Genomic DNA, 72,089 nt, shown 5'->3' with positions numbered 1-72,089 from the left:
AATTTTACTTTTTAAAGTGATGAGTCTAAGTAGCGGGTTTTGATCTGATGTGATTATTTTAAAATCAATTTTAGAAGTTTGCCTTTGTTTTTCCTACTTTAGGGCGTATTTCCTGCCTAAATCCTAGGTGGAGTTCATAAATCACCTGTTAATACAACAGCATCCTTCCCGTAAGTGTGGCGTCCTGTGGTCACTTTGGGTGAATGCCAGATGCTGTATGAAGCAGAGGTATGCTCTTACAAGCCCCTCTCCTAGATGACATCCTGCAGAAAGAATCAACTTTCTCCAGGAGCATACTTCACGCAACGCTTATGTGACCTTTCAGTGCATTGATGACAGCAGGTAAATCATTGGGCTTCATCTAACAGGCGGACTGATTTAGGGATGCAAAGGAGGTACTCAGTAAACAATGTTCTATCCAGCTGGAGCGTAATAAACACACTTACAGCCGAGCAAATGGGTCTAAATGCTTAATTAACTTTTTCTCACCTTCCAAAAAATGAGAACACCAAAAGTATAATCAGTCAAATCTGTTTAGCGTGAATCTAAAGCCAGATTCTCTGTACCTACCAAGGGTTAGTCTTGACTAGGCCTAGTTAAATATCTGAGTATTTGCTTGTTTGTTTGTTAAGTAGCCTCCCTCCTCCCACCCCTCCCGGGAAGAAATACAGAAACCTAGGAAAGGGTGGGCTCACCCAAATGGGCATTCATTCCGCTTAGGTTCCATTGGGTAAAAGGATGCTACTCACCTCATTTGCCTATTTCAGGCACTAGATTTTAATGTTAAAAGAATAGACAGAGGTATATTTTAAAGAACAAGAGGGGAAATAGTCACACATTAAAAATATTTGCACAAGGAGACAAAGCCTTTTAGTCAAATTTTTTTTCCAGCTGCCCCGGTCTTAACCCAACTCAAGAATTGTATGCAGTTACAGCACAGGGATAAGGGAATCCTGGCTATCTGTATTTACATTTATGTAGAAGAAAAAAAGCCAATGGTAAGTGATGTTTCTCTTACTCTGTGTCTGTTCTGCCTTGTAAACTTTCTTCATGCAGATGAGAGACAATGACCACCTGATACCATCTAAGGAGCTGGTGAGCAGGAGAGATGATACCAATATACCCTGTCTGTTTCATTTTCCGTGTGTAGTACAGTGGTTCAAGATTGTGTGGACTCAAATCCAGGGTCCTCTGTTTGCTACCTATGTAACCTTGGCAAGTTACTCAACTGCTCTGGGCCTTAGTGTCTTCATTTGTTAAATGGATACAATCATAATAACTCCCTCATAGAGTTGTCGTGAGGATGAACATTTGTAAAGCACGTATAACAACCTTTGGCATATAGTACTACATAAGTATTATCGATCTACCATTAGCATCATCATTATCATTTTTAAACAGTAGGTTTAACATAGCTAAAATGGCAGAGATCTGGTCACAATATGCTACCCCTATTAGAAGGCTCTCTGGGACTCCTAGATGTTTTGTTTAATTTTAGCTTTCTATTTTGATGGAAAGCATGTGATGTTTACACTGCTGCAGTATAAGTACAATTACCATTCCCGCCTTACAATCACAAAGCTGATTACATCTTCTGTCACGTTTAAGATTCCATCATATTTCCAGCATAAAATACTCTATTGGTTACGATGGAGGATATAAAGATGACTAACATACAAAGGAGCTTACAATCTACTGGAGTGGATTCAGACATGCACAAAACTAATATTATGACATGAACAAGGAGTAAAGAGTGTGAAGAAGTGTCAATGGGTGACAGAATTAGACAAATTTTAGGTTTTGAAATGAAGATAGGTTTTAAAATGGGTAATGCTAATTTTAAATCCTATCACAGCAGTTTGGTTAATTTGAGAGAATGTTTGTTCAGTTGTAAGGATGGGGAACAAGCCAGAAAAAAGACTGCTGTGCAAAGTTTTGAAACCTATTGAATTAGCACTTCTGGGGTTTTATCATCGTTTATTGGCAGGCTACTTTGGAATGTGAGCAATTCTCATTAGGGGTATGTAGAAGAGTATTTATGCAGTGTTACCAAAAATTTTCAGGAATGCTTAGAAGTCGAAGAGTAACTTGTACCCGAGTCATTAGTAATGATTCACGACAGCATGACCATCACCTCCGTGGGCCTGTGACCGAAGCTGTTGCTTGTCCCTGAGAGCATCATCAGAAGAGGCTGAATTTGCTGTGCTTCTTTACAGTTCTATCACTTCGTGGACCAATTGTGCATTTCCTCAATTGGGGCAGGTTTTCTTTCCCTAAAATGGCCCAAAGTATGTTACCCTGCGATATTCAGGATATTTATCAAGTTCTCAACCAACTTTACATTTTGATAACTTCAGTGGCACTAACGGTTAAGCAAACTGAAAATAAGTATTGACTCACCTCTAGGTGAGTTTAGTACAGAATTCAAGAGAAAGACTTGGTTAGACTCAATCAACAGCAACCAAGTGCACTTTAATAACTTAGGAAATTAAATTGAAACATAAATTCGAGTTAACATTAATCACTTGAAACCTGGATATGGGAATATTACTGTTACGCATTCTCAAGACATTTACATTTGCTTCCATCACACGTGCCTCTGAAGTTACTACAATTTAAGGTTGTGTGGATCCACTATCTGTTGCAGCAAGGAAGAACATTTTGAAAGTAGAAGTTAATTTTACTTTAGAAGGGAAAGATCTTGATACTCAAAGTATCTAATCCTAAGACACTGAAATTAAGGAAACTAGGTTAATACCAAGTACGTGTTCAAGTCAGGCATGACAGGGGTCTGACCTATTTCCCAGCTCGGAGTGAAGATACCTATTTCACCATAGCCAAGAGAAGATGTGTTCCAGGTGTCGACAATTTGTGAGAGTCTCTTCATTGTGTACTTTGGCAGGAATAGAGCCACAGAAATTTGATGGGATGGAAGGCACACTTAATCGCTGTCCCTTAAGATAACCTTCCATATAAAATGACCTGTGTCTTCCCTAAATTCCAGCACTAAACAATCACACCTGAATAGCAAGTATGTTATAAAACAAAATGTCAGCAGCAGCCTTCGATGTTATCCTTGTGTATGCCTTTCTCTTGGTTTCATTGTCTATTTTAATGTTGATAATCACTTTCCTTGTGTTAAGAACATCTTCCTGATGCTCTGATACTAAGGCAGCCTTTCTTTAGAGTTTCCAGTCTAAACGTTCTCAGATACATTTAAAAGTGCTGCTTTCTTCTTCTCTCAAATGTATGTTTACAGAGAGGGCGTGCAGGTAATGTTTCATTATCCACACTAATGGAAAGGAGGAGCAGGGTGAATCATTTAAGAGAGGAAATAATCCTTCTGATAAACCTGTTAACAGCAGCATGAAAGTCTTTAATTTGGAGAAATAACAAAATGAGTAAGTAGCTGGGGGCTATTCTTAGGGGAAAGTCTGAGAAACAAGATGAATTCTTAACACCATTCCTTTTCCCATGTTAATGCTTACACTCTAAAAAGGTCCTTCCCATTTATTTATTTACAGAAGCAACACCTGTCAGGCAGGGAGCTTAGGGCTAGAAGAGGTTCTTTTTTTTTTTTAACTAGAGGAGGAGAGAGGTGGCATGGCAGTGAGCGCTCCCTGTGGCTCGGTCAATGCTAACAAGTATCAGAGGCTACAAATTATGCCAGTTTAAGGATATGCTCTTTACAGTTAAACAGAACTAAGACGGAATTAATGGCCCTATCCTTGGTGTCTGTGTGTCCTCACAGTTACTGATGATTGAGACTTGTTTTCTTCCCGTGTAAAAATGAGAAAAGAACCTGCCCTCTTCAAACTGTTTTGAGTTAACCTAAAGGAGTTAGTAAATTTACAGAGATTAATTTAGCAATGTTGGTTCCACCGTGGGATATGACTGTTTTTCCTTTGCACTGATTGTTGCCCTGGGCCCAGTCCACTTCGTTGGTGGCTTAAAACACTGTCCCGCCAACTCCCAGAGCCAAGGAACTAAACCTTTTCCCGCGCCCTAGCAGTAGTCTGTGTACTAGCTACCTATAGCTGTGTAACCAATTACTGCAAAGTCAGCAGCTTAAAATAATGAACATTTATTAGCACAGTTTCCCTGGGTCAGGGGCTCAGGAATGTACAAAGAGTGTGGATCTGACTCAGGGTCTCACGAAGTTGCAGTCAAGACGCAGGCTGGGAATGCAGTCATCTGAACGTCTGACTGGCCTGGAGGATCCGCTCCCAGACTCACTCATGTGGCTGTTGGTCACGGGCGTCAGCGCCTCACAACGCGGCCTTGACAAGGCTGTTCACCACATGCCGACTTACCCTCCAAAAGGAAGTGAGTTAGGGGGACAGGATGTGTTTTTTTATAACCTAATCTCAGACGTGACAAACTATCACTTCTGCTATATCGCATCGGGCACACGAATTAACTCTGATGTGATGTGTGAGGGAACCGCAGAAGGGTGTGAGCACCAGGCGTGAGAGACCATTGGAGCCCTTGTGAAGCTGGGCTTCCATCAAATGGGCTGGACTCCAGCCAGCCGACGCCACCTCATGCTTGACCTCACATTAGAAACTGTGTGGTATTGCTTGCCGAGAAGTCTCTAACTTACTTCAAAAAAGATAACCTATCTGTTAAATACAAGCTATAGCCCACTGCGTTGTTTTGTCCTGCTGGTCAGTCCACTGTCCAGGTATGTTTATCAACTGAGGCAAATCGAGTTTATTATAAACCCCTCCACAGGTCACAGTAATAGTATTCAGATAAAAAAATCTATCTAAAATCTCTATTTTTGATGTCCACAGACGCCTGCCCAATATATAAGACTAAGTCGAGCACAGAGCAAGCAGACAAGCTCTGCTTTGTGTCTCTCCAGGCAGGAAGTGAAGAAAGTGTGCAGGAAATTAGGAAAGAACAGAGAAGTGGGGAAACGAAGACCCAGCAGCACAGACACTGCAAGAAGGTCACAGGCAGAACTAACTAGTCAAAGGACAGGAGGCATCTGACAGTGTACAGATTGCTAAGTGTTGATTATACAAAACAGTTAATATTCTAACCAACAAATTCAAGTTATAGAAACTTTGTCTGGACTAGGTTTCATTTTGGGAGCTTGTTGCATTTGTCTCACACTTGGAAATGCACACCTCCGACGAAATGCCATTTAGGGCAGCCCCAACTGGGGCAGGTCAGTGACCCTTCCCTGACCCATGCTGCTCTTTCTGATTTTAGAAACAGGACAAGAAGGAAAAAAAGATTCCACAAAGTGAGAATCATACATTCATGTAAAAATGCTTTTTTTTCATTAAAGTCGCAAGTGATCTTTTGGAACCATAACAAAACCACACACAGTATTTCCAATTGCTGTGTTGTATTGCAGCGAGTCTTTTTTTCCTAAACAGAAAGTTAACAAGAACAAAAATGCGAAGTTCAAATATAATAGAACTCTGTATTCAATTTTGCAATAAAATATCACATAATCTGCTCTATAATTACTGCTCTGCCATTACATTTTCATAGCTTTTGAAAGTATAGTTGACAGATCTGATTCCTGGACAAAAGCAGGCAAAACATACTCAAATAGGAGCTTTTCATTATTCTATAAGCAGGTACTCCATTTTATCACCTGATTTAGATCAGGCCATTCTGTATTTTTGGTGTCACCTTTGGGAGGTTATACTACAAAATAGGTTAATTGTGGATTAGTAAATTTCTCTCCCTCTCATAGAACAAGACAATACCCGTTATCTAGGGAAAAGACTTATTGCTAAAAATTCATAAAAATTATCTTTCCTGGTTTTCTTTCCCTTCAGAGTTAATTATGTGCCTTTGATTACTTTGCATTACGTTTTTTCAACTTTGGTCAAAGGACACTACTCAAACAATAGGTTGAACTAGCCTGCCTGTAAATGACAAGGACATAGATTTCTCCTCAACAGATAGGGTAGCATCCATACACAAGGCCCTACTTATTCACTTAAGCAAATCCAAGCTTGTAACTATAGAGGTAAAAACAGCCACACAATTACAAAAACCAGTTCTCCCTAGCTGCAAGGAATTGCTGCAAGGAACTCTCCTGTAAGCAAAGGATGGAAGCTGATGGAGGTGAATAGCCTGGCCTCTGCTCTGCAGCACATGCCCAGCAGGTGCAGGAGCACCGCGGGAACAGCGCTGGTACACAGGAGTTTCCACATCTGCGTTCACTGCTAACGAGCAAAGCATGCTACTTTGCCCAACAATTGCATTATTATCTAAGTATTATATTTGGAAAAGAATTCAGAGTATCTTTTTATAGATATAATGTTATTTGCTCCAAGTTCATACTGAGAAATGGAGATTAACAGGCGAGAGGAAAGAGAGCATTATACGGTGTTATCAAAAAGAAACTTTGTACTAAACCAGAGCATTTGGGAAAGATATGATCATTAGCATTTTTATGAGCTTTTAGTTTCCATTTTTTCTGACACTGATAAGAGATCTGTCTTCTCTTAAATGTAATGATTTGTATATTTGCCCTCATTTACAAGTTCAGAGTCTGAGGGAAGACAAATCCAAGTACTGTCTAGTACTGAAATTTCCTTAGGCTGCTCTGACAAAAACAAAAGGCATTCATCCTCAAATTAGTGACTTCATGCAAAAGGATACAACAGAAAAAATGAACTATTTTTGGCTCAAGAATTCTTTCACTCTGGAATAGGCCCTCTGCTGCTCCAATGCACATAGGCAGGAGGGGCAGTCAAGAGGGCAGCAGAGAGGGCCCACATTACAAATGTTGGTCCCTAAGAGAAAGACACTATGCACTTATACATCACTATTTGCCTAAAATACATAATTTTTGTCCAAATTATTTCTAAGTATTCTAAATACACAGAGTAAGGAATATTTGGAGACTATGAACATTTTGTCCATCATCACATGAGTTAGGTCCCAAGGATTATATAGGTTTTATATGTCTCATTCTTTTCTATAATTGGGAGGCAGCACAAAGGGGTGCTGAAGAACATGAATTTGGACACAGACTCTGACATCTTTTGAATCCTAGCTCCACTCCTTGGCAGGTGGATGACCGTGGAAAACTTCCTTAATCTTCTGTGTCTAAATTTCTTCATGTATAAAATAGGGTTAAAAACCATGGAGTGATGGGGGATTAAATGAGATAATAGATGTAAAGCAATCAGAAGAGAGCCTGGCAAATAGCTGGCACTGTATTAGTGATTTCAATGATTACTATTGCTTGGTCTGTCTCAGGAAAATGCCACTTTACAGAATTAATGTAGAAAAACTGCAAGAAATTAAAATTAGCGATAGAAAATTTACTAAAATAAAGGAAAAACATGTTGATATTTGATTATTTGCCTTTAAATTCCCAATTGCTTCCATTGTGTCAACTGACCTCTCTGGCATTTGAGGAATGAGAGCTGTTTCTGGAGCCCTACTGAGTGTCTGTTGACATGTGTGCATTAACATTCCAATAATAAAGAAGAACTTCATTTTGAAACATGAAACAATCAAGTTATTATCAGACATTGTGTTTCAGGAACGCAAAGGTTTAACTACCGTGGCTCTGACCCTAAGCCTCGGGACTCTATCCCTATACTGCCCCTTACAGAGCCTTGCCTCCAACTAGACACCTTTAACAATCCACAGTTTGACTGGAAATAGTTAAAACAAGCAATATATGGCATTTCCTAAATGACCTTGACCCCAGTGTCCCTTTAGATCTCTCCACAGGAGTAAAACTAGATTGCTACGGTTCTTTGATCAATGCAAGGTTATAAAACAGATCAAAGCTAATATATATGCAACAGATATCATGACGTCTGTTTCTTGCTTCATGTTCAGAGGGTTGCCAAGTGATTTGCTGCAAAGAAAGCACTGAGGAATGAATTTAAGGGGAAAATATTTCCTTATTGCCATGTTTATAAATTCTGTTTCTTTTTCCATATCCTCATAGTCCGAGATATTCTGATGGAGGATTTTAAAGCAACAGAATGACGGATGTGTTCCTCTTTCCCAGAATAAGTGCCAATGCATGTTGATACATAATATTTGGATATCGTTTGTGATTTCACTGAGCACTTCCAAAGGACGCCCATGTACAGATGTTGATATACTTTCACACACCCTTCCTCTTTGTAAATTTATTTTTCTTGTTTTGAGAGGGATAGGATGAGAAGAGAGAAACATAAGGTGAAGTCTCTTTCCCTTCTCTGTTTGTTGTTCCCTAAGCCCTTGCCAGGGATAAGTTACCCCCAACAGACCCTGAGGACAAGGCTCCCACACCTCCCCCAGTCTGGCGGCCCCGTGGGGGCAGTCCTCGGGGGAACAGCGATCCTGAGAAATAACGGAGGAGGAGTACAGTGGGCAGAGAGATCACAATTCTCAGAGGATTATTAGAGGCAGGAGTCTCTTCTCAAATTCTGGGTGCTCCCTGAGTCCAAAATGCATGATTTACCACCTCTGTTTTCAGCTGTAGGCTTGAGAAGCCACCTCCCAGAAAACAAGAACATTTCTTTACAGCACCACATTAAAGTATTTTAAAAAATGCCAATAATAGCATCACAGCCAGCCTCCAAGTTTGCTGCTGTAATCTCTGTATCCTGGCACTCACACTTATGCAGGCCCCTCCGTGCCCAGAGGGCTGACTTCTGCAACCAAAAGGAGAGAGCAGAAATGACAGAGTGGGGCTTTGAAGGCCAGGTCAAAAAAGACACTGTGGCTTCCACCCCTGTACCTTTTGATTAGTCTGGGGGAAGTCAGTTGACATGTCATGAGGACACCTGAGCAGCCCTGCAGAAAGATGCTCATAGGGAGGGACTGAGGCCTCCCACCAACAGCCAGTGAAGAACTGAGGCTTCCTGCCAACAGCGCTGTCACTGGGCCATCTTTGAAGCAGATCCTCCAGTCTCAGTGAATTGTCAAGTGACTGCAGTCTTGCTGACATCTTAATTGAAACCTCATGAGACACCCCCGGAGCTAGAACCACACAGACAAATAAAAGATTCCTGATCCACTGCGATTTTGAGAAAACAAATTTGTATTGTTTAAAGCTACTAGGCTTTCAGATAATTTGCTATGCAGCAATAGATAACTAAACAAGGAGGGGAATCCATGTATTAGAATGCTAATTGAAAGAAGTATTAAACAAAATAGCACATTCGGTATAATTTCACCACCACAAATAAATAAACCGTACATACAAGAGGGAAAAATATCACCAAAATTTTAATATTTACCATTAGCTGTTGGGACCATTGGGAAATTCATAATCCTTTTTATACTTATAATGCATTTATTGAAAATAATTTTAAAATATTTTAAAGGTATTTATCTTATTACAGAAAAGATTGAAACTACTTCCATTAGTTTGATAGTGTGTTGGAATAGTAATATTCTGGTAACAATTTTAAAATCTGAAATATGGAACTCTGTTTCTGGCTTCAGGTCAGCCTATATAGCTATTTTTAATGTACCTTTTGACTTTAGCTAGATGTATATGCAATGCTGAGTTTTCAACATGAGAGACAGTGTATTACATGATAGTTAAAAGTCTGGCTCCAGCATTCACTACCTGCATAACCTTGAATAAGTTTCTTACTTATTTTGTGCTTCTTTATTCTCATTTTTAAAATAAAGATGCTATTCATACTACAAGTCGCAAAAGATTTCTGTTAGAGAGTAAACCTGGCCTGGCCTATAGGAGGTGTGAGCTATTATTCTTTGCTTAAAGGTTGTTGATGTTCAAGGTCAGAAAGCAGTGTCCACAAGATTCAGATGTTTGAGACAGTATACAATACCACACAATAAATAGGGGTTGTGATGAAATAAGGGATGGTGTAATAAATATTTTGTTTAGGCTTAGGAGTCTCATAATCCAAGACTCAGATTCCCATTTTACTGGATTATTTGCGGTATGGCATTGGAGGGGGCCATCACCTGAGTCTTACTCTTTTCCTCAGCAATAAGGGCTGTTGTAAAAATTGACTAAGATAACAAAAGTAAAAGGAGCATAGTTCCTGAATACAGTAAGTACAAAACACATGGTACCCCCGATCTTTCTTTCCTTCTTCTTCATTCTGTATATACTGGGTGGGAGTCAGGGGGAAAAGAGAATATTAGCAGGAATGAAAATGAGAAGATGAGTTAATATTAAAAAAAATGACAACAAATCACTGAGTCATTATTTCATTTTGTTAACCCAAAAAGGAACATCATCATCATCATCATCATCATCATCATCAATTTATTAGACCTTACCTCATTAATCTCACCACGGCATATTAAACTGCCTGGTAGAAATGTCATACCTACTATTCACAAAAGCAAATATTACTGCATATAATTTGGATGCATTCTGAAAATCCCCTGCTTCAGCTTGTTAGGAAAAGTTCACAAAGCTGTAACACTCACAAAGCAGACAATGGTAAGTCACAAGATGTCAATTCTATCCCTGTCACGAAGAAACAGGAATATCTTTATAAGGTTAATTCAGGGTCTCTATAACTCTGTCAAAATAGTGGCACGTGAACACGTGGCATTCTTAGGGCCTCGAGAATTGCTGAATAGCTCAGAAATCTAACGTTACTGTGCAGGCTTCCATGACACAGGTTTAGGGGTCTGGTATTGAATTTTAAGCAAGTTGACAATTTCTGATCTTTATCTTGATGCATAAGATAGTTTCTCTCCCACTATCATGTTTTCCTGAAAGCTTTGTGTTTCCTCTTCATTTTACTAATGTTACTGTTGGTTGTTTAGAATATTTAATTTGATTTTTTAAAAACCTGCTCATGCCCTAGAGCTTTTAAAACAAAAGAAATAACTTTTAAAAATCCAAACAAAAATTTTATTAATTAAAATAGTCGTCGCAAGTCATTATTCTAACTATCAACTGGGAATATTTTAACACACAAAGAAGTCGGCAATAAAGCAGCCTCCTGGATTGTACTATGCCTGTGAGACTCCTCAGAGACCCTCTGTCCCTTGCCCAAGGCATGCTTTCATAACATGACTTGCTGCCTGGTTTTAAGGAAAATAATAGCAATCACTCTTCCTGGAAGAAAAAATGGAAGGAAGGAAGGAAAGAAGAGAGGGAAAGAGGAATGAAATGGGACGGAGAAAAAGTAGTTCTATTCTTACAGACCAAATCTTGTTTTCACTTTGCCAATTTTGACTTTTTAAAATCAGGGTAACTTCAAGAACAGAAAGGAAAAAAGGAAACTCACAGATAAGGAAAAAACACAGTTAGAGATATGAGCTGTCCCTTTTTTTCCTACCCACCTTCTCTTCAATCCAGCATCCTTCTTTCTAGTGTGTAGTTAGCTCAGTTGAAGGAGAAGAGTAACAATACTTATTTAAGAATATTGTAAGTACTTATTCTTTCCCAAACTCTTTCACTCAACATATACAAGAAGACTGCACGTTGGGTTTTATTATCTTATGCTGCACCCGAAGAAACGGGGAGAAATTTACCTGAAGCTTGCACAAGATTGTTTAGGACTTAAAAGTCATCTTACCTGATTCAAACTGTTGGTCTTTCCACTGTGCATGCTGGTCAACCCACTGCTTGAACCTCGGTCATTTAGTCTACTGCCTTACAGCATTGCTATTAAGGGGTCAGTTTTAGGGCTCCGTGTTGTGTTCCACAGGTTTCCCTCTCTGTCTCTGTGCTGGTATCACACGGCCTTATTTGCTATTATAGGTGTATATGTCTCAGATAAGTTTGTTTTATTTTTTCAAGTTTGATTTTAAATGATTTAATTTACTTAATGGTTCCAAGTCCACTAAGGCTTTCGGTACTTTCTTGATTCAGTTTAGTAATTTGTAACGTTGCAGAACATTTTCATTTCACCTGATTTGTCAAATGAGGTGCCAAAAGCTGTGCACAGTATTTCTCCCTTTTTGAAATTGTTTTCTTTGTCTTGGTTTTCCTCTTTTCATCCTTGGTTTTCTTACTTTTGCCCTCTCTCTCTTTTTTAATCAGTCTTTTAGAGATTTGTACATTTTTTTGGTTGTTCAAAGAACCACATATTGGAATCTCTCTAATGAACTTTTTTATATTTTACTATTTTTCCATTTTACTATTTTTTCCTTCTACGCTCTCTTGACTTCTTGTTTTCCTTGTTAGAATTTTTTAAATTGGATGCTTAGTTCAGTATTGGTTGTCTGTATTCTCTTCTTATAAGCATTTTAGCCTGCAAATTTCCAACAAATTACTGCATTAGATTTACCCAGCATACTTAACTAATGTATTTCTTATTATAATCTGTCAATTTCTTATAAACAGAATCTAAATGAGTCCTTCTCTTTTGCCCCATCTGATAGTCTCTACCTCCAACTGAATGTTTAGTCCTTTCATTTTTACTGTATTGTCATAATTGACATTTTGTGTTTAAATCTACCACCTTGGGTTTTATTCCTCCTCGTTTCATATATTCTTTACTCATCTTTCCCTGTTTTCTTTTTAATTAATTGGGAATTCTTCAGGATGTTATTTTACCTCTTTTATTGTTTTGAGGAGTTTTTTGGTTAAAATTCTTTGTAGTTTTAATAGTTATTTAGTATTAAAATGTCCATTCTTATTTTAGTGTAGTCTACCTTAAATACGACATACTTCATGTGCAAGATGAGAATTTTAAATAAATTCATTTCTGTGGATATATGTCTGCTTCAGAAAAATGTTAGCAACTTAAAACAAGAATAACATTGACTTTCCATATCCTGTTTGTCAGGAATTTGGAGTACCCAGCTGGGCAGTTCCTCCACTCCCTGTGATATTGGTTTGGCCACTCAAATGGCTGAATTCAGCTGTGAGTGCCCAAGAGGACCTCTCCTCCCGCAGGCATGTCTCAACATAACCTCTAATTAATCAGTAGTCTAGTTAGGTTTCATTATAACATGGAGCCAGACTCCATGAAGACGCATTCTAAGGGGACTAACCCCTACACACCCCTTCCTATCAAGCTTCTGCTTACATCATGGTCAGAGAAAGTCACGTGGCCATGCCAAAGGGACTGCTGAAGGGCACTCATACTGGGAATGTGGTAAATTGAGGGGGGCCATTAGTGTACAAAATACAAGGATAAGTAAATTGGGGGGTCGCAGATGTATATGAAAATAGACTTACTAATAATGGCTTTAATATTTACCTAAACATTCACTTTTTCTGATATTCTTCATTCCTGCTTGTAGATTCAAGATTTTGTATGGTAATGTTTTCCTTCCACCTGAAGAATTGCCTTTAATATTTCATAAAGTGCAGGTCAAGTATAAACAACTTGTCTCTTTTTTTTTTCTGTTTGAAATTAGTTTTAATTTGCCTTAACATTCGAAGGACATTTTCTCGGGACATAGAATTTGACTTTATTGTCTGGTTGTGTTCTTGTTTCAGTTTCCTATCAGCACTTTTAAAAAAAAGTTATTCCATTGTTTTCTAGCCAGCGCTGTTTCTTTGTACTTATCCTTCGTAGAGTTTAATGATCTTGGGTTTGTGAGTTGAAGTTTTGATCAGGTTTAGTAAGTTCTTGGCTATTATCTCTGCAAGCATTTCTTCTACTCCATTCTCTCTCTCTCTCTCTCTCTCGTTTTTTTTCTTCTGCTTTTCACTCCTATTGCCAACTTTTTGGATAAGCGAAGTTTTTTGTTTCTGTTTTTTTCCCCTCCAAACCTGCCCTAAGCTTTCTGTCAGTTTGGAGGTATCTCTGCCCTGCTGCCCTAGCTCTGATTTTGGAGGCAGTTGTCATATCTTTTGAAACCCAAAATGCATAGGTAGTATTTCCTGTAGATTTCTTGCCCTGCCTCAGCTTTATATAGAGAAAAAACCAAAGGGTCCTAGAGGAGTACCTTTCAGTTCCCTTGCTCACCCCATCACTCTGTGGGCGAAAGCACTGGTGGCCTTAGGTGGATTCCCCCCAGCCTCACAGCTGTGTATCTTCTCTTCTGAAGGTAAAAAGTCAGCAGTGCCTTTTATAGACGTCTCTGTTTTACACCATGCTTTCAGGCAGAGCCCTAAGACTGATCCCTCTCAACTTCCCTTTCCTGCTGTCAGCGTTTACCACAATGCCCTCGTGCATTTAGGGAAGGCCCATGGAAAAGGGCTGGCAAGTGGGCACAGACTTGGTCTGTGGCTGAGATACTTCAGAGTTCTCGTCTGCTGTGTTAGCCCACATAGAGTTAGTAAAAGATCACTTTAAGTTCAGCTGACAACTGGAACCCAGATTTTGGTTTTTAAGTACTAATAACTGCTAAAAAGGAAGTTAAACTCCTTGGAGAAAACCTAATTTCAAGGATGGGGCTAGGATATCTAAAAGTAAACCTGGAATACCTTGATGTGCCAAAAAGTAACCAATTGTTCAAAGAATGACAGAGCTGTATCAGAAGGATGGCAAAAGTCAACTTGAAGGGGTTCCCAATGACCAGACAGATGTGGGCTGTTTTAAGCATCAAAATAAATAATGGTTGTAATGTACTATAACTCATAGAATAAAACAGGAATCCATAAAACCAAACTGATATAAATAATTAAAAGGGAGAAAGGAAGGACTGCTCTTCCTTAGATTAAACTGCCATGTAATAAACTAAGCAGAAATGATGGAATAAAAAAAAACTAATTGGCAACCATCATAGTAATAAATGTTTCAAACAAAAAGATCATAAATGGATGCTAAAATTACTGGGTGAAGTTTTGATGAGTAATGGGAAATTTGTATAATCTCAAAGTATCACTCTACAAGAATACAAATTAATTCGAAGGAAAAAGTAGTAACTTAATAGCAGAGAAAATCTGATAGTCACCATTTTAATCAAGTGATCAAAGTTAACATCATGGATAATGGGATAACTAGATGTCATACCTTCTTTCGGTGATGCCCAGAGAGGGGTACATCATTTCCATTGTATTTCCACCAAAAATGCACATCCTGGATCTAATCATAAGGAAACACTAGACAAAGCCAAACTGAACATCATTTGACAAAATAAATGATTTGTACACTTCAAAAATATCAAGATCATGATATTAAAAAAAAAACCAACAATGAGGAAGCGGTCCAGATTAAAGAGATGTAGCAATTAAATGCAACATATGACCTTGGATTTCATGCTGAATTTTAAAAAAATAATTTTTTTCCATAAAGGATATCATTGGTACTATTCACGGGTGTGTATAAAAACTTTAGATGAGATATTATACTGTATTAATGTTAATTTCCTGATTTTGATCATTGAATTGCATTATAGTATAATGCCCTTGTTTTTTTAGAACATATAGAAAAATATTTAGGGGTAAAACAGTAACATGATGGCAACATACATTCAAACAGTTAAGATGGCTAATGCTCTTAGAAAGACTAACTTAAAGGCTAACAGGTAATCTCCTCAAAGAACTAACAAAAGTCTAACTGTTATGAACACTTAAGGCATGCAGACAGAACCAAAGATACAAAATGTTAGTGTCCTAAGACTAAAGGAGACCTTCATAATCACATGAACCCAGGTCCCATGCCTTTTTAGCTAAGAGAGACAAGATATGAAATTTACTTTCCATATTATCACCTGTCAACCGCTATCATTTTTCATCTCCTGAATTTCACTTGTAACACGAGGAGTTTACTAGAAAGTTGTACATCTTGAATGATTTGTGGCTTCTAAGTGACCTCAGGGGGAACGTTATCATAAATGATCCTGTCATTCAAAATGACAGTATTTTTTAATTTTAGATTTTAGTTAATGCCTAAGAAATGGTTTCTTTTTCACACCTAAGGGTCTTTCTTACAAATTCTGTCATGAGTCTTTTGAAATGCGCACCTGGTTTCTCAACCACAAAACCTGAACTATTTCACCTACCAGTAAGTAATATTTTAAAAGATTCATATTAAATTCTTACAATCTCATGTTTGTATAACCTGCAGTATAATTGGATTATATGCACTCTTTCTGAGAGTGATGTGTGAAAGAAATCTGATGAAATCTGAGGTCAACTGCAAATTAGCATCTGTACTTAAAATGCAGATTCCATTCTTTATTAATAATCCAGGACCTAAATTTGCTAGTTTGACCACTATGGCCCAAAGTAACTTTTTGTTACATCTAGTGCAACAATGTTGCACACACACGCAGATGCCACCCACACACCCCTCTGGGATCATTCAAATACATCAAATGTGATAGGAAGCCTTCAACTGGTATTTGTGCCAGTGAGAATGATTCAGTAAAAAGAGGAGTTGCCTTGCATAGAAATTTTTTAGCGAGTAGAGGGAAAGTAATGAAGGTGGGGAACGTCAACATTTTTCAAGTCTTTAATCAATAACGAGAGAGGAGAAAGTAAAACATTTCCCAAGTACTTAAGCCACAGTTAGAGGTGAAGTTATAGGTATAGTTGTCAGAAGTTGCAACAAGAGATTTCGTAAGTGTTTGGCAAACTTCACAGAAAATGTTTTATTTATCCAACGTCTATTCAATAAAGCTGAAAAATCTTAACATGGAACCATGAGTATTGCACCTAATATATGTATTTAGAAATCATTTGAACAATATATTCAAACAGTTTAAGTTTCTGAGATTTTTGAATGATAAAAAATTCATACTGCACTTAGAACAATGTTTTCTTAATTTACAAAATTTTGCTCAAGTTTTATATTTCTATCTTTGGAAAGGTAATTTTTAGAGTAATATTTTGGATACAGTATAAAACCATGTATAAAAATGCCCGCATGTTTTCCATACTTGGTTTTCATCGTCCATGAGCAAGTCATTTCTCTCCATCACACTGTATTACAGCAGCATTTACTCATTTCTCTCACCTTCCATGTTGTGATTTTTTTTAGGATAAAGCATATGAATGTTTGTGCTTGGCATAAAATAAATGGTTAATAAATATTGAATAAATAATTGAATGAGTATATTGACACCTCTGACATACATCAATATTATTTGGTCTTTTTTTCCTCCCTGACTCATTTTATTGATTTATAATCATTTTACAATGCTGTGTCAAATTCCAGTGTTCAGCACAATTTTTCAGTCATTCATGGACATATACACACTCATTTGCTCTTTAATTTGTTTTTACCTGAGTTAAATTGGCAATAATGTGTCTACTTACATCAAGTATGCCTTGTGACCAATGGGAAACATTTTTTCCTTTGGAGTATCTATACTTTTGATGATATTTACTTACAGTCTATTGATTTTGAATTTTACAGGCATTTAGATGAAATGAATCTGAGATGACACTCATGAATTAGTTGTTCCATCTAGTTTTCATGGACCTAAATGGCCTTTTTTATTTTTATTTTTTTGTTGATTGAATGCTTTGTTAATTATTTTGTAAATCAATTTTATTGGTGTAATTTATACTCAAAAATGTACCAATTTTCGATATACAGTTTGGTGAATATTGACTAATAGATACACTCCTGTAAACACTGCCCCACTAAGATATAGAACATTTCCATCATTCTAAAAAAGTTCTCTGTGTATTACAGGTAAACCATGCACACACACAAACACACACACGAACACATACACACACACACCCTGGTTGGTTAGCAACAGCCAGCCAGTAATCTGATTTCTGTCACTGTAATTTTGTTTTGCCTGTTTTAAGCTTCATATAAATGGAATCATAGACTGAGCTATTTTATATCTGGTTTCTTTTGTTCAGCATGTTTTACCCCTCTTTACACCTGCCCCCACCCCATTTCCCTCATTATTAACATCTAGTATCAGTGTGGTATATTTGTTTCAATGGATGGACCAATATTGATACATTATTATGAACTAAAGCCCATATATATTAGGAGTCACTCTTTATGATATTCATTCCATAGGTTTTGACAGATGTATAATGACATGTATCCACCACTGCTGTATGATACAGAATAGCTTCACTGCACTAAAAATCTCCTGTGCTCCATGAGTGCATCTTTCCCTTCCTCCTTGCAAAACCACTGATCTTTTCACTGTTTCCACAGTTTTGCCTTTTCTAGAATGTCGTGTTTTTGGATTCACATAGTAGGTAGCTTTCGTAGATTGCCTTGTTTCACTTAGCAACATGCATTTAAAGTTCCTTTCTTTTTTTGTGTCTTGATAGTTCCTTTTTAATAGCTGACTAATATTTCACTGTATGAATGTATCATCCTTATCAATTCACCTGTTGTAAGCAGTTTACATGTTTTTAATGGTGAATGTGGTTTCATTGTATGAATTAAAATGTTCAAAAATTGACCTATTAATAGATATTTGGATTGTTTTTAGTTTGTGCCCATAATGATAAAGTTGCTATGAAAAGTCTCTGTGATCATAAGTTATCATTTTTCTTGCAAACTTACTAAGTCACTTTTAATTTTAGCCATTCTAGTAGGTATATAATAATTTAACATTGTAGAATTAATTTGAATTTCTTTAATGACTATTAAGGTTTTAGTAGGTTTAATATGCTTATTGGCCATTCATATTTCTGCTTCTTTGTATATGTTTAAATCTTTGGCCTATTTTTAATTGGAATGACTTTTTCTTAGAACTGGGCTGTATAGAATATCTATTGAGACTGTTTTCTACCAGTCTGTGGCTTGACCTTTCATTTTTTTTGAAGAGCAAAGTTTTTAATTTTTATGAAATCTGGTTTACTTTTTTTTTCATGTTTAGTGCCCTCCACGTTCTAAGAAATATCTGCCAATTTCAGCATTACAAAAGGTTTTCTCATTTGTTTTCCTCTAGAGGATTGGTAGCTTTGGCATTTACACTGAGCCCTATGATTCATTTTGAATTAATTTTTTATTTAATATGAAGTAAAGGTTGAGGTTGACTTTTTTCCCATATTGATTTCCAGTTTTCCAGTACTCATTCTTGCAAAGACATATTTTTTTTAATTCTCCCACTGAACTACCTTAGAACTTCTGCTGGAAACAAATTGATCATATATGTATGGGCTCATTTCTGAGCTATCTCTTCTGTTTCATTGATCTATACATCATACATTAATGCTGGTTTGTCATGATGACTGTTCTTTATATGTAGTAAAAGTCCAAAAACTTTGTTCCTTTTTAAAAGCAGTTTTGCTTTTTCTAAATCTTTTACATTTCCATGTAAATTCTATAATTAGCTTATCAAAAATCTACAATGTAGCCTTCTGAGGCTTTTTTGGTGTGTGTGTTTTTTTTTTTTTTGATAAAGATGAATGTATTAATCGATTTGAGGAGAACTGACATTTTAGTGATACTGAGTCCTTTATTTCATGGACAGTTAGGTCTTCTTTAATTTCCCTTTCATAGTTTTTAGTGCTCAGGTTGTACACATATTTTGTTCAATTTATTACTAAAGTACCTCATAGCTTTGATGTTATTGTAGACAATATTTTCTTTTTATTTTGCAATTATTTTCTGAGAATAATACAGAAATTCAGTTGATGTGTAGGTTGATTGTGTATCCTGTAAACTTTTTAAATTAACTTATTAGTTCTAATAGTTTTTTGTGACTATTCCTTAGGATTTCTGTATGCATGATGATGGTCTCTGTGAGAATACATAGTTTCCTATTCCTATTTAGATATTTGTATTTTTTTCCCCTGCCTTATTGTACTAAGACTTCTAGTACAGTGTTGAATAGAAATGTTAAAAACTGATATAATTGGCTTGTTCCTGATCTCAGGGACAAATTATTCAGTGTTTCCCCATGAAACATTTTATGAAGCAGGAAGACCCAGTTACCAATCCCAAGTGAGGATTCCCTGCATGTAAAGGATGGCAAAGAGTATAACAGTGCCAACCACCAGCAGTAAGAGTTCACATACTCAGCTTGCTGTACCTGCTATTGGTTTGGAGTTGCCTGTGAGGACTTAACACACAACCGCTGGCAGGAACAAAGCTTTGCTCACAGAAAGGAGAGACTAGACACAGCAAGATCAGCAGCTGCAGTGCATGCCAGCCTCCCGGGCTGGTGGTTTCCTGGGGAGAGCTGATGCAGGGCCATGCTGCATGCAGCCCTTTTGTACTGCAAAGACCCTGTTCCTTTCCTGTGGGGGATGGATACACCCGTGCAGATGGCCAGGCATCACATAATGCACATACTTAAGCAATACAAAGAAGATCACTGCATACTCAGAACAGGGGAAAATTTCTTCTAACAAGGAAAAGGAGCCTGGGCTAGTGACAGCTTGGTACCCAGCCTCCACATAAGGAAATGTTCCAGGCTCAGGGCACAGATTAGGCAGTCCCCCAGAGGGCTGCAGGTCACAGGATGCCTACATCTCCTATGTATTTGTTTCCCCATTACGTTGTTGTCTACAGGTTTATTTGTAAATATCTTTCATCAAGTTAAAACTATTTACTTCTGTTTCTAGTTTGTTGAGAGTTTTATTGGAAATGAGTATTGAATTTTATCAAATGATTTCTTGCTTCTCCGGAGATGATCATATGGAATTTCTTACTAATTCTGTTACATTGAATTACATTCACACTGAATTACATTGATTTTTGAATGTTGAACCAGCCTTGCATTTCCAGGATAAATCTCATTTGATCAAGATTTATTATCTTTTTTGTATATTGCTGAATTCAGTTTGATGACATTTGCTAAAGATTTTTGTATCTGAGATCTGGAAGGATATGGGTTTGTTCTCTTTTCTTTTCTCTTTCTCCTCCTCCCTCTGCCCCCTTCTTTTGAAATGCCTCTTTATGATTTCGGTGTTAAGGTAATGCCAGCCTCATAACATGGGTTGTGGAGTGTTTCTTCTCTATTTTCTGAAAAAGTTTGTCCAAGATTGTTAATATGTCTTCTTTAAATGATTGATAGAATCTACCAGTGACACCCTCTGGGGTCTGGAATGTTTTATGTGAAAATTTCTTACTACAAACACAATATTTTTAGCAGATAGAAAACTATTCTGGTTTCCTATTTCTTACATTTGTCTCAATAATTTGTGTTTTTTCAAAAAAATCACTGATTTCTTTTAAGTCACAGAATTTGTTAGCCTGAGTTTTTCATAATATCCCTTTTAAATGTAGTAAATCTAGTTATGACTCCTCATTCATTTATGTGTTTCTCATGCTCTTTCTCTCTCTCTAGCTTAGCCAGCTAGAGTTTATTCATTTTATGAATTTTTTTTAATGAGTCAGTTTGTTGTTTCAACAGTTTTCTCTATTACTTGCCCATTTTTAATTTCATTAAGTTCTGCTTTCATCTTCATTAGTTTTTTCCTTCTACTTACTTTAGATTTAATTTAGTCTTCATTTTCACCTTCTTAAATGGAAGCTTAAACATTGATTTTAAACTTTCTCTTTTTTCTTATGTATGTGTTAGAAGTTCTAAAATGCTCTCTAAACATAGTCTTAGTTGCATTTCACAAACTTGAATATAGTGCCTTTTCATTTCATTCAGTTTGGAATATTTTAAAATTTTTTTCAGATTTTTTCCTTTGCCTATGGGTTAAATAAAAAGTGTTAATTTCCAAATCTGTTATCTGGATGCCATTAATTCTTAATTTAATACAGTTGGTATCAGACAGTACATTCTGTATTATATCTGTATTATGTCAAAATTTTTATATTTATTGAGGCTTGTTTTATGTTCCAAGGTACAGGCTTTCTTGGTGAATGTTCTATGTATACTTTAAAATCTTGAGTATTCTATGCATTTGGTTATACTGCTGTATAACTTTCAATTTAGCCAACACTGTTGATGGTGTTGTTCAGGCAACTATATTCCTACTAGTTTTCAATCTACTTGTTCTATAGATTACTGAAAGTAATGTTAATCTACTATTTTTGTGTCTATTTCATTTTTAGTTCTGTAAGGTTTTGCTTTATTATTTTGTAATTTTGTTATTCATTTCATACACATTTAGGATTGTTTTTTCTTCTTGATGAAATGACTACTTTATTATTATGAAATGTACCTTTTTGAGTCTTTCTAATATTTATTCTTTATAATATTTCCAAGCTGAAATCTATTTTGTCTAATATTAGAATAGATACTCCAATTTTTATGATTAATATTTATATGGTATACCATTTTCCTTTACTTTTATCTATCTTCCTATTTAATTTCTTGTGAAGGCATACAGTTGAGTATTATTTTTTACCAAATTTGGAAATCACTGGCTTTCAATTCATATATTTAGACCATTTATACTACCTGAAATTATCAATGAACTTGAGTTTAAATCTTCCTTTTAATATTTATTTTCTATTTGTCTTATTACTTATCCTTTTATTACTCTCTTCTTGACTTCTTTTGGTTTAATTGAGCATATTTTAGTATTCCATTAGATCTCATTATTAACTCATCTCTTTTTTTTAATTCTAGTGATTATTCTACAGTTTATAACGTGCACATTTACCTTTTACAGCCTTCCCTCAAGCTGTATTAAACCACTTCACATATACAGAAGAACCTCACAGTCACATACTTCCATTTTTACACTCCTATTCTTGTTCCTTTTTTGCACACATTTTTCTACATTTCTTATAAACATGCTAACATACTAGTATTTTTGCTTTCAGAAGTCAATTATCTCTTAAAAGAGGAAAAGAAACTTTTCCAACATATTTTAAATTCTAGCACTCTTCTTTCCACATGTCCATCCATTTTTCCTAGCTATTTACAGAAGGACGGTAAATGTGGCACCAGTTACACTATTGTTCCTAGAAAAAGAAATTCACAGATATTTTTATTTTAGTTTGAAAGTTTTAAATTTTTGGTATTTTAGATCAATATTTTGAAGGAACTGTAAATCATATGACACTCTCAGGTCCACTAAAATTTGTATAAGACAATTGAGGAAGTAGCCTCTAAACAGTACAGCATTTAATTCCAAGTCTCCAAGTCTTATTGTGAACCTACCTACAGGTAGTTGGAATAAAATATTACAAGCCAGTTGGAACTCTATAGTCCAAGAAGTATCTTACAGATCAGAAGTTTAACAGGTCTAAACCATTCATCGTCAATAAGCTTTTACTTTGACTACTAATAGTATAATTTCCATGGTACATGAGTGTTACAAAGTAATAACATTGCCAATATTTTAGATTTATTTTGTGCTTTTCCTTGGAGGTTTTCAACTATCTACATTACGTACCATGCTATCAGAGAATACATATGAAGAAAGACTAGTGCTTTTTGAACCCATACAAAGATTTTAGTTGCTGAAATAATGATAATACATCCAGAGAAAAAAAGCACGGATTCAGAGTCAGATTACACTTTGGATCTAAATTCTTAGGACCTGTGTGACCTTAAGCTTGGTTCTTAACTTACGGAAATATTAATTTCCAAATCTATAAATTGAGAATAATCACACGTTTCTTGGATTACTGTGCAGATAACGTAGGACAATGTATGAAGAGCTCCTGCGATTGTGTCCAGAAAAGAAGAGTCTCATTAAAGTTTAGTCTCTCTTTGCAAATAATTTCTCATATTACAAAGAACATAACAGACACTTCAAGGTTAAATGACTTTCTCAATGTCAAACTGTTAGTGTCAGAACTAAATCCCAAATCTGCCTTTTAGTTCTAAAGCTTTTTTTATTTTCTTTTAACTACAACACAGCTACCTCAGAAGCAGCAGCAAGAGTTTTGCTTGTGTGTTTGTTTTAAAATAAAAGCTTCACCATTGTTCTATAGCATAAAATCAAAAAAGAAAAAAAAAAGGAAACCCCTATCTGGGTACAGAGATATGAAAATTATGTTGGACAGGTACTGTCTCAGCACTGAACTACAGCGTGAGTGTCTAAATTTGGCTTTTCCCTGTCTCATCAGTGGTCTAAGTCGTAGCTGTTATACTACAAAACCAGCCACTGAAAATAGGTGATTGCCCCCAAGACAACTTAAAAAAAAAAGAACTTTATTTTTCATTTACTGTTTTGTTCTTATTGTTATTGTTCTATTTATTTAATGAGACCTCTTTCATAAATGAGATGACTTTAAGGTAAAACCTGTCAACTTTCCAGCATTTCTATGAAACTGAATTGATCCACTAAAAGGATGAAGATATGTATCATTAATATACTCAGTTCTACTTCACTTTTTGTGTAGGGTGTCGTGAAGGAATCTTTTTCAAAGCTGAATTTCTATGGAATTTCTAAAACTCCAAGATGTTGCCTTTCACATTAAATTACACCTGGTATTTTATTTCTGCACTCTGAGCATAGATGCTGTAGGCAAAATAAAGATAATTACAGATAATTTTGATTTCTGATCATTTTTGTTTATATCTATGCCATCTAGTATTTGAATGATAAAAACATAGGGCCCATATCCATTTCTTTGGATATAGTTTCTTCCAAAAGTCCAGCCTCAGATACATGTACAGCCCCTATTTGTAAATGATAATCAGTAGATTTATAACTAACATGGCATCAGAAAAGACATGGATGATAACAGGCAAAAATCAATTAATCAAGGATAATAATTAATATAAAAATAGAATTTTAGATAGAAAAGTGCTTTGATGAACACTGTAACTGATCGATTTTTCACCTTTAAGGAATTATATCTTCATTTCAAAGGTACAAGGACCGTTTATAATCATTGGTCATAGACTAGACAAGAAGGTAAATTCTGTAAGATAAAAATGTACAGATTATATTTTAGAATTGCCATTCAATGAAAGCAGAAATTAGAACAAATATAAATAAACAGAAAGGAAGTTAAGAAATTCTCTAATAGCATTTACGTTAAAAAATTAAATCAAAAATGTAGTTACAAACTATATAGAAAATAATGAGAATAAGCCACTTGGGCAATAAAAGTTACAGGATGCTCTCAAATCTGTGCTCAGAGGCAAAACACTATTTAATATCTTGCTTGTTATACAATGTAATTGAAATCAGTATTTAGAATTAAATTAAGACATAAGAAATAACAACAAAATTGCAAGAAAAAACAAGAAAGAATAAATAATAAAAGTGAAAACAAATGAACTAGAAAAAACACAACCCAGTAAATTATGAATAGGAAAATACAGAAACATAGGTGGAACTATTTTTTACATTGTATATTTTGCTTTTGAAAATGTATGTTAAAATTTGAAAATTTCGATAACCGGACTAATGTTCCAGGGAAAAAAATGTTTGCTCAAGGAAAGCAAGCTACTTAATTTCTCTGCTAATGTGTTTAGCTTCTATGTCAAAGAAATACCTACAAAAGGATTCCTGGCTCAGGTGGTTTCAGTGTTCTAATAAATAGGCATCTCCCACATCGTCCTATCTACTCCAGAACGTTAAAGAAGACGAAAAACTACACATTCATTTCAGAAGCCAGAAAAACTCTATTGCTGACTCTTGCCAAAGTAAATTTAAACCAAAACAAGAAAAAACTTAGTAACCTTAAAATAAAAATGCTTTAGTTGCATTTAATAAAATATTTGGATTACAAATTAAAAACTAACTATTCTAACCGAGTAAGGACAATACCAAGAATGAAAAGCTACATTTAGTTTTAAGGCAATACATTACTATAATACTTTGTATAAGTAGGTTAAATAGAATACTGGCATTTTATGCCATGGCCAGACCTACTGCACTGAAAAGCCAAGAAAGAGCACTGGCACGTGAAGAGACAGAATGTAGAAACACATGACGGTAGTGCCTAAGGAAACTTACGTAGTAACAGGACGGACTTTTGAAAGCTTCCATGCCCCCTTTCTCCATGTCCAGCTTCACGGCACCCCCATCCTGGGAAGCCCTAGTTCTGGGCTCCTCCAGACCACTTCATTCTGATGAACTCGGGAGACACCACAGAGCTCCTCCCACTCACGCTTCCTCCCACTTTCAGGGGCATTCTTTGCACTTGCTTGTTTCTTCAGCAGAAAACCAGAGTGGAAGCAACTTCTCTGAGTTTACGGTATTGTTACAATCAAAGCTGGGACCTGGACAAACCCTTTTAGCTCACTGGTAAAATGCAATTGGATAAAAGCTGTCACCCATTCCTAACGCCAGCTCAGTGTGACACAGATTTTCCTTTACATCGTCCTCTAACCTCTGGAAAATTACAGACTATTAGAGCATTTCTATTAAAATCAACAGTGAGACCAAAGATATTAAAGCTTGCAACTGCAATAAGTTTGGTAACAGAAACAAAATTTAGGATTAGAAATAAAGACAAAAATCATCGCTATTTTTAAATAAAATAACATACAGTTGGTTCTTTGGGTTGGGCGGGTTCTGTGTCCGCAGATACCGAGGGCCGACTGTATTGTGCCATTTTATAGAAGGCACATGAGCATCCTCAGATTTTGGTATCTTCTGGGGTGGGTGCTGGAACCAATCCCCGGCCCATACCAGGTACCCTACTCATATCACCAGGCATTTCCCATTCCCAAGCAGCCTCTTCCAACACATCCCACTGCCGGCACCTGTGACTTCACGGGTGTGCAACCCAGGCAGATGTACAGGGCTCTCTGATCAGAAAGGCTCTGGTTTAAAGCTCTGCTGTCACATCCTTGAAATTCACAATCACTTTCTAACAAGTGGCCCCACATTTTCATTTTACACTTGGCCTTGCAAATTATGCAGCTGACCTAGCCTCTGTCTCTGCCTGAGGACTTTCTTTGACCCTCCAGCCCACCCAGTCCAGGTGGGACAAAGGGAAATGTAAAGTGGTCCCTGCCCAACAGAACAGTCCATGCGACAAGTTGCATGTCTCCCAGAGTTCTCCAGAAAAATTGAACCACAGCTGTCTGCTGTGGTAACCTGCTTAAGAGTAAACACTTACTCATTTTTTTCTTTTCTTTTTTCTCTGCCTCATTTCTACACATCCCTGTGGGTGTTTCCTGGCAGAATCTCCCCTGTAGATTACTGGTACTCAAATATTTTTTGAGGAAGTCTGTGACTGAAAGTGAGCCCAACCTAAGAGAGAGGCAAGGGCGCAAACAGGCAGTCAGGTAAACAAGCAATCACAGTGTCCCGCGTAGGGTCATCATGGTGGTCTGAATTAGGACAACAGTGGAGGTGGGTAGAGAAAGGTAGGACTCTGGACATTTTTGAGGGTTGTGTCAGCAGGGTTTGCTCAAGTTTTGAGTGTAGGGTGTGAGATCATGAAGAAAGGGAAAGATGAATTCATGAGTTTTGGCCTAAGCTGCTAGATTAGAGATGCCACTAGCTAGAATAGTGATGTCTGCTGAAAGAGCAGGTGTGTGGCACAAGATGGGGACTTCCGCTTTGCACATGTTAACTCTGAGGTGCCGAGTAGACTTGAGAAAATGTCAGGTAGGTCACTGAAAACCGCAAGTGTGGAGTTCACCGAAGAGATTAAGGCTGCAGTTAAATATTTGAGAGTCCTGAGTCTAGAGATAATATTTACACCGATGACACTTGGTAAGTTTAATAAAGACATGAGTGCTGATGGAAAAGAGAAGCAGTAAGAGTTTGGGGATGTGAGGGGAAATCTGCAACAAAGGTGGAGAGAAGCCAGTCAGACAGTAAGAAGGAAACTTGCAGAGCATGGTGCCCAGCAGAGTGTGTCAGGAGACAGTCACCTGATTCAGAAATGACCATTGGATTTAGCATTATGGAGTTCAGTATTGCCCCAGACACGAGCAGTTTTGTTGCAGTGGTGGAGGGCAAAGTCTCAATTGAATGGAATTGAGAGAATGGGAGAAGAGGCATTGGAGCAGCCTCAATAGATACTGTCCCAGGAATTCTGCAAAAACAAAAGGGGGGGGGATTAAAAACTAGGTAGTCATTTGAAGAGTGAGTAGGCTGAACATTTTGTTCATTTTTTTAAAGTTACAAAGAATAATATTATATTTCTATGATACTAAGAAAGAGCCAGTAGAGAGGAGAAAATAAATTTGCTTTATTTGTTGTTGTTTTTGAGAAAATAAGCAATACCTTATCAGGTAAACAGCTGGAGACGATTGTCCAATAAGAATAAACATTTTAAGTATTAATTATTCTTTAAAATTATTAACTAGATACTTATTCAGTTCTTCTATATAATATTCCTTCAAAATTGTATCAGTTTCTTATAATCCATTAGAACTTTGCAAACTATATTCAAAGAATTTGTGTTTAATCAGTTAAAGCCTGAGGAACACTGCATCTATGAACACAGGCACAGTGGAAGCAAATAGGAAAAATTAAAAAGAGTTGCACATAGGCTGACAAGACAAAAAACTTCTTGGGAGGTGAACAAGTATATTTTGAGAGGAAAATGTAAATATTTCATAATAATAAAATAGGAAAAATAAGTCTTCCTGGCGCTCTTTCATAAACCTCCCTTTGGGAGGGAAAATTCTATCTCTGGATATAACGTCTAAGATATGATCTCAAAACCTAGCATTTTACTTTCTGATCTTTAAGAGGATAATCAGTGTTGCAGATAAATAATACTCAAACACATGTTTATTTTAGATCAGCTAGCAAATTATTATTGACCTTCCACTGTATTCTGTGAAGAGTATACAAAATTATTAGGCACAGTCCGTATCATCAAGAAAATCCGGTTGGGGAAATTCTTTTAGTATGATTAATAGAAAAAACAAGGATATGGTAGAAATAACTGCTTTCTTTAAGGGATTATACAGGAACGGAATAATTGAAGCAATGCCTTTCAAAGACTTGTTTTACAAATGTGTATTATGAGTAATCTTCAGGTTTATTTTTGTATCTTATGGTCAGAAAGATGTCTTTTTCTGCCTGAAGATGTCTAAGTTTTATGATGAAAGAGGGATTGGGGAGAGAATTCATTTTGTTTGTATGGTTTTTTGTTTTGTTTCGTTTTGATTTTTTGCTTGTTTTTTTTTTTTAATGGGGGCAGTACTGAGTGTTTTTGGCACACCAAATAATTTATGTTTGCAGTGCGCATGTACTGAAGGACAGCTTACTCTTCAGACAGAAAACCACATACACCATTTTTTGATTTTCTTATTGTTCAAAGTGCCTGCTTATAACCTGATTCCTGGGTAATTAGGGACTGAAAAGGTAAACAGAATTCAAGTGTGTTGAAGCTCACAATTGGGATTTGCACTTAAAAGCTTTAGAAACTCAATGAGAAACCCCTCTGCATACTTTAAAATGGTCCAAAAGTCTAATCACCAACACGAGAGAGAGGATACTGCAGCTCCTTTGAGCCCGGCAGTTACAGCGAGGACCCCTAGAATACCCCTCACAGCTCTAAGTAAATAAAGTTGCTTTCATTGTCAGTTTTAATAGGGTCTGGAATCCACCCAAATGTGACTGAAATCAAAGTGTCGTTTGCCTGTCCTAAATATATCGTATTAAACTTCATCCCCAAACACCAATCTACTGTTTATTTACCAGTTAATAGTTTATTTCATTTAACCATGTAAAGCAGGCTATGTTTTCCCCCATCATTATAAACTAAGGTTAGAGTAACTCAGTAATATTTAAAAAGGGAAAATAAAATGTAATGAGGCACCTCCTTGAAATCTGAGGTTTCAGCCCCAATGGTCGTAGAGTTTTCATTAATTAGGCAGACCGACTATATAAAATTCCTTAGAAATACATATTTATTGATAGTTTAATAATTAGATGACCAGAATCAGTAAGTCCCAGTCTGTTCTCCTGCCATTATAAACGGCCCCTTGGACATTCTCCTTAGACGGCTCGAAGAATAGTCAGTATATTCACCAATAACCTAGTTAACAACTGGCTCATTTAACTTCCTTGTACTTTTTGTCCTTGTCCCCAAAAAGGACAAAGGGAAATAGCATTTGGTCAAGCCCTGATAAATCAATAACTTAATGAAGTTAGTTACACTTACTTAATGCAGTTAATATTAAGAGCTTGTAAGAGTTTCCTTGTATTTACTTCTTTATTCCCACATCAGCCGTTACAGAACATTCTCATTTTCCACATGAAAGCCACAGGAGCCATTTCACAGCTCAGACCCAACAGACTGAACACCAAAAGATTAAGTGGCTAAGCTGCCTAACATTGCTTGTTTAGCTTTGCCCACAGGATTTGAATTTGCACTACACTGTTGAACATCCTAAAATAATTTAACCACATCCCAAACACGGCATAAAGAAAGTCTGTTCCATTTCTCGCCTCTTTAGATTGCACGTCCAGAGCAATTTCTCCCAAATTAAATGCCATTTGGTTTGTGTTAGAATAATCAGGACAACTGCAAACATTAATAAGTTTGCAATAACAGCAAAGTTACTTTCTTTTCCAAATAGCCCTACACATACCTAAGAAAGCTTTTCCGTCCCAATTTGTTTTTCTGTATTTTCAAAATAGATGCATCTCTGTATTCTTGTTGAGTGTTATGATTTGCACCCTAGTTTTATGATTATATGAAACTTAACATAAACCCAGGTGAAAAGGAAAGAGGGAGGCAGCCTACTGAAACAAGTTTGCCATTTGCACATTTGGCCTGGGTCCTTCCAAGCATCCATGTATGAATTTACTCATTCATTCATGTGCTTGACATGCATTTATTGAGAGCCCCTAATGTGTCAGGGATGGCACTAGGGGCTACAAATAACAAGAGAATGAGAGAAAGGCATAGTCCTTTTCATTATGGAGCTCAAGGTTAGTGTGAAGAAGACAAGCAGTTAATAGATAATTACTAAGGAGTACTGGGTTAGAGAGATACACCAAATGCTGCAAAATCATATCAAACAGACTTTTCTAAAGAAAGGCAGTTCTTGTATTTAGAGTGGAGAGCAGAGAGCTAACCCTGTTCATACATTCACCCTAAAAGCAAAGCTATCATGCTTTGTTTGGGACTAAGTTGGCTTCCCTTCAGGGTCACTGTAATGTTACTTTGGTGACCTGCTTTAGTATATAAAGGTGAAGGAACTGAGGCACAGAGAAGTTATCTCATTTAACCAAGGGCAGAAGTAGAAACCTGCAATTAATTTGTAAACTTAGTAATTTTTATAATGAGAACTTTTTGTAGTTTTGCATTTAAAGAGTTTTGAGTATAGCAAGTTTATTAGTAATGGGTGGACATGATATGATAATTTAGTTATGTTTTCTAACATTAATTGAAGAAAATGGGAAAGACAGCTATTAATAACATCAACAATTAGCCTCTGAGAGAGAAATCTAGAACAAGAATGCATTTTAAGAAACTATTCTTAGCTTTTTCAGGTCACTTCAAGTCCAGAAACATCAAATTTAATGTCAGTATTTTTCTGAGACATCACAAAAGTATCGACTACCAGATGTTACAGATCTTCAAAATGAGACTGCATGGTTTACATTATTACATTTTTCAAGAAATAGCACAATCATGTTAGAACTTTTATGTTTCTGTCTTTACGTGTTTCATATATTTCAACTCTATTTAAAGGATAAAATAAAAATTACTAACTTTTCTTGCACATCTCTGCATTTTCATTCCTCCAGAAAGTCCCCTGCAAGAAGCAAATATTTACAATATTTAACATGGCACCATGATATTTAAATCCACCTCTACTTTTCAAAATAGGTACCCAGACAAAGAGTAATATTCTTTCCTCGCCACTTACGTGTTAGAGAGCCTTCCAGTGAATCCATTAGTCCACTACTGGAACCACATGGATATTGTTCTAACCTACATAGTAAGACTTCTTTTCAAAGGTAACGATTGTGATTTCGAACATCACAGCAGTGTTTTTGTTTCTGCTGTGCTGCTTTGATATTGGCAGGAATCAGTTCAAAAGAATGCAGTGAAGCCTTCATTAGGGGCTAGGATGCTCATGGACTCTGGGAAGGCAGCCAGGGGAATGAATTGGTGAAACATTCAAAGCTAAAGGTGTACCACCCTCTTGTACATTCTCACATGCCAAAGCTGACTGCTGAGGCATTGGACTAAAGATCCTCGTCCTAGTCTTCGTGGTGTTCGACTGCTCGTATTTCCTCAGACCTGAATACCTGTTTTTATGGCATTGCTTTCAGCATGATACGTTATGATGTTCTGAGATTTCACTTCAAGGCACTGGCAGCTTTCTTTTACATCTGTGCATTTCTTAATCATGGAAAGACACTGGAGAAAGGGCTCCAGGGCAGGCCATGTGACAAAAACTGTCAGGATTCTCACACCCCACCAGAGCACGCTTGGCTTGGAGATGTTCTTGCCTAAGTCAGAGCAGGGCAGAAAGCTCATGCTCTTGGGATAGGAAATGCTGAGTTTTTCCTTATTGTTAGACTGTAAGCCAAGTTAAAAACAACAGGGAGAAAGAAAAAGCAATAGCTCTGCTAGCTCCAGTGTGCACCTGTCAAGCCACTGATCCAGATCCAGATTATAAAAAGCAAGGAGGGGCAGGAGGAGGGGAAAAAGAAGAGGCAAATTGTCTCACCCAGACATTGTTTGGCTTAGCTAATAAAGTCTGCTAAGCTTTTGAAAACCTCTATCAAAAATCAGGCAATTAATTTTATCTCCATTTCTAATCAAGAGGAGCCGACATGAGTTTTCAGAGCAAAGACAGAGAGAATAATTTGGTAACGTTATTTGGTTAATCGTAGTTTTCTACTATAAACTTTAAAGTCTTCACAAAGTTTAGAGAATCATGGAATGCCACAGGAAAACCACCAAGTAATAATAAACCATATTTATTAATTAATATAAAGCACTAATTTAGAATATTATACTTCATAGAATTATTTGCTTATATTATACTTCCATATAATAGTAATGACTTGTGCATGTTTTAATATACACGTTTTTAAGATTCTCCCAAAAGATTGCTGTTTTATCAGGTATCTCTAAAAATGGGGGTAGAATTATACAGTCATTGAAATTTCAAAGGCTACCAAGAGCTGTGAAGTAATTTAATACAATCATTTTTCATTTCATAAGATGGGAAACTGAGACCAGAAAGAACAAATGTTTAGTTCAAGATCACCAAGCTAAGTAGCAGAGACAGACTTTTCCTCATTCCCAGGACTTACCAGACACCAAGCTGGATCCAAAGAACAGTGCAGTTGGCAGGACTTTCCATTTGAAATCCAATTCTTGCAGTTTACCCTGCAAGGTATTGAAAATAGCATTACGGTTTTAATTAAATGAGTAACCACTGCAATAACATATTATATTTAATAACTATATATAGATACACAATACAACTATTATATTGATGTATATCAATTATAATGATGCATATTTAATAAAGTGTAGTATTCAATAGGTTAAAAGAAAAACCATATAATTACAATAAATAGTTAAATTTCTGCAAGATATTCAATGATCGCCAGTTTAACACCTTCACTGGCCTTTAAGAAAATAAATGTAAGCACCTAAAATGAGAAAACATGGTATTCCACAAATGAACAAAAAATGCATTTGAAATGGTAAAGTGTTATCACTTAACTTCTTCCCTTGCCAAAGAGATTTTTTCAAATGCTTAGTTATAATTTTTTCAACAGTGAGTGTAAATTATAGAGAATAGTTTTTTTCAGCTTCTTTCTACTGTGGTTGACTGAACACTGGATTAACATGCTCAGTGGTCACACAGACATCAATTGGGATAATGATGTAACAATAACAAGCATGTTTTCTTAGAAACACTTTAAAGAGTAAATAATACACTGAACTATAAAATAAAAAAGAGAGGATAGAAATGTTCTTTATACATTTTTTACAAACCACACTGAAATGTAGACAGGAACATGTGAAACAGGAAATAAAACAAATTTTGTCCTCAGATGGCATTTAAAAATGGATGAAATAAAACAGTGGGAAAATTGAGTCTATATAGGAGTTAACTTTAAAACCAAATTGTAAGTTTATATAAAGAGTTTAAAACGAAGGAGACAGCAGCTGAGCCAGAATAACAGAATAAGCCAAGTGAAGTTATTTTATATTTAATTTAAAAGATTAAATGAGAAATGTTTCCTATAGAAAGGAAAACATTTTGTCTTGACAATGAAATCTATCGGTAAGCAGAGAAAGTGAAGGATAATGTAATGAGATAGCCTGCTTTAATTTTCAAAATATAAGTTAATTAAAATCTACATAGGCCAATTAAAAAAAAACAGGTAATAGATGGCAAACTAAGATATGAAGGGGGAAATAAGAAGGGACATTAATTAGAGAAAAATATCAGTTCCCTGAACTTTTTGTTGACAAATTGCCCAGGGCAGCTCTATAACAAAGAACAGAAGTTACGTGATGCCTACCAGCACTGAGTCTTTAACGATTTATTTCTTAGCAACATTAGAAAAGTCAGCTGGAGCCATGCACAAGAAGCTTAACGGTAATTTGGAAAAAGAAATTAAATAAAACACAAATTAAATAACTTTTATTTTCTATTGTTTTAGTTCTATTTTTCAAATCAACAGGGAAAAAACATTTTCTTTACTGCTCTACTATTAAAATAGTTTCCTAAAGATCAAATAATTCTCATAAAACACAAATTTTTTTGTAACTAAAACAAAACTTATGGATTTGACAAGCCACTTGTTTAACAAATTTGTAGGAAAAGAAAAAAGTCACTATTAAGTATGCATGTAGTTTTAGTTGTAGATACTCCCTGAAAGGTCACTGTGGTATGAAACAGCGCATTTAGACAAATAATTTCTGTGGTTGTTGCTTTCAATTCTATGCAAAAGTAGTTTAGTTTTTCTGTATTTCTCAATACTGACACTTCTGTAGGATTTTCAAGTTGTTGGGTTTAGTTTTTGCCAACACTCAGATAAAAACTGAGCATTTACCTTATGACATAAAACATTTCAAACGTTGCATTGCTATCTAGTCAATCAGCTTGACAGCTCCATTCTCACAGTTGGTGTTCTCTCTCTTTCTTTTTTCTTTTTGATTGACTCGGCAAAACCACTGACACAATAGCCTCTGACCAAAGGGAATGGTTCTTTCCCAGAGTTATTGTTTTGAATTCTATTCACAGTTAACTATGTCTCACTGAACCCTTCCAATACAAACAAAGTATCTGGATTACTTTCAAAGTAATAATGCCCAAAAGGCAAAATTTAATATAAAACCCAACTTTCTTTCTTTTATCTTAGTTTTTGCAACTCAGCACAAAGACCTGCAAAATATTTAATGCTTGGCGAACGACCAGAATCAATTTTTATTGTTGCATTAGGTCAGCCACTATCTTATCTAGTAAGCAGATTGTCTAGTTTTTGTTATTTTTTGTAAGCCACAGTCTGTGAGAGGCAGATACAACATCAGCTGTTCATGATCAATTTTTATGTAAATATGAGAATGATAAACCCCCCCAACCAATTTGGGGAGGAGTCACCTCAAATTGAGTGATGCACCTTCAGCTAAACTTATGGTAATTAAAGAAAAATTCTATCATGCAAGATCCATGCTGCTTCAGTCATCAACTAAGCAAATTAATAATAGTCAGCTCCTAAATACTTCCCTGAATAACTTAGAATATGTTATAAGAAGATGATTAAAGACTCTAAGTTCCAGAGAATTTTCCTTCATCCTGTTCATTATCGAGATAGAATATCTACCTAAATATGAAATATTAGTCAGTAAGACAATCTGATTTTGGCCATCACTGGTCTTTGAATATCAGTCATTTCTTCTTAGGAATATTTTCTCCTGCAAAATTATTGACAGTTGATGCACAGAAAGTTGTCTGGAATTTATCAGCTTCAAACGGCTAAGCCTTAGGACATATTTCCAGACTCAAAGGTAACGGTTAACTGTCACAGAATATAATTTTTCCTGATGTAGAGTTTCTATTTTTGCAATCTAGAAATAAGATGTCCAAAGTTATTTTAGCTCTATGTCCACTCTTGGACAAAATAAAGGCAAGTTTCTGGACAATACAAGAAATGAAACTGTGAACTGAATGAAATGAGTCTAATGTTCAGTATAAATCTAAGAAATAAGACAGTGTTGCTGTAACCAGCAATCACTGGTTTATTTCTGGTTTATTCCTGAAATATTGGCTTGGAAGTTTGAACTACCTCACTGTGTGTCCCTGAGTCAGCACAGTGTTTTGCCAGACCAGTGGCAGAGATCACACTGCTCTGACCAGAAGACTTTTTCTTCTTACGCTTCTGTTGCCTTTGCTTGTCTGTATCATGGCTTCTAATTTTCACCTATTAAATTCATAAGCTTTGGAGTCAGACAAACCTGAGACTGAAGCTAGACTTGAGGGTTGTGACTAATTTGACCTTGGTCAAGTTCACTTCTATTAGCCTTAGTTTCTTGAACTATAAAATGGTGAAGGTAGATGGATCAACAATGAAGTCACACACATACACACATACACATATATTTAGCAGAGTGCCCACCATATTCAATAAACCTTAGCTACAAGAAACTTGTTCATTTATTATTAAAGTTGTAAGACATTACAAAGGTATAAAGAAGTAAATACATTAATATACATGCATTACTATTTCATAAAATCCTGTCCTTCCTGACACTATGCTGGGATTTTCTAAACAAGGATCCAACAAGACTCTAGATTTTGAAGAACACATAGAGTCTGTCCAGGGAGACATCTATGTGAATAACTCACAATAAGGCAGCATAGTAAGTATGACAGCAGAAAAATGACTAAAGGGGGAAGGAAATACTGAGGAGGGAATGCTCTCTTCTGTGGGGGGATATTCAAGGGAGATTATATAGAAGAGATAACTCGTGAATTTGACCTTGAAAAATGAGTAGGATTGTGCCAATACAGGAGGGGAAGAGGAATTTTCAGCCAAGAGAATGAACAATGTTTCAGAAGTGTTCAAGTACAAACTGGGACCGGAAGGTGAATTAGGCCTGGCTAGAGGACCCAATGACCTTAGCTTTACTAAAGAAACCATCTTTTCTGATTCTCACCATTGTTATTAACAGCGGTTATTACAAATACACAATTCAATCAGCTTTGATATCTTTACCCATTAGTATTACCATCATCCACTGTCAGATGTGGCTAACTTTGTTCTCAATAATGGATTTGGGGGTGTATTTCTACCCATTTCCCTACCCATACATTAGCCAGGATGACTATCTTCTAGGCAACCCACACTCCATTCCCCTTGAAAAAAATATCAGCATCCTTATAGGAGCTCACAGTCACATTGTTCTGCTGAATTAAAAAAAAAAAACAAATGCTTCAGTATTTGATTTCAAGAGTTGCTACCAGCCTTCATTGACCCGTCATCCCTCTCTTCTTTCTCAATATTCCAATCAGTTTCTCATTTGGCTCACAGTATAAATTTTATTCAAATACAGCATTAATGAAACAGTTAAGTTTGTGAATTCTGAAGCTTGACTGCCTGGGTTTCTATTCTGAGTTCACGACTCCATAGCCGTGTGACTTTAGGCAGGCACCCATCCCCAGTGCCCTCATCTGTAAAATGGCAATAGTACTAACACGTCTCTCACAGGATTAGACGAGTCAGGAATAGGTGTGTTAATACATGCATAGTATTTAAACAGTGCCTGGCACACGATCAACAGTCAGTGGGGTTTTAGCTAATATCACTATTTCCTCTTCAAAGTATAGATGTCCTACTTCAGGTCACCATTTCAAATGATTTTTAAATGGCCCATGATGATTTTTTAATGATGCATGAATATATGCTTTTTCTAAAAGAGGCAAGCAATAGCCAAAGTACCTGAAATATAACTGAAGTTTTCCTCTGAATCCCCACTATTCCTATTTCACGCCTCAGAGGTAACTTCTGGTGACAGTTTAACAAGTATAATTCTGGTTCCTTGTGTTTGCTTCTTTGAACATAAATTATATCTTGCTCCATGAATTATCCTGGGATTTAATTGTTTTCTACTTAATGACGTATCAAACGTAAGTTTCCATAACAATACACATTAAATTCATTTATTTACCAAATATTTCTTAAACAGCTACAATGTACCAGGCCTTTTCCTATTTGCTGGAAATACTCCAGGGAAACAAAATCTGTGCCCAACTGAAGCTTACATTCTCTTTGATGTATAGCTTATTCATTTCTAATAATTACAGTGTGACATAGAGTATGAATCTGATATAAATTCTTTTACCATTCCTCTACTGAAGGAAATGGAGATGGCTTTCAGTTTTTGGTAATATAATACCATTGCCAACATTTATATTCATGTTCCATGAGTTTTTAATTTTTTGAAGAGATTCTACTCAGTGGAGTTACTGATTTAAAGGGGTTTTACAGTTTTTGTTTTCTTCTTTGTTGTACTGAGATACAATTGACATATAGCATTGTATAAGTTTGAAGTGTACAGCATAATGATTGGCTTTAAATACATCATCAAATAAGTTTAATAAGTTCAGTGAACATCCATCATCCATCATCCATCATAGATACCACATTAAAGAAACAGAAACTTTTTTTTCCTTCTAATGTAATTGCTTTTCTCTGTCTGACTTATTTCACCTAGCATAATACCTTCTAGTCCACTTCACATTGTACTAAAAGGCAAGATTTCATTCTTTTTTATAGCTGAGAAATATGCCATTGTATATATATTTTTCTGTATCCCTTCATCTATCGATGGGTGCTTTAGTTGCTTCCATAGCTTGGTTATTGTACCTCAGAGCTGCAATGAACCTATGGGTGCATATATCTTCTGTACATAATGTTTTCATTTTCTTCAGATAAGTACCCAGGATCATATGGTGGTTCTATTTTCAATTTTTGAGGCATCTCCACACTGCTTTCCATAGTGGCTGCACCAGTTTCCATTCCCACTGACAGTGCACAAGGGTTCACTTTTCTCCACATCCTCACCAGCACTTGTTATCGGTTTTCCTTATGATGATAGCCATTCTGACAGGTGTGAGTTGGCCTCTCACTGTGGTTTTGATTTGCAATTCCCTGATGATGAGCGATGCCAAACATCTTTTCATGTGCTTGTTTGCCACCTGTATGTCTTCTTTGCAAAAAATGTCTACTCAGATCCTCTGCTCAGTTTTGAATTGGGTCACTTGTTTTCTTGATGTTAAGTTGTAGAAGTTATTTGTATATTGTGACTATTAACCCCTTGTTGGGTATGTCATTTGCAAAAAACTTCTCCTTTTCATTTTGATGACAGTTTTCTCTGCTGTGCAAAAGCTTTTCAGTTTGATATAGACTCATTTGTTTATTTTTGCCCTTTTCCCCCTTGCCTGAGGAAAGAGATCCAAAAAAATATTGCCAAGACCAATGTCAAAGAGTGTACTGTCTGTGTTTTCTTCTAGAAGTTTTATGATTTAAGGTCTTACATTTAAGTCTTACGCCATTTTGAGTTTAATTTTGTATGTGGTGTGAGAAAGTCATCCAGTTTGATTCTTTGCATATAGCTATTCAGTTTTCCCAACACCATTTATGGAAGAGGCTGTCTTTTCCCTATTGTATATTCTTGCCTCCTTTGCCACAGATAATTGCCCATATAAGTGTGGATTCATTCCTGGTCTCTCAACTCTGTTCCATTTGTGTATAAGTCTGTTTTTGTGCCAGTACCATTCATAGTGTTTTGATCACTGTAGCCTTGTAGCATAGTTTCAGGGCTCATGAGACCTCCAGCTTTGTCTATCTTTCTCCAGATTGTTTTGGCTAGTCAGGATCTTTTGCATCTCCACACAAATTTTAGAATGATTTGTTCTATTTCTATAAAAAATTCTGTTGGTATTTTGATAGGGACTGCATTGAAAGTGTAGATTGACTTGGGTAGTATGGGCATTTTAACAATACTAATTCTTCCAATCCATGAGCACAGTATATCTTTCCTTTTGTTTGTGTCATATTCAATCCCTGTTATCAAGGTCTTATAGTTTTTCCAGTACAGATAATTTACCTCCTTAGATTTATTCCTAGGTATTTTATTCTTTTACTTGTGATTGTAAATGGAATTATTTTTTAAATTTCTAAGATTTCATTGTATAGAAATGCAACAGATTTATATATATATTAATTTTGTATCCTACAACTTTACTGAATTTACTGATAAGTTCTAGTAGTTTTTAAATGGTGTCTTTAGGATTTTCCATGTATAGTATAATGTCATCTGCAAACAGTTTCCAATTTAAATGTCCTTGAAAAGTCAGTTTTAGGAAAAAGAACTAACAAAGGTGAGAAAGTAGAAAAGAAAAGAGAAATAGAAGACAGTTGTGTGTAATGGTAAGAGTATATTTCAAGAAAAATATATTAATATTATTAAATACTGCTGAGAGATGAGTCATCATGAGGAAGAACATATTGTTGATCTGATTATGTGGCAATGGGTTCTCTAACTTCCTCAAATGGAATGACTTCTCCTGTCTTCCTTCTCAGCCATCCATTGCAAGTCTTACAACTAATCCAACCATGCTCCCAAATCACTTTCCAAAAATGATCTCCATTTCCAGGTTACGTGTTCAACTCCTCCTACTTACAGACATTCTAACATGTAATTGTGACTGTTTATTGTGAGTCAATCCATTAGTGTCTTCTTTGTTTAGTTTTCCTAATTCAGTTTATAGCACTCTGGCCAACACCCCACTTACATCTACTTTAATTAAACCCATATGGAAAAATTTCAACCCTTGTATTAACACAAATGTGCATTTTTCCATGCTCCTCTGGGTCAGCTGAGAATTATTAGAGAAAGTTACAAAGCAAGGGAGGCTGTTTCTACAAAATGTTCTTGACCACCAGTTTCATCTGGGCCCTCAACAATGCCTGTCAGTTTTACCATGTTGCTCTGAATAGTCTATTTCCTTACTTTTCACAATAGCACACAGTAGGGACACATACACACACAAAATCAGTGAATAAAAGCTTTCAGTGCTTCTCCATTCTCCTAAAATCACTGCTGTCTAAGGGCTCTTTCATTCTTAAAAGTTGATTGTAATTCCTATTTCATTTCCATCAGATAAGAGTCACTCTACTGCTTGCTAATAAGCCTAAAACTCTTTATACATCTACACTCATCTTTCCTCATTCCTTGTTATTTTAACACATTAAGTGTCCTCCAATCTGAGGCCAAGGCCATTGCATAAACTTTGGATCCCATTTACTCCATCCTCCATAAGACTGCCTTGTACAATTTTCCTTTCACTCTTTGTACTTTTGACTTTGACCCTTCTCATCAATACTTAAAATGCTGAAATATCCACTACCTTAAAAAAAAGAAGCCCTTACTTATGGTGGATGCTGCGACTAATCACTCAGGTTGCTGCCTTCTGAACTTAGACATTCCTTCTGCTAGCTGCCAGAAGGACTTACTGCTGGTGGCTCACAGCTGAGTCCCTCCCAGGCAGTGCGTTAAACAGCATATAAAAAGAATCTCATCTCCTGTAGATGGAGGAGTGAAAAAGCTTAGCATTAGTCCCAGAGCTTAACTATAAGGGTAGCTGAGCTCTAGAGAAGGTTGAATTTTGACTTCAACAAGTCCATTACGCCAAAGTCAGGATCCTGATGAAGAACATGTGTAACTTGACATTTTGACCCGGGAACATGTGAATCAATGAACCTAAATATTTTAATCCTCATACCCTGCTACACCATCCAGGCCTTCAGAAATGGCCTAATTCTTCCCCTTAAAGGCTAGCACTAACAATCACGTACGATAAGTCAGTGACACCTGTCTTGCAAGACAATGTACGTATCCCTCAGAATTTACTCTCCCCTCCCCTCCTAGTCACCAGATGAATAAATAAAGTCAAGGTACAATGTAACTCAGCTGGGAATGTGATGCAGCTACAGAGGAAGGAAAGAGGCTCTACACCCACGCCCCTGCAAAGCTACAGAACCTAACCAAGATACATCTGCAGAAGTCAGGGAAGTATGTGTGGTCTTACATCAGGTGGGTTCTAGGTCTGTAGGGGAGGCAGTATAACATAAAGCTAGAAAAGAGACAGTTGATCAGCATGGGAGAATTTTCCCTTTATACAGGATTTAATATCTTGGTAAGAGCTCTGGGAGATGATGCAAAAACTCAGCTGGAATGGCTCTTGGAAACTAGAATAAAGTGATGATCCGTACAAGATGAAGAAGAAGTACAGGAATGAGCATGAACAATGATGGCAGAAGTAGCCAAAAGGCTCAGAGAAGCCAGTATTGTAAGAAAGTTATACCCATAAGGCTGGAAATACCACCAGTCAATTATGTTCCATAGAGGTTTCACAGGGACACACATTTGATTTAGCACACCACTGAGGAATTTTCCAGGAATCTCAACGGTAGCTGTCTTCTCTAGACCAGGACTTACTTACAGAGCACGGCCTCATGGGAATAATGTGAATTAGAGGATAGAATCATCATCATCATCATCATCATCATCATCAATAGTCAATAATAATAATAGACAAGAAGTGCTTAACTGACAGAACGAGATGGGTACAGTTATCTTAATGAGCTGCAGGTTGGAGTGGCAGTGAATAGGGGAACGTGCTGACTCACAGAGAGCTTTGGAGATGGAGATATGGACAGTTTGCAAGGACAATGAAGATGAGCAGCCAACAGGGTATTCTCAACCTGAATAATCAAAAGAAGTCCCGATTGGACGATCAGGAGGCTAAGAAACTTCCATCATAAAAAGTCATCACCCTTTGCCTAGTTTTCTAGACTGGCCAGTTTTCAACTTGGGAACCCGTTAAATGAAGGAGAGATTGATTCACAGGGAGGAAGTGCCCAATAACCCCATGCTAAATGTACCTATGGTGACTTTAGGCAAATTACAAAGTCTTTCTCTATTTTATCTTTTATAATATGGGGCAATAACAGTATCTTCCCACTGGGGATCTTATGTAGATTAAATGAAACAATACATGTGGCCTTTGATAAAGGCTAAAAAAAATTAGATTTTAATTTTGTTATTAAAGTAGTAGTCTTAAGCAATCATCTTGTTTATATAGAACAATTATAAATTTAACATTTGCCATTAATAACATAGAGGCCTAGTCTTTTTAAAAAAATGTCAGCTCTCTCTCTCTCATACACACTTGGTGCAGTAAAACTCAGTGACCACCTCGCCGGTTGTTTCATCTCTTCCTTGGGTTCTACTGCACAACCCATCTTTTATCTAATTTCTTTCAACTTTTGAACTGCGCTGCTTGATCTTTCAATTCTTGATCTGTAAAGAATATATTTTTAATAATTCACCCTAAGAATCAGATCACGTCTATCACTCAACCTCTTTCTGATGCCACCAACATAAAGCTTCTGGATTTCGTTTTATCATAAATATGTCAATAAATCCATAGGTAGCTTTGGAGACTTATTTTTGAAAAAAAAAAGGAACAGTCTTAGATGTTTAAAAAAGCTCCTTTAATACTTCTAAAATTTAATAATTGGGTCAAAGCTAATCCTTTATTTTATGAATTGTGGGTATCTGCATCACATTCAAGCAATTTTTTTAGGTATTTCTTAAACACATAATTATTTTAAAAAGCAGGCCAATAGTTTAGGAGACCATTATTTTTTGAAAATGAAAGAAAAATTCAAAAGGACAAAAAGGATAACCCTATATAACTTGTCTTTTACAGGTTCTGAGAGTAGTTGTGCTCGGCAGAAAGAGGAAATGAGCCAGAGTCTTCTGTCTGAGGCAGAAACTAAAGTAATGCAGCTTTTAATTTACATAAAGACTGATAAGGTTAAAATGTGCACTTACCTACCTTTGTATTTATCCCTTATGCTGCTGAGCTAACTCACTGCTACCATCTGAAGGAAAGGTCACACTAAGTTTAATTACAGCACTAGTAAGTCATTTCACTTTAGAAATATTTACTGAGCTCAAAATACATGAGCAAAGGACTCGTCTAGTAGATACCATCAGTCTACAAGTATGAGTAAGTTTGATCCCTTCACCCAAGGAGGTTCGAATCTAATCGAGAAGGCTGTAAACACGCCCTTTATCTTCATGAAAGGGAGGCTGCAATAATGGACTGCCATTCATGAGAACTGGAAGAATTGGTGAAAGAGCTGGCATACGGGCTGGATCTTGACAGGAACACCTTTCCTCTTACAGATGGAAATGGCAGCAAAGGGCAAGATAAGAAAAAAGAAAAGTGTGCAGCTGAGAGGCTCAGGGCATGGAACAGATTGCTGAGCCATCAGTGGGGTGAGAGGCACTAGCAGTGGTGACACCAATGGTTGAACGAAAACCAAACCTGGGTGGCATGGAGCCCCTTTCTCTGAGCCTATCCATACACACTCAGGAATTTAAATTTTATTTTGAACATGGGAGTCACCATTAAAGGTTGTTTTTGAGTTTTGTTTGTTGGGTAGGGAGTAGTGGCCAGAGGAGTGATACAGTAATGTAATTACACTTGTGCCTGGCGAAAATTACTAGAAAGAATCTTAGGGCTGGGTACCGGCAGCCTTCTTTTTAGAGCAAGTGAGTAGGAACTGTGAATCTCTAGATTACTACCTTTTATTCTTTTTCATATCCTCCTCCCCAGGCATCTAGCACAGCCCCTTGTTTGATATTCAATAAATGTTTGATGAAAGTCTTTGGTTTCAAGAAAACCATATGTAAAGACAGCTTTAGTACTCCAGGGAGTGAGACTGCTTCTTGGGTGGTGTTTTAAACAAAGAGCTAAGATCACACCAAGGGGAAGAATTCTGACCAGGAGCGCTGGGCCGAGAGAGCAGTGAGTAAAGGTTTCTGAAAGAGGGTGCATTTAAACTGGACTTAACTCACTGGTGAAGGCCCAAAGCAAAGCTGTATCCATGAACTTAGAACTTCTAAGAGCTGGAGAGGGATTGAGCATGGAGACAAGGGAGGGAATCCTAAAATGGATATTCATCAATTTCTTAGAGTCAAAGAACTGTCCAGCCTATGGAAACACAGATAGGGGGGGATTCAAGTTTATCCTACAACCTTCTGCATGAGGACGTGTATCCGTCTGGGTACGGACAGGAAATGTGTGACACGCTCCAATGGTATAATTTGTGGACAGTGTGATAAAGGGACCATTTACAAAGCTGTAGATAGGATGTGGGAAAGCACAGAAGACATTGTGATAGCCTAGGTACAGGAGCACTGTTTGTTTCTATCATAGGTAGCCCTCAAACAGAGAAGAGAGGCTACATTCGTGGAAATGGTGGAGGAGCTCTGCAGGGAGAGGGCTGTGTCCGGAGTTGCTACCTGTCGGTCCAGAAGTGCAGCCAGCACTCAGCAAAGGCACGGAGAGGATGCAGAGGACTGCATTCTGCCCCTTTTCTCTTATCTCTTGCTGAAGCTCCTCATTTACTTAACCAAACAGGAAACCAGTGGTTAAGGGAGCCCTTTGATGTAGGTCTTACCATCAGTCTCACTGAGCACAGAGCTTGGGTAAGAGTATATTTGAGGGAAAAATAGGAGATATATAGACAGTATGCAGGATTACACGTGGTTGACAGATAGTTACAATGAAAACACAAAAATTAAACCAAATAACACATATCTACCTGGATTATCATGAGAAAACCTTATTCTTCTCCTATGGTAGTTTTTCAAATGCCAACTTACTCTTGAAAATATCTTCCGCTACAGCTGATACTCACACCCAGACATACCAATTTAAAAATAGTATGCAAATATAATTACAAAATATAGTGTGTATATCATATGTGCATTTTGTTGATTAAAAGCCACTCAACTAGTGACTGGATTTTTTATTTGCTATGTGGATTGACAGGAAATGTGCCAAAATTTGTAATATGAACTTTAAAATATTTATCTTTTACCATTACTGTCACACCTCATGGAAGACCCCATTTCACCAAAACAAAACATGGCAACAATTTTTTTTTCCAAATGCTGAGGTAAATGATGCACTACTCCTTATTCAAGACACTGAATCATATTTCACCACATGAGATTTCATAAGATATATTTTATAATCATTAAATTATAAAAATTACAGTTCTAAAAATCTCTGCAGATAGAAAACAGATACTTTGAACACTCATGCCTAAGCTACAATTTTAAGAATAACAAAGATGATTGGCTATAAATATCCAATCTTCATTTGGAATCTAGATTATACAACTTATTTATAAAATTGTACATCGCAGGGTCAAGTTAAAAAAAAAGTACAGGTCTGAGGAAGACTTGACTTTTCAGGGCCACACAGACTACATATCAGGGCCTGAGGCTGGCTAACAACACTGACTCTATAAGCCTATAGAATCAGACATTTTTACTATAAAATACTCAAATCAAACAACAAAACATAAACCAGTACAAATTTAAAATTTCTTGATATTCCCTTAAAAGTCTGAAAAATCTTTGAAAGATCACATGGTGAAATACAGCTACTCTAAAGAGCAATAAAAATTAATAAAACTACAAATTTATTTTGATGTGAAAAATCAGAAAGGAAGACTATTCTTAACCCACGGTAACATCCTATACGCGATAAGCAAACACTGAAAGTTCCATTTCCATTTCAACAGCCTCATTTTTATTCTCATTGTTCATAGTTGCTGTGATGTTTCTGCACTCTGACAGAGAGCATGGTTTCATTTGGGGGAAAGGAATCAATTTCTCAATGTAAATTGTGATTTACACACTTCCCTCTCTCACCTAGTTTGAACTGATTTGATTCTAGAAGCATTAAGACATGTGAAAAACACTGCTTTGCTTGATTTAATAAACACTTGGAAAATGGCTTGTTGGATAAGCCCTAGGCCCAAATTAGCAGTCCCGAAGGAATGCATTTTCCTTTTTCTTTGTCAGTGCTCTACTTAGTGTCCATGGCTCTACTCTTTAATTAAGGTACAAAGGAATTCTCAGGTCAAGAGGAAGCTAACATCTCTGCATAGGGAATCCATCTACCTTATAATAACCTATTCTCAGGAAACACTTAACTTTGGATCTGAATTACGGTTTACTAAAATTGTATGATAGTGTTAAAACTGATGAACTCAGGACTGAGCCTTTCCCAAAGGCCCAAAGAGAAGAGTAAAGCAACGAAGTAGCTTATTTTTACAGTTACATCAATGGGCTGATCAAAAACAATCATCGTCTCTATAAAGAAGACACTGCATAAACTTCCCCAAAAGGTAAACACTTAATAATTCAAGTGGTTTAATCAAAGAAATAGTGAAAGGTAATGGGGCAATTTTGATGATATACTTTGTGACAGGTACTCTCTTACATCATATCCAATACTCCAAAGCAATCAGGATGATCGTTTCAAGGCAGGGAATGTGGAACTCTGTGGCAAACAGGCTACAATTTCTTGAGTACCTTTCTGCTCGTCAAGACTAGAGCATAGCCAGAATCTCTCAGATAGCCATCTGGTAATCATCCATTGAAAACCCCGCTCCTGTCTTGGCAGAAATGTATGTGTGAGGGATTCTCAGTCACTATAGCTCTTGGACACACGTCTTGCCAATTCAGATGATGCCACATGCAGCAGCAGACCTCCACTAGAGAAAGAAAGTTAAATGTTCACTAGAAAATTTGCCATATCGGTACTCTTTTTTCAGGCAATGTTCTAGAATTCAAAGGAAATCAGATCAATAGCTACTGCTGGTAAAATAACACCATGACTTAGAAAAGCCAAAAGGAGTTTGAGTACACAAACTTCTACAGCTCAGCCTTAATAGAAATCAAGTCAGGATAGGGGGGCACTTTTTTCCTGATGAAAGCTCTCAGCAAAGTTTCAGCATGTTCTTCTGGCAAATACAGCCTAAAGAACTAACTTGGGAGCAGGATTCTGAACCAGCTCTTGGGTCAGAATGTGAAATGAGGTCATTACAAGTAAAGTTACCAGGAAAAAAAAATAACTGTAGAAATGAACTGAATACAATGCAACTAACCTGAACTGTTTGCATGTGCTAATAAATATAGTATGTATTGAGCAAAGACTTGCTTTTTTTTTTTTTAACCATTCTAAGGTGATTTTTCTCTGTGGAAAGTGTTGCTGGCACTGCTGTGTACATGCAGGCTCTTCTTCTCTGCTTTCCTCATTTTTACCTTCAAATTTAAGTAACTGTGATATAAGGGGTGATGGCTAGTTAAGAGCACTTCTATCCGGGGACAGAGAGACATGGGTTTGCAACCCTGTTCCATCTCTCAAAGGCTCTGTGACTTTATCAAATTACTCCACATTTCTAATCTTAATTTACCTTATTTATAAAATGGAGATAAGTATGTTATTGTAAGGATTACAAGTAATGTAGATAATTTATGTAAATTTCTTTAAAAGTTCATGAAACATGGCAAGGGCAAAATAATGTTGGCTAAGATAATAATTGCTATCATTATGTTAATTTTTATCACAGATACAACTATCATAAATTACTCATTGAAAATATGGGAAAATCTCCAAAATCTTTTAATTAAATAGCAACATTTTGAACCTCATTACTAAGAGGTTTATTCATCCTGCACATGATTTTGGTAAAAAATCAGAAAATATTTCCTAGTCAGTCACTAGGCATGATGAAGCCTTTCTCTAATTATCCAGAACAAGCTTCTAGAAAGACACATTGCTGGGTAACTGCCATCAGGTTAACCTGGCAGTAACTCTGAAGAAATGGTCCAGAGGCCTGACATGACTGTGGAGACCCAGCTGTAGTGAGCCACGGTGAGGCTCAGAGGAGCCTGGCATAATCAGAGGAGAATTTTCCAGTAGAGAGTCAGAAGGCAAAGCTAATAATTTTAAGACAAAGAAGCATTTTTAGTTTAAACGAAGAGAAACTCTCAGAGATCTCTGAATGCCATATGTAGTCTCACATCACCTGGCCTCTATATATGTGGGTGTCTCCACCAAAAGGGCCCTGTCCTCACCTGGCTATCTTCTATGTGACCTTCAAGACTCACCTCAAATGTACTTTCCAATTTATCAAGGTTGGCATGCAAAGTGGATGCTATCTGCCACCCCAGATTTATAACCTCTCCTCAGGTTATAAGTGTAGAGAGTGCTGGGTTTGAATCAAAAGGCCAGATTTGAGGTTCTGTGTCCAGCACTTACAATCCCTGTAACCTTGGGCAGATTTCCTCTGATCAAGTTTTTCTGAGCCTGGATTTTCTCATCTGAAAACTCATCATTTTAATACCTTCTCTGCCTATCTCATAGAGGTGTTAAAAAGATCAAGTGACACATGTTAGGAAAGCAACTGGTGAATACTGAGCTCCTATATAAACATAAAGCATATTCTTTTTATTAACACATTTAGTCACCTCAAAGGCAAAATTCTTCAAATGACAGAAAAAATACTTTAATATGGAACTCTACTCTTCCTTAATTTTAAAAGCATAATCATGTTTGAATTCTCTTTCTCTGGTGACTTTAACACTCATCCCCCAATAGTAGAATTGAGATATATTCTTTTTAAGAGATAATATACTCTGTATTAAAAACTTTTTCTCAAATTAGGAAAGTTTAAACTCTGTTTTGAAAAAAATGGTTTTAACAGGTACCAAATCATCAATGTATCCCAATGTCATTTAACATTCACACTAAACAATGCAGCTTGTTTAAATGCACTTTAAGTATCTCCTTATATAAAACAGTCAACATTTTTTCCTGCATCAAGCATAACTCTCCCTTTTGCTATATCAGATATGAGGCCAGCCAGTTCTACACAGGCACCACTGACATTCTGGCAGGAGAGAGGAAGGAGATGAGAAGTTCTGGATTTATTATTTATTAGCAGAAACAGCCATTTTGCCAATCCCTCTACAATAGGGGATGGTGGAGGGTGAGGCAAGGAATAGAGTGGGAGCAGAGCAGTATCAGAAGAGTGACATTAAGATTCACTCATGGTTGGCTTCTTGACATCTTTTATCATGCTATGTGAAAAGTACATTGGTAACTTTCTTACCATAAATAGAGAATGAGGAGTTCTGGGTAGGTGAGGGTATGGCCAAAGGGTCAAATTCTTAAAAAGTAATGATTCTTATTTTATTTAAAAATGATGTTGAAAGACTTTCTAGATATACTCCATACTTTTCCCTTAATTAAAAAAAATTCTTTATTCAAGTTGTTAAGAGGGTTTGTTTATTTTTGCTTTTGTTTGTTTTAAGGACTTTCCAAGACAAGAGAAGAAAAGAGAGGGATCTATGAGTCCCACAGGGTAAAAGACACGTTAGGAGGTTTAAGTAAGCATTCACCTTGGGTTCATCAGGGAATGAGCTAGACCTGAGGATCCTAGACCAGCCAAAGACTTTTCTGCCTAAAAGAGGCCATAAATGAATTCATTCATTGAATGAAGCTAAACTTTCTACTTGTTGGCAGACTGGAGGCTCAGAGTTCAAGTTGATTTAAGCAGATCTAAAAATAGAGTATTTTTTTCTATAGTTGAATTGTGGAAAGAAATCTGTCCACACCATGATAATAAGTTAACATTTATTGAGCTCTTATTATGTGCTGGAAACTCTGATAATATGTTTACATTGATTAGCTCATTTAAGTCTGACTCAACTCTGTAATGTAGGTACTACTACAAACTCCATTTCACAGACGAAAGATCTGAAGCATGGGATGGTTAAGGAACATGTCCAAGATCTGCTCAATGAAGCCATGGACACGGTTTAGAAGGTCAATCTGCCTAACTGTGAGACCACATTCGAGGATACTACTCAATAGCCTATTAAGAAATTAATCTTCTTACATATTTGAATATTGATTACATAGTAAAAACTAAGATATATATTATAATGCTAAAATTAATTATACTTAGCATAACTGATCATAAAGCCTCTCATATAATAATTTTAAATAATTAAACTTAGTGTTAATTAAGAGGTATTTTAGAAGGAAGTATATAGTAGAACTATTACTTTTTTTCAGAAAAAATAAAAAGTCCCCATATAGGTAATATTTTATGGCTATGACAAGAACAGGATTAAACACAAGGATACCAATAACATTTGGAAACTAAAAATTCTACATATCTTCAAATGAATCAGATTATGTGGCAACATGGATTAAAGTTTGTTGACTTCTATTTAAATGTAATGAAAATCAAATTAAGTTTAGTTTAGACTCATTATTATCCTATAGAAAAAAAACCCAGAAATAAAAAATTTAGCAGTCCTCTGTATTAATCTGAATAGCTTGCCCATGCAAAGTTTTCCAGCAGTGGCTTACTTAATTAAAAAATTGCTCTAGCCAAAAGTAAATGATTCTTCAATAGTCTTGAGGATTCCCCTATAGGAAAGTATAACAGTTGAATTTTGGTTTGTTTAATCTGCACCCTTCTTTGTCTGTACCAAATATTTATTTGGATGACTGTTTCTTTGGGTCAGCTGCACAAACTTCAGATTATTACTGAATGACTTCTATTAAATCCCTTTCATCACTGCCTCACCTTACTTGCTAAGGAAAACTGGAAGCCCCTTTCTCACTGATTTGTGCTCTGAGCCATATTCCCTTTCATAAACTTACAGAAAACACATATTTACTGAGATTACTTCTAACTCTGGAAACTGTGGGTCAGTCAAAGCTGATTATTACTAGTCTAGAAAGATAACTTTTAATAACTTAGCATAAAAATACTCAACATCAAACTGTGTTAAATGGCACATCTTTCCAACTAGATCTGTTCCAGCTGAATCAGTTTCTTCTTACACTAGGCATTTTGCATCTTGGTCCCTTCCTGCTCCCTCTAAACAATACAGCCAGGATTCATGGGATGAAATGCTACTTTATCTTCTTCTAGAATTCCACTTTAATACATTAAAAAAAGTTTGTTTTCTGAGTTCTTTAGAATGATACGGTCTACAGGTATGGACATGATAAATATTGGCTTCCCTAAAATAATGACCATTTAAGTGGTAAATTTCCAATATAACGGCTCTCCAAAAGTTACACCGGTTTTCCAACTAATTATCTTAGATATTATTATGACTTAAATACACATATTCACACACAACATGCCGTAAGGAATTTTGAGTTCAGGCAAAGGCATGCTTACCTGAAACAACAGTGTCTGTTAAAAAGGAAATAAATTTGAATAACATGCTATCTTTGGATGAACCCAAATTCTCTTGCTTAGTGTACTGTATGGGTATTTTAGCTGTTGTGTGTGAGAAGTTTCAGTGTTTAAAAGCCTTTTCATGCATAGTCTTCAGTTTTATCTAAAAACGCTTTTGTGCTACCTTTTTATTTTAAAATGCTTGGTTATGAGCTCCTCAAATGTTGAAGTATTTGTGATGAAAATTGTACAGAAAGAAGAAAAAGAACAAGTAAAATTAACTTTCACTATGTTTTATGTGAAGACTAAATTTACTTCCAAATTATTGTTCAATACTTGTTTTATTGTTCAATCAATGTGTTTTTATATCTGTAAAAATTATTTTTGGAATTTTATGCAGATGGAATACATCATAACTTCCCTATTAAAATTAATAAATTTTTTTTCATTTAGTGGTTTTTCCCTGAGTTGTAGAGTTTTCAAGCATTTACAGCTGTTAAGTTAAAGAGGCACATACATTAATACACACGTATAAATAGATGAGTTTATTTTTCATAACAATAATAAAAACCTTCATGAACATTATTACTTTCACCATTTAAAAAACAGAATTATATATATATATATGTATATATATATAATGATATATATATACACACACATCTAAGATATGAAAAAAATGTATTTGTATTTTATGTGTACACTTACAAAACTCTTTAGTGACTTTAGCAAAGCTGTAGCTTATATACTGGTTGAAGATTCTGGAACTTGATGCTCAATATTTTCTCTCCTTGTCATTCACCAAGTTTGAGTTTTTAGTTTGGAGAAAACGAAGTATCTGTCTCATTGGCTTCTTTAACTATAAAATGGAGCAGACGATAAATGCCACTCATTTCATCCAGTACTTCACAGCAGTATTAAAAGAAGTAATTAGATAACATAAGATTGTTCTCATTCCTTAGGGATAGTGTGTTGCATAAATCAAAGGTACTATTGTAGTACTACTTCAGTAACAGAAAAGGTGATAGTGGAAGAATAGCATTTATTCGTAGAAGATTTCCATAAGAAAATAGGCAAGGTAACATGAACTTTACAGTTAATTTAAATGGTTGGCATTATTGATCTAACAAATTTTTAAAATTATTTCAAAGGTAAAGAAATTCTAAACTTAATTTAGACTGCTCATAATCAAAAGTCACCCTTAAGCTCATCTCCTTAACACCATGGCTATTTACTCCATATTATATAAGATATATGTATGTCTATATCTCCAATTAATTCAATGAGTTATTATGTAGTTTAACTAAGTGTTTTATCAAACTCCTGAATAAATCAATACTCCAACAGGCGTAAGAAGCATTTAGTTATGAATATTATATTGTGCATCAAGAATAAGTGAAATAGTTAAAACTAGAATTGGTTGTCCCCAAGTTTTTAATTTGTTATCCCAGAGGACACTACAAGAAAACCACTTAAAATAATGCTAAGAAATCCAGAGATATAATTTTGTATTTTAACAGATGGCATTTTCTCATTGGATAGAATGAGCACTACCATATTTTCAGAATGCAATGACTAAAACCAGAGTGGTTTTAAGAAATTCTAAAATACCATATGAAGCACTTAGCTTAAGAAGGGCAAATTCAAATAAAGGAAAAAGAAATAGAGGGGAAAATTACTACAAAGTAAAATAAGCACAATGAGATTTTATAATCAGTGATGAACACCCCTATGTTGATTTGAATGTTTTGAGACTTGATGAAAATAATAGCCATTAGAAATGATTGGTTCCTTTACGATATTAAGGCATATTAAGTTTAGATAAAGATGTAGTTTTATCTGAAACTGAGTCAATTACCAGCATCTCTAAGTCAGAATTGGGCATTCTTCAAACCTTCAAACCAAATATCCACTCCAATAACATCATACTATTATTGAAATTCAATTAGTTATCTTTGAAAAGAAAGAAGTGACTTGCGGGAGCTCTCTGAAGTAAACACAGAGAAGCAATCAAATTATTTGAACACCTATCATACAGAGTTACCTGGGCAAATAAGTAAGTAAGAGGACCAAGTCACAGCTGTAATCATAGAATTTACAAGAGGGAGCCAAGAGACAGCATTGCCCGGGGGTGGACAGACTAGCTGTGTCTTGCAGATAATGCCTTAGTGAGATCACCTAGTTCCAGGCCTCACCCTCAGACTTTCAGGCTGAGTAATCTTTTTTTTTTTTTCTTCTATACACTAGGAAGGGACAGAAATCTGAAGGACAGATTTATTAAATGAGAATTACATTTTCATGCTTTTACAATGACAAACACAACTCTGGAAGGACCAGGTATTCACATCCTGCAGCTGCTACTGTTTTGCTCCTTGTAATCACACTAGGGGAGGACTCACATGGTTCACATGAAGAGCAGCCTCAGGCTCTGCAATCGTCCATGTCAGAGGGAAATGTGGGGGCAGCAGTGGCGCATATTTCTCATGTAGTCCAATGACAAAATCACCAGCACTGGCTGGCGGGTTAGGCTATCGGTGGTGAGGGAAAGAGAGGAACCAAATTAGTGGAGATATCACCCATAGAGAACGTTTTGTAGAAAGTGGACAATCAAAACAGACAGAGACATAAGGCCAGCAGAAGGATGCCAGAATGGATGATCATACGTATCACAGGGAATGCCTGAGAAAGTACAGTGGAGGGCTTGATCACAACACATGGCAACAACCAATACACTCTGGCTAACTCTTCAACAATGTAATAGCTACAAATCTGACCTGCTCACCACCCACCAACTTGCCACGTACTGCTTGTTCCTCTATTCCCAGGAAAGACCCATATCTCAGGCAGACAGTCCATATTGCTACCGTTAACACCGGTGACAACTGCACCCCGTACCTCTGGTCATTTGGGCCCATCCTCATTTACAACAGTACAGCTTTGTTAACTCCCCGACCTGCGCGCCCCCACCAGCGCCCCCTTACCTGGCTCGCGACGGCAGCAGAGGCGACAGCAAGCGGCGGGAGGCCGAGACCCCAGGCAGCCTTCCTCCTCCGGGAGCTGGTCCAGGGGCACCCAGCTCCCGCCCAGCTTCCTCACGTTCTGCGCGCGCCCCAGCGCCCCGGCGTCCCGGCGCCCGTGCGCGCGCGCGCACGCGCAGCTTTCAGCGCCCCTCCCACTCCCGCCTGCCTGACAGCAGCAAGGAGGCTTGGCTGCCACTCCAGCAGTAGGGATGCTGCGAGTGGGGCCGGGCAGTGGGCCGGTGGAGCTTCGGGCGGTGGGGCGGTGGGGCGGTGGGGCGGTGGGGCGAGCCCAGCCCGCGGCCAGGGCTGGCCGGGTCCCCAACACCAACGCGGACCCCCACGCCCTCCTCCAGGGTCCCGGCCCCCAAGTAGGACCACCACGGGCCCAGGGCCAGGCCTCACCCCACCAGCCCCGCTACCACTGCTCGCCGACCCCCCAAACAGTCAATGCCTCCGCACCCCCTGCCACGCCCGGTCCCCGATCCACTGCACCCCCGAGACAAAGCTGCTTCTCCTCACACCCAAATCCCGCCCCAGGTCTGCGCCCCACTAGGTCCTAAGCTACAGCCCCTGTAAACCGCGATCACCCCTCGGGCCTCACCCCACGTCCCCCCACCGTCCGCAGATACTCCCCTAACCCTTCACCTAGGAATGAGCCCCCACCCTCCAGCCAGGTCACTTCCGCTCCCAGCAACCCCTCCCCCTCACCCTGTCCGCCCTCATCGCCAGATCGCCGCACACCCGGAGTGCACCCCGAACCCAGATGACCCCCTCAGCCCTCTCCTCGCGAGAGCCGGGCGCTCCGGGCTCCGATCACCACCGCGACAGCCGCTAGACAGGGATGCCCCGGGCCCACGGCAGGCACGCAGTCCTGGCTCCCAGGGGCGCGGCCCCGGAGGCCGGGTGGGCGGGCCTTGAGGCCATTCCAATTCCCTGCCCCACCCCCACCCCCACGCCCCCATCCCACCCCGAAGCCCAATGCCTCCTCAGAGCCCATGGGATAGGTGGTCCCGAGCTGCACACCGCTCGCCAGTGGGCCTTGGCTACTTGATGCTGGTGCGGGGAGGGAGGGTGAAGCCTGAGCCCGGTCCTCGGCCCTCGGCCACCGGGATGGACAGCGGGCAGCAGTGGCAGTGGCAGTGGTACTGGGGGCGGCGGCGGAGGCGGCGGAGGCGGGACAGGGCGGCTGTCCTGGGAGAGCAAGTCCACTTGCTCCCACTTCCCCCGCCGCCTGGCCTCTGCTGCCAGAGCTTCCTGGAAGGAGTTTCCCCCTGTAAGCCTGCCCCTGGGAGGCAGGCCGGCTATGGCCAGGGGGGCGGGGCGGCGGCAGTGGCAGCAGCAGAGCTGGAGATGGCAGGATTGGGGCTGACCCATACTACTAGCCAGGTACTTGCTCCCATTGCCCGCTGTCTCTGTCGCTGTCGCTGTCGCTGTCTCTGTCTCTGTCCCTGTCGCTGCCCCCGCCCCTGCACATTGACTGCACCACGCCCACCTCTCAGGAGCAGGATCACCTGAGGACAAGCCTCCAGGGACCCTGGGGCAGCAGAGACCGCCCCCAGAGCAGGCTGAGGGGGACACGCGAGGAAATGCACAGGACTGCCTTGGCAGCCCCCGCCCCACGCTGCCGCCCGCCCTCTCTGCAGCCGCCCCAGACCCCGCCACCACCACTGCCCCCTGAGCACACCGCGCCAGCATCCCGGGAGCCGGACAACACGGACATGTGCACCCAGTGAACCTGGCGTAGCACAGGGCGCCCCCTGAGCAAGCTGAGGGGTCACGAGAGGAAATCCACAGGCTTACCTGGGCAGCCCTCGCCACCGCTGCCGACCTCTCTGCAGCCTCCCCTTCCCCAACCCGGGCCACCATCCCCTCAGCGCAAGACCGCGCCTGCCTCCTGGGAGGCATCCAACACCTAGGCGTGCAGCCAGGGAACCTGGGTTATCAGAGTCCGACCCCAGGCCAGGCCAAGGGATCATGGGAGCAAATCCTCGGGCTTCTAGGGCAGCCCCGCCTCCTCTCTGCAGACCCTGACCGAACCTCCCCAGCCTCCCATGACCTGGCTGACAAGGAGACTTCAATCCCGCAAACCTGGGGTGGCAGAGGCTGTCCCCAGGCCAAGGAGAGGGGGAGATGGGAGGAAACTTACCAACTCGCCAGGGCAGCCCCCTTAGCTGCAGTGCCTCCGGCCCCTCCACCACTGACCTCTTTCACTGACCGCACCACGCCCGCTCCCAAGAGCAGGCTGATTAAATGGCTTGAGTCTGAGGAACGTGGGAGAGCGGCGGTCGCCCACAGGCTAGGCCATTGGGGACATGGGAGAAAATCCTCTGGCTCACCAGGGGCACCCCAGTCCCCGGACCCTGTCCCCATCACTGTCCCCTGACTGCACTCCACCTGTAGTGAGTGTGTCTGTCTGTCTGCCTGCCTGCCTGCCTGCCTGCCTGCCTGCCTGGCTGTCTATCTATCTGTTGGAGGAGGGGAGAGGCTAGTCTATGTCTGTGTGTCTCTGTGTGTCTATGTAATGGAGGAAGAGGAGGCTAGTATGTCTATCTCTCGGCCTATCTATCTCTCTGACTATCTAAGCAATGGAGGAGGCAGAGGAGGCTAGTGTGTTTGTCTATCTACCTAATTGAGGAGGAGAAGGAGTGTAGTGTGTGTGTGTGTGTGTGTGTGTGTGTAAGTGTGTGTGTGGGTCTGTCCATTTCTGTATGTGTCTATCTAATGGAGGAGGAGGTGGAGGAAGCTAGCGTGACTTTCCGTCTGTCTGTCTGCATACGCACCTAATGAAGTAGGAGGAGGCTACTATGTTCGTCTAAGTGTCTTTCTATTGGAGGAGGTGAGTGTGTCTGTCTCTCAGTCTGTGTGTGGGTTTCTTTACCTACTAGAAGAGGAGGCTAGTGTGTCTATCTACTTACCTACCTGATTGAGGAGGAAGAGGAGGCTGCTGTGTGTGTGTATCTCTCTGACAATCTATTTCATGGAGGAGGAGATTGGTGTGTCCATCTACCTACCTAACTGAGCAGTAGGAGGAGGCTTCTGTGTGTGTGTGTGTGTGTGTGTGTGTGTGTGTTGGTGTGTGCCTGTCTGTCTTTGTATGTATGTATCTGTGTACCTATGTAATGGAGGAGGAGGACGAGGTTAGTGTATCTATCTGTTAATAACAAAGAAAGAGACTAGCGTGTCTGCCTATTTATATGTCTGTCTCTCTGTGTATTGGAGGAAGCCTCCCGGGACTCCATTGACCTGGAGAGATGTCACATGCCACCCTGAGGCAGAAGAAGGCGCCCAGAGAGCTGGCTGAGGGGGACTCGGGAGGAAATCCACAGGCTTGCCTGGGCAGCTCCCGTCCTTCGCTGCTGCCCTCTCTGCAGCCGCCCCGCCCCCTACCCCAATCCCGGCCCCTGGGCATACAGCGCCAGCATACGCAGAAATAAATTCAAAATGGCTTAGACACTTAAACGGAAGACAAGACACCACACACCTCTCGGTAGGAAACGTAGGCCAAACAGTATCCCACGTACACCTCACCCATTTTCTCCTAGGGTAGTCTCCCCAAGCAACAGAAAACTCAGCAAAAATACAAACACAAACGGGAGCAAACTGAATTCATCAGCTTTGGCACAGCAAAGGAAACCAGAAGCAGAACTAAACCACGGCCTACGAAATAGGAGACAATCTTTGCCAAACATGAGACTGACTAGGGGTTCATTTCCACCATATCCAAACAGCTCATCCGACTCAACGGACAGAAGACGACCCAATCCAAAAATGGGCAGAAGACGACCTCAGGAAGCAATTCTCCAGCGAAGACCCACCAGCGACCAATGACAGGCACATGACAAAACAGGCTCAAGGTTGCTCATTATCCGAGGAATACAAGGCAAAACTACAATGAGGTGGCATCTCGCCCCAGTTAGAGTGGCCACCATTCCAAAGCCCACACAGGATCAAGGCTACAGAGGCTGTGGAGAAAAGGGATCCCTCCTACACTGTCGGTGGGAATGTCGTTTGCTGCAGCCACTGTGCAAAACAGGAGGGAGGGTCCTCAAAAGACGGAAAATACACTGGTCAGAAGCTTTGGATCTCGGGGGCAGGCCAACAAGCTCCCAAAGGCCCGGCCTCGCCCCTGCTTCTGCCCCAGCTCGCCTGTGCCCCACAGGGTCCGGGGCGGCCTCCACTCCCAGGGCAGGGCCACCCGCGCGGGAAGGCCTCGCAAGGCCTGAGGGCCAGTCTCGGCTGGCCCGGGGCCGTCCAGCGCCCTCCCATCTCCCGGGGCTGCTCCCACTTTGCCAAAGCCGCCTGTGAGCGGCGGCCAAGAAAGCCGCGCGGTTCAGCCAGTACTAAGGAGGGGGAGGAAGGCACCCCAACCAGGCCGGGGGGGCCCCGGGACCCGCCTCACGGTCCCAACCTGGACGCGCGGCCTGGACCCCACCGACGCACCCCTCCCCCCACCCCCGGGCGCCTCCCCAACTACAAAGCCCAGGCCTCACCCGCCGACTCCCCGACCTGCGCGCCCCCACCAGCGCCCCCTTACCTGGCTCGCGACGGCAGCAGAGGCGACAGCAAGCGGCGGGAGGCCGAGACCCCAGGCAGCCTTCCTCCTCCGGGAGCTGGTCCAGGAGCACCCAGCTCCCGCCCAGCTTCCTCACGTTCTGCGCGCGCCCCAGCGCCCCGGCGCCCCGGCGTCCGTGCGCGCGCGCGCACGCGCAGCTTTCAGCGCCCCTCCCCCTCCCGCCTGCCTGACAGCAGCATGGAGGCTTGGCTGCCACTCCAGCAGTAGGGATGCTGCGAGTGGGGCCGGGCAGTGGGCCGGTGGAGCTTCGGGCGGTGGGGCGGTGGGGCGGTGGGGCGGTGGGGCGGTGGGGCGAGCCCAGCCCGCGGCCAGGGCTGGCCGGGTCCCCAACACCAACGCGGACCCCCACGCCCTCCTCCAGGGTCCCGGCCCCCAAGTAGGACCACCACGGGCCCAGGGCCAGGCCTCACCCCACCAGCCCCGCTACCACTGCTCGCCGACCCCCCAAACAGTCAATGCCTCCGCACCCCCTGCCACGCCCGGTCCCCGATCCACTGCACCCCCGAGACAAAGCTGCTTCTCCTCACACCCAAATCCCGCCCCAGGTCTGCGCCCCACTAGGTCCTAAGCTACAGCCCCTGTAAACCGCGATCACCCCTCGGGCCTCACCCCACGTCCCCCCACCGTCCGCAGATACTCCCCTAACCCTTCACCGAGGAATAAGCCCCCACCCTCCAGCCAGGTCACTTCCGCTCCCAGCAACCCCTCCCCCTCACCCTGTCCGCCCTCATCGCCAGATCGCCGCACACCCGGAGTGCACCCCGAACCCAGATGACCCCCTCAGCCCTCTCCTCGCGAGAGCCGGGCGCTCCGGGCTCCGATCACCACCGCGACAGCCGCTAGACAGGGATGCCCCTGGCCCACGGCAGGCACGCAGTCCTGGCTCCCAGGGGCGCGGCCCTGGCGGCCGGGTGGGCGGGGCTTGAGGCCATTCCAATTCCCTGCCCCACCCCCACCCCCACGCCCCCATCCCACCCCGAAGCCCAATGCCTCCTCAGAGCCCATGGGATAGGTGGTCCCGAGCTGCACACCGCTCGCCAGTGGGCCTTGGCTGCTTGATGCTGGTGCGGGGAGGGAGGGTGCAGCCTTAGCCCGGCCCTCGGCCCCCGGGATGGACAGCGGGCAGCAGTGGCAGTGGCAGTGGTAGTGGTAGTGGGGGTGGCGGCGTCGGCGGCGGGACAGGGCGGCTGTCCTGGGAGAGCAAGTCCACTTGCTCCCAATTCCCCCGCCGCCTGGCCTCTGCTGCCAGAGCTTCCTGGAAGGAGTTTCCCCCTGTCAGCCTGCCCCTGGGAGGCAGGCCGGCTATGGCCAGGGGGGCGGGGCGGCGGCAGTGGCAGCAGCAGAGCTGGAGATGGCAGGATTGGGGCTGACCCATACTACTAGCCAGGTACTTGCTCCCATTGCCCGCTGTCTCTGTCGCTGTCGCTGTCGCTGTCTCTGTCTCTGTCCCTGTCGCTGCCCCCGCCCCTGCTCATTGACTGCACCACGCCCACCTCTCAGGAGCAGGATCACCTGAGGACAAGCCTCCAGGGACCCTGGGGCAGCAGAGACCGCCCCCAGAGCAGGCTGAGGGGGACACGCGAGGAAATGCACAGGATTGCCTTGGCAGCCCCCGCCCCACGCTGCCGCCCGCCCTCTCTGCAGCCGCCCCAGACCCCGCCACCACCACTGCCCCCTGAGCACACCGCGCCAGCATCCCGGGAACCGGACAACACGGGCATGTGCACCCAGTGAACCTGGCGTAGCACAGGGCGCCCCCTGAGCAAGCTGAGGGGTCACGAGAGGAAATCCACTGGCTTACCTGGGCAGCCCTCACCACCGCTGCCGACCTCTCTGCAGCCTCCCCTTCCCCGCCCCGGGCCACCATCCCCTCAGCGCACCGCGCCTGCCTCCTGGGAGGCATCCAACACCTAGGCTTGCAGCCAGGGAACCTGGGTTATCAGAGTCCGACCCCAGGCCAGGCCAAGGGATCATGGGAGCAAATCCTCGGGCTTCTAGGGCAGCCCCGCCTCCTCTCTGCAGACCCTGACCGAACCTCCCCAGCCTCCCATGACCTGGCTGACAAGGAGACTTCAATCCCGCAAACCTGGGGTGGCAGAGGCTGTCCCCAGGCCAAGGAGAGGGGGAGATGGGAGGAAACTTACCAATTCGCCAGGGCAGCCCCCTTAGCCGCAGTGCCTCCGGCCCCTCCACCACTGACCTCTTTCACTGACCGCACCACGCCCGCTCCCAAGAGCAGGCTGATTAAATGGCTTGAGTCTGAGGAACGTGGGAGAGCGGCGGTCGCCCCCAGGCTAGGCCATTGGGGACATGGGAGAAAATCCTCTGGCTCACCAGGGGCACCCCAGTCCCCGGACCCTGTCCCCATCACTGTCCCCTGACTGCACTCCACCTGTAGTGAGTGTGTCTGTCCGTCTGCCTGCCTGCCTGCCTGCCTGCCTGCCTGCCTGGCTGTCTATCTATCTGTTGGAGGAGGGGAGAGGCTAGTCTATGTCTGTGTGTCTCTGTGTGTCTATGTAATGGAGGAAGAGGAGGCTAGTATGTCTATCTCTCGGCCTATCTATCTCTCTGACAATCTATCTAAGCAATGGAGGAGGCAGAGGAGGCTAGTGTGTTTGTCTATCTACCTAATTGAGGAGGAGAAGGAGTGTAGTGTGTGTGTGTGTGTGTGTAAGTGTGTGTGTGGGTCTGTCCATTTCTGTATGTGTCTATCTAATGGAGGAGGAGGTGGAGGAAGCTAGCGTGACTTTCCGTCTGTCTGTCTGCATACGCACCTAATGAAGTAGGAGGAGGCTACTATGTTCGTCTAAGTGTCTTTCTATTGGAGGAGGTGAGTGTGTCTGTCTCTCAGTCTGTGTGTGGGTTTCTTTACCTACTAGAAGAGGAGGCTAGTGTGTCTATCTACTTACCTACCTGATTGAGGAGGAAGAGGAGGCTGCTGTGTGTGTGTATCTCTCTGACAATCTATTTCATGGAGGAGGAGATTGGTGTGTCCATCTACCTACCTAACTGAGCAGTAGGAGGAGGCTTCTGTGTGTGTGTGTGTGTGTGTGTGTGTGTGTGTGTTGGTGTGTGCCTGTCTGTCTTTGTATGTATGTATCTGTGTACCTATGTAATGGAGGAGGAGGACGAGGTTAGTGTATCTATCTGTTAATAACAAAGAAAGAGACTAGCGTGTCTGCCTATTTATATGTCTGTCTCTCTGTGTATTGGAGGAAGCCTCCCGGGACTCCATTGACCTGGAGAGATGTCACATGCCACCCTGAGGCAGAAGAAGGCGCCCAGAGAGCTGGCTGAGGGGGACTCGGGAGGAAATCCACAGGCTTGCCTGGGCAGCTCCCGTCCTTCGCTGCTGCCCTCTCTGCAGCCGCCCCGCCCCCTACCCCAATCCCGGCCCCTGGGCGTACAGCGCCAGCATACGCAGAAATAAATTCAAAATGGCTTAGACACTTAAACGGAAGACAAGACACCACACACCTCTCGGTAGGAAACGTAGGCCAAACAGTATCCCACGTACACCTCACCCATTTTCTCCTAGGGTAGTCTCCCCAAGCAACAGAAAACTCAGCAAAAATACAAACACAAACGGGAGCAAACTGAATTCATCAGCTTTGGCACAGCAAAGGAAACCAGAAGCAGAACTAAACCACGGCCTACGAAATAGGAGACAATCTTTGCCAAACATGAGACTGACTAGGGGTTCATTTCCACCATATCCAAACAGCTCATCCGACTCAACGGACAGAAGACGACCCAATCCAAAAATGGGCAGAAGACGACCTCAGGAAGCAATTCTCCAGCGAAGACCCACCAGCGACCAATGACAGGCACATGACAAAACAGGCTCAAGGTTGCTCATTATCCGAGGAATACAAGGCAAAACTACAATGAGGTGGCATCTCGCCCCAGTTAGAGTGGCCACCATTCCAAAGCCCACACAGGATCAAGGCTACAGAGGCTGTGGAGAAAAGGGATCCCTCCTACACTGTCGGTGGGAATGTCGTTTGCTGCAGCCACTGTGCAAAACAGGAGGGAGGGTCCTCAAAAGACGGAAAATACACTGGTCAGAAGCTTTGGATCTCGGGGGCAGGCCAACAAGCTCCCAAAGGCCCGGCCTCGCCCCTGCTTCTGCCCCAGCTCGCCTGTGCCCCACAGGGTCCGGGGCGGCCTCCACTCCCAGGGCAGGGCCACCCGCGCGGGAAGGCCTCGCAAGGCCTGAGGGCCAGTCTCGGCTGGCCCGGGGCCGTCCAGCGCCCTCCCATCTCCCGGGGCTGCTCCCACTTTGCCAAAGCCGCCTGTGAGCGGCGGCCAAGAAAGCCGCGCGGTTCAGCCAGTACTAAGGAGGGGGAGGAAGGCACCCCAACCAGGCCGGGGGGGCCCCGGGACCCGCCTCACGGTCCCAACCTGGACGCGCGGCCTGGACCCCACCGACGCACCCCTCCCCCCACCCCCGGGCGCCTCCCCAACTACAAAGCCCAGGCCTCACCCGCCGACTCCCCGACCTGCGCGCCCCCACCAGCGCCCCCTTACCTGGCTCGCGACGGCAGCAGAGGCGACAGCAAGCGGCGGGAGGCCGAGACCCCAGGCAGCCTTCCTCCTCCGGGAGCTGGTCCAGGAGCACCCAGCTCCCGCCCAGCTTCCTCACGTTCTGCGCGCGCCCCAGCGCCCCGGCGTCCCGGCGCCCGTGCGCGCGCGCGCACGCGCAGCTTTCAGCGCCCCTCCCCCTCCCGCCTGCCTGACAGCAGCATGGAGGCTTGGCTGCCACTCCAGCAGTAGGGATGCTGCGAGTGGGGCCGGGCAGTGGGCCGGTGGAGCTTCGGGCGGTGGGGCGGTGGGGCGGTGGGGCGGTGGGGCGGTGGGGCGAGCCCAGCCCGCGGCCAGGGCTGGCCGGGTCCCCAACACCAACGCGGACCCCCACGCCCTCCTCCAGGGTCCCGGCCCCCAAGTAGGACCACCACGGGCCCAGGGCCAGGCCTCACCCCACCAGCCCCGCTACCACTGCTCGCCGACCCCCCACCCAGTCAATGCCTCCGCACCCCCTGCCACGCCCGGTCCCCGATCCACTGCACCCCCGAGACAAAGCTGCTTCTCCTCACACCCAAATCCCGCCCCAGGTCTGCGCCCCACTAGGTCCTAAGCTACAGCCCCTGTAAACCGCGATCACCCCTCGGGCCTCACCCCAGGTCCCCCCACCGTCCGCAGATACTCCCCTAACCCTTCACCGAGGAATAAGCCCCCACCCTCCAGCCAGGTCACTTCCGCTCCCAGCAACCCCTCCCCCTCACCCTGTCCGCCCTCATCGCCAGATCGCCGCACACCCGGAGTGCACCCCGAACCCAGATGACCCCCTCAGCCCTCTCCTCGCGAGAGCCGGGCGCTCCGGGCTCCGATCACCACCGCGACAGCCGCTAGACAGGGATGCCCCTGGCCCACGGCAGGCACGCAGTCCTGGCTCCCAGGGGCGCGGCCCTGGCGGCCGGGTGGGCGGGGCTTGAGGCCATTCCAATTCCCTGCCCCACCCCCACCCCCACGCCCCCATCCCACCCCGAAGCCCAATGCCTCCTCAGAGCCCATGGGATAGGTGGTCCCGAGCTGCACACCGCTCGCCAGTGGGCCTTGGCTGCTGGATGCTGGTGCGGGGAGGGAGGGTGCAGCCTTAGCCCGGCCCTCGGCCCCCGGGATGGACAGCGGGCAGCAGTGGCAGTGGCAGTGGTAGTGGTAGTGGGGATGGCGGCGTCGGCGGCGGAGGCGGGACAGGGCGGCTGTCCTGGGAGAGCAAGTCCACTTGCTCCCAATTCCCCCGCCGCCTGGCCTCTGCTGCCAGAGCTTCCTGGAAGGAGTTTCCCCCTGTCAGCCTGCCCCTGGGAGGCAGGCCGGCTATGGCCAGGGGGGCGGGGCGGCGGCAGTGGCAGCAGCAGAGCTGGAGATGGCAGGATTGGGGCTGACCCATACTACTAGCCAGGTACTTGCTCCCATTGCCCGCTGTCTCTGTCGCTGTCGCTGTCGCTGTCTCTGTCTCTGTCCCTGTCGCTGCCCCCGCCCCTGCACATTGACTGCACCACGCCCACCTCTCAGGAGCAGGATCACCTGAGGACAAGCCTCCAGGGACCCTGGGGCAGCAGAGACCGCCCCCAGAGCAGGCTGAGGGGGACACGCGAGGAAATGCACAGGATTGCCTTGGCAGCCCCCGCCCCACGCTGCCGCCCGCCCTCTCTGCAGCCGCCCCAGACCCCGCCACCACCACTGCCCCCTGAGCACACCGCGCCAGCATCCCGGGAACCGGACAACACGGACATGTGCACCCAGTGAACCTGGCGTAGCACAGGGCGCCCCCTGAGCAAGCTGAGGGGTCACGAGAGGAAATCCACAGGCTTACCTGGGCAGCCCTCACCACCGCTGCCGACCTCTCTGCAGCCTCCCCTTCCCCGCCCCGGGCCACCATCCCCTCAGCGCACCGCGCCTGCCTCCTGGGAGGCATCCAACACCTAGGCGTGCAGCCAGGGAACCTGGGTTATCAGAGTCCGACCCCAGGCCAGGCCAAGGGATCATGGGAGCAAATCCTCGGGCTTCTAGGGCAGCCCCGCCTCCTCTCTGCAGACCCTGACCGAACCTCCCCAGCCTCCCATGACCTGGCTGACAAGGAGACTTCAATCCCGCAAACCTGGGGTGGCAGAGGCTGTCCCCAGGCCAAGGAGAGGGGGAGATGGGAGGAAACTTACCAACTCGCCAGGGCAGCCCCCTTAGCCGCAGTGCCTCCGGCCCCTCCACCACTGACCTCTTTCACTGACCGCACCACGCCCGCTCCCAAGAGCAGGCTGATTAAATGGCTTGAGTCTGAGGAACGTGGGAGAGCGGCGGTCGCCCCCAGGCTAGGCCATTGGGGACATGGGAGAAAATCCTCTGGCTCACCAGGGGCACCCCAGTCCCCGGACCCTGTCCCCATCACTGTCCCCTGACTGCACTCCACCTGTAGTGAGTGTGTCTGTCCGTCTGCCTGCCTGCCTGCCTGCCTGCCTGCCTGCCTGCCTGGCTGTCTATCTATCTGTTGGAGGAGGGGAGAGGCTAGTCTATGTCTGTGTGTCTCTGTGTGTCTATGTAATGGAGGAAGAGGAGGCTAGTATGTCTATCTCTCGGCCTATCTATCTCTCTGACAATCTATCTAAGCAATGGAGGAGGCAGAGGAGGCTAGTGTGTTTGTCTATCTACCTAATTGAGGAGGAGAAGGAGTGTAGTGTGTGTGTGTGTGTGTGTGTGTGTGTGTAAGTGTGTGTGTGGGTCTGTCCATTTCTGTATGTGTCTATCTAATGGAGGAGGAGGTGGAGGAAGCTAGCGTGACTTTCCGTCTGTCTGTCTGCATACGCACCTAATGAAGTAGGAGGAGGCTACTATGTTCGTCTAAGTGTCTTTCTATTGGAGGAGGTGAGTGTGTCTGTCTCTCAGTCTGTCTGTGGGTTTCTTTACCTACTAGAAGAGGAGGCTAGTGTGTCTATCTACTTACCTACCTGATTGAGGAGGAAGAGGAGGCTGCTGTGTGTGTGTATCTCTCTGACAATCTATTTCATGGAGGAGGAGATTGGTGTGTCCATCTACCTACCTAACTGAGCAGTAGGAGGAGGCTTCTGTGTGTGTGTGTGTGTGTGTGTGTGTGTGTGTTGGTGTGTGCCTGTCTGTCTTTGTATGTATGTATCTGTGTACCTATGTAATGGAGGAGGAGGACGAGGTTAGTGTATCTATCTGTTAATAACAAAGAAAGAGACTAGCGTGTCTGCCTATTTATATGTCTGTCTCTCTGTGTATTGGAGGAAGCCTCCCGGGACTCCATTGACCTGGAGAGATGTCACATGCCACCCTGAGGCAGAAGAAGGCGCCCAGAGAGCTGGCTGAGGGGGACTCGGGAGGAAATCCACAGGCTTGCCTGGGCAGCTCCCGTCCTTCGCTGCTGCCCTCTCTGCAGCCGCCCCGCCCCCTACCCCAATCCCGGCCCCTGGGCGTACAGCGCCAGCATACGCAGAAATAAATTCAAAATGGCTTAGACACTTAAACGGAAGACAAGACACCACACACCTCTCGGTAGGAAACGTAGGCCAAACAGTATCCCACGTACACCTCACCCATTTTCTCCTAGGGTAGTCTCCCCAAGCAACAGAAAACTCAGCAAAAATACAAACACAAACGGGAGCAAACTGAATTCATCAGCTTTGGCACAGCAAAGGAAACCAGAAGCAGAACTAAACCACGGCCTACGAAATAGGAGACAATCTTTGCCAAACATGAGACTGACTAGGGGTTCATTTCCACCATATCCAAACAGCTCATCCGACTCAACGGACAGAAGACGACCCAATCCAAAAATGGGCAGAAGACGACCTCAGGAAGCAATTCTCCAGCGAAGACCCACCAGCGACCAATGACAGGCACATGACAAAACAGGCTCAAGGTTGCTCATTATCCGAGGAATACAAGGCAAAACTACAATGAGGTGGCATCTCGCCCCAGTTAGAGTGGCCACCATTCCAAAGCCCACACAGGATCAAGGCTACAGAGGCTGTGGAGAAAAGGGATCCCTCCTACACTGTCGGTGGGAATGTCGTTTGCTGCAGCCACTGTGCAAAACAGGAGGGAGGGTCCTCAAAAGACGGAAAATACACTGGTCAGAAGCTTTGGATCTCGGGGGCAGGCCAACAAGCTCCCAAAGGCCCGGCCTCGCCCCTGCTTCTGCCCCAGCTCGCCTGTGCCCCACAGGGTCCGGGGCGGCCTCCACTCCCAGGGCAGGGCCACCCGCGCGGGAAGGCCTCGCAAGGCCTGAGGGCCAGTCTCGGCTGGCCCGGGGCCGTCCAGCGCCCTCCCATCTCCCGGGGCTGCTCCCACTTTGCCAAAGCCGCCTGTGAGCGGCGGCCAAGAAAGCCGCGCGGTTCAGCCAGTACTAAGGAGGGGGAGGAAGGCACCCCAACCAGGCCGGGGGGGCCCCGGGACCCGCCTCACGGTCCCAACCTGGACGCGCGGCCTGGACCCCACCGACGCACCCCTCCCCCCACCCCCGGGCGCCTCCCCAACTACAAAGCCCAGGCCTCACCCGCCGACTCCCCGACCTGCGCGCCCCCACCAGCGCCCCCTTACCTGGCTCGCGACGGCAGCAGAGGCGACAGCAAGCGGCGGGAGGCCGAGACCCCAGGCAGCCTTCCTCCTCCGGGAGCTGGTCCAGGAGCACCCAGCTCCCGCCCAGCTTCCTCACGTTCTGCGCGCGCCCCAGCGCCCCGGCGTCCCGGCGCCCGTGCGCGCGCGCGCACGCGCAGCTTTCAGCGCCCCTCCCCCTCCCGCCTGCCTGACAGCAGCATGGAGGCTTGGCTGCCACTCCAGCAGTAGGGATGCTGCGAGTGGGGCCGGGCAGTGGGCCGGTGGAGCTTCGGGCGGTGGGGCGGTGGGGCGGTGGGGCGGTGGGGCGGTGGGGCGAGCCCAGCCCGCGGCCAGGGCTGGCCGGGTCCCCAACACCAACGCGGACCCCCACGCCCTCCTCCAGGGTCCCGGCCCCCAAGTAGGACCACCACGGGCCCAGGGCCAGGCCTCACCCCACCAGCCCCGCTACCACTGCTCGCCGACCCCCCACCCAGTCAATGCCTCCGCACCCCCTGCCACGCCCGGTCCCCGATCCACTGCACCCCCGAGACAAAGCTGCTTCTCCTCACACCCAAATCCCGCCCCAGGTCTGCGCCCCACTAGGTCCTAAGCTACAGCCCCTGTAAACCGCGATCACCCCTCGGGCCTCACCCCAGGTCCCCCCACCGTCCGCAGATACTCCCCTAACCCTTCACCGAGGAATAAGCCCCCACCCTCCAGCCAGGTCACTTCCGCTCCCAGCAACCCCTCCCCCTCACCCTGTCCGCCCTCATCGCCAGATCGCCGCACACCCGGAGTGCACCCCGAACCCAGATGACCCCCTCAGCCCTCTCCTCGCGAGAGCCGGGCGCTCCGGGCTCCGATCACCACCGCGACAGCCGCTAGACAGGGATGCCCCGGGCCCACGGCAGGCACGCAGTCCTGGCTCCCAGGGGCGCGGCCCTGGCGGCCGGGTGGGCGGGGCTTGAGGCCATTCCAATTCCCTGCCCCACCCCCACCCCCACGCCCCCATCCCACCCCGAAGCCCAATGCCTCCTCAGAGCCCATGGGATAGGTGGTCCCGAGCTGCACACCGCTCGCCAGTGGGCCTTGGCTGCTGGATGCTGGTGCGGGGAGGGAGGGTGCAGCCTTAGCCCGGCCCTCGGCCCCCGGGATGGACAGCGGGCAGCAGTGGCAGTGGCAGTGGTAGTGGTAGTGGGGATGGCGGCGTCGGCGGCGGAGGCGGGACAGGGCGGCTGTCCTGGGAGAGCAAGTCCACTTGCTCCCAATTCCCCCGCCGCCTGGCCTCTGCTGCCAGAGCTTCCTGGAAGGAGTTTCCCCCTGTCAGCCTGCCCCTGGGAGGCAGGCCGGCTATGGCCAGGGGGGCGGGGCGGCGGCAGTGGCAGCAGCAGAGCTGGAGATGGCAGGATTGGGGCTGACCCATACTACTAGCCAGGTACTTGCTCCCATTGCCCGCTGTATCTGTAGTTGTCGCTGTCGCTGTCTCTGTCTCTGTCCCTGTCGCTGCCCCCGCCCCTGCACATTGACTGCACCACGCCCACCTCTCAGGAGCAGGATCACCTGAGGACAAGCCTCCAGGGACCCTGGGGCAGCAGAGACCGCCCCCAGAGCAGGCTGAGGGGGACACGCGAGGAAATGCACAGGATTGCCTTGGCAGCCCCCGCCCCACGCTGCCGCCCGCCCTCTCTGCAGCCGCCCCAGACCCCGCCACCACCACTGCCCCCTGAGCACACCGCGCCAGCATCCCGGGAACCGGACAACACGGACATGTGCACCCAGTGAACCTGGCGTAGCACAGGGCGCCCCCTGAGCAAGCTGAGGGGTCACGAGAGGAAATCCACAGGCTTACCTGGGCAGCCCTCACCACCGCTGCCGACCTCTCTGCAGCCTCCCCTTCCCCGCCCCGGGCCACCATCCCCTCAGCGCACCGCGCCTGCCTCCTGGGAGGCATCCAACACCTAGGCGTGCAGCCAGGGAACCTGGGTTATCAGAGTCCGACCCCAGGCCAGGCCAAGGGATCATGGGAGCAAATCCTCGGGCTTCTAGGGCAGCCCCGCCTCCTCTCTGCAGACCCTGACCGAACCTCCCCAGCCTCCCATGACCTGGCTGACAAGGAGACTTCAATCCCGCAAACCTGGGGTGGCAGAGGCTGTCCCCAGGCCAAGGAGAGGGGGAGATGGGAGGAAACTTACCAACTCGCCAGGGCAGCCCCCTTAGCCGCAGTGCCTCCGGCCCCTCCACCACTGACCTCTTTCACTGACCGCACCACGCCCGCTCCCAAGAGCAGGCTGATTAAATGGCTTGAGTCTGAGGAACGTGGGAGAGCGGCGGTCGCCCCCAGGCTAGGCCATTGGGGACATGGGAGAAAATCCTCTGGCTCACCAGGGGCACCCCAGTCCCCGGACCCTGTCCCCATCACTGTCCCCTGACTGCACTCCACCTGTAGTGAGTGTGTCTGTCCGTCTGCCTGCCTGCCTGCCTGCCTGCCTGCCTGCCTGCCTGGCTGTCTATCTATCTGTTGGAGGAGGGGAGAGGCTAGTCTATGTCTGTGTGTCTCTGTGTGTCTATGTAATGGAGGAAGAGGAGGCTAGTATGTCTATCTCTCGGCCTATCTATCTCTCTGACAATCTATCTAAGCAATGGAGGAGGCAGAGGAGGCTAGTGTGTTTGTCTATCTACCTAATTGAGGAGGAGAAGGAGTGTAGTGTGTGTGTGTGTGTGTGTGTGTGTGTGTAAGTGTGTGTGTGGGTCTGTCCATTTCTGTATGTGTCTATCTAATGGAGGAGGAGGTGGAGGAAGCTAGCGTGACTTTCCGTCTGTCTGTCTGCATACGCACCTAATGAAGTAGGAGGAGGCTACTATGTTCGTCTAAGTGTCTTTCTATTGGAGGAGGTGAGTGTGTCTGTCTCTCAGTCTGTGTGTGGGTTTCTTTACCTACTAGAAGAGGAGGCTAGTGTGTCTATCTACTTACCTACCTGATTGAGGAGGAAGAGGAGGCTGCTGTGTGTGTGTATCTCTCTGACAATCTATTTCATGGAGGAGGAGATTGGTGTGTCCATCTACCTACCTAACTGAGCAGTAGGAGGAGGCTTCTGTGTGTGTGTGTGTGTGTGTGTGTGTGTTGGTGTGTGCCTGTCTGTCTTTGTATGTATGTATCTGTGTACCTATGTAATGGAGGAGGAGGACGAGGTTAGTGTATCTATCTGTTAATAACAAAGAAAGAGACTAGCGTGTCTGCCTATTTATATGTCTGTCTCTCTGTGTATTGGAGGAAGCCTCCCGGGACTCCATTGACCTGGAGAGATGTCACATGCCACCCTGAGGCAGAAGAAGGCGCCCAGAGAGCTGGCTGAGGGGGACTCGGGAGGAAATCCACAGGCTTGCCTGGGCAGCTCCCGTCCTTCGCTGCTGCCCTCTCTGCAGCCGCCCCGCCCCCTACCCCAATCCCGGCCCCTGGGCATACAGCGCCAGCATACGCAGAAATAAATTCAAAATGGCTTAGACACTTAAACGGAAGACAAGACACCACACACCTCTCGGTAGGAAACGTAGGCCAAACAGTATCCCACGTACACCTCACCCATTTTCTCCTAGGGTAGTCTCCCCAAGCAACAGAAAACTCAGCAAAAATACAAACACAAACGGGAGCAAACTGAATTCATCAGCTTTGGCACAGCAAAGGAAACCAGAAGCAGAACTA

At 42.7% G+C, this 72,089-nt stretch overlaps 1 long non-coding RNA gene across 3 annotated transcripts; it reads right to left on the bottom strand.

Annotated features, from left to right (window-relative positions):
* Window positions 1-22,632: 22,632 nt before the first annotated feature.
* On the bottom strand, window positions 22,633-59,373 carry LOC140694323 (uncharacterized). 3 transcript variants are annotated; one of them, XR_012070053.1, is made up of 6 exons: window positions 59,237-59,373; window positions 54,082-54,210; window positions 52,391-52,541; window positions 32,825-32,900; window positions 31,266-31,308; window positions 22,633-27,620 (listed from the first exon to the last, which is right to left on the bottom strand). It is a non-coding gene; the product is annotated as an uncharacterized lncRNA (long non-coding RNA). The 3 variants fall into 3 exon arrangements; XR_012070052.1 differs by lacking the exon at window positions 59,237-59,373 and adding an exon at window positions 54,664-55,318; XR_012070051.1 differs by lacking the exon at window positions 59,237-59,373 and having other exon boundaries at window positions 54,082-54,653.
* Between the last annotated feature and the right edge of the window lie 12,716 nt (window positions 59,374-72,089).

The sequence above is a fragment of the Vicugna pacos genome, unplaced genomic scaffold (genome assembly GCF_048564905.1).
Source record: "Vicugna pacos unplaced genomic scaffold, VicPac4 scaffold_21, whole genome shotgun sequence".
Lineage (NCBI taxonomy): Eukaryota > Metazoa > Chordata > Mammalia > Artiodactyla > Camelidae > Vicugna > Vicugna pacos.
The sequence above is the reverse complement of the archived record's forward strand: the minus strand, read 5'-3'. Positions and strand labels throughout refer to the sequence as shown.